The following is a 72,089-nucleotide window of genomic DNA, read 5'->3' as shown; positions in this document are numbered from 1 at the left end:
TCCGTGTAGAAACTTTTCCCATATTAAGCCAGATTGTAGGTGTAATCAGCCGAATAGTGTTCTGAATACAAAATCTGAGTACTTCGAACACAACTTCGGCCTTAGAGATGAGACCGGATGTCTATGGCCCAAATATCAAAGTTTTTCCTTTTGACGATATGGAACTTTCTCACTTTGAGCACTTCTCCATTTGAGGCCATCTTAATTAAGTTCTTGGCTGTGCCAAAATATGGTGTCAACAAAGAGTCCGTAGTAAAACAACACGAAGCTATTCTTTCCGTTCAATCTATCCTAGAGTTCGTACTAGAATAACACCTTAAGACACAAATCAACCAAAACCCTAATGTCACCTAGATACTCCAATGTCACCTCAAGTATCTGTGGGTATGATTATACGATATGCATCACACAATCTCATATTCATCTATTCAACCAACACAAAGAACTTCAAAGAGTGCACCAAAGTTTCCACCAGAGAGTCAAGACGAAAACGTGTGCCATCCCCTATGCATAAGTTCATGAGGTCATGGAACTCGCAAGTTGATCACCAAAACATACATCAAGTGGATCACGTGATATCCCATTGTCACCACAAATAAGCACATGCAAGACATACATCAAGTGTTCTCAAATCCTTAAAGACTCAATCCGATAAGATAACTCCAAAGGGAAAACTCAATCCATTACAAGAGAGTAGAGGGGGAGAAACATCATAAGATCCAACTATAATAGCAAAGCTCGTGATACATCAAGATCGTGCCAAATCAAGAACACGAGAGAGAGAGAGATCAAACACATAGCTACTAGTATATACCCTCAGCCCCGAGGGAGAACTACTCCCTCCTCGTCATGGAGAGCACCGGGATGATGAAGATGGCCACCGGAGAGGGATTCCCCCCTCCGGCAGGGTGCCAGAACGGGTCTAGATTGGTTTTCGGTGGCTATAGAGACTTGCGACGGTGGAACTCCCGATCTAGGTTTCTTTCTGGAAGTTTTGGGTTATATAAGAGGTGTTGGAGTCAGGAACAATTCAGGGGGTCCCCGAGGCAGCCACGAGGTAGGGGGAGCACCCCCACCCTCATGGTGGCCTCGGGACTCTTTTGGCCCATCTCCGGTACTCCGTGGGCTTCTTCTGGTCCAAAAATGATCTCCGTGAAATTTCAGGTCAATTGGACTCCGTTTGATTTTCCTTTTGTGCGATACTCAAAAACAAGGAAAAACATAAACTGGCATTGGGCTCTAGGTTAATAGGTTAGTCCCAAAAATCATATAAAATAGCATATAAATGCATATAAAACATCCAAGGTTGATAATATAATAGCATGGAACAATCAAAAATTATAGATACGTTGGAGACGTATCATGGTGTCATGTGAATGTCGACTACATGACACTTCACCATATTTGGGCCTAAGGGAATGCATTGTGTAGTAGTTATTGGATGATGGGTTGCGAGAGTGACAGAAGCTTAAACCCTAGTTTATGCGCTATCCCGTAAGGGACTGATTTGGATCAAAAAGTTTAATGCTATGGTTAAATTTATTCTTAATACTTTTCTCATAGTTGCGGATGCTTGCGAGGGGTTAATCATAAGTAGGAGGTTTGTTCAAGTAAGAACAACACCTAAGCACCGGTCCACCCACATATCAAATTATCAAAGTAGCGAACACAAATCGAACCAACATGGTGTAAGTGACTAGATGAAATTCCCGTGTACCCTCAAGAATGCTTCGCTTATCATAAGAGACTGTTTTGGCATGTCCTTTGCCTCAAAAGGATTGGGCTACCTTGCTGCACCTTTTTTTACTACTATCGTTACTTGCTCGTTACAAATTATCTTGCTATCTAACTACTCGTTACTTATAATTTCAGTGCTTCCAGAGAATACCTTGCTGAAAACCACTTGTCATTTCCTTTTGCTCCTCATTGGGTTCGATACTCTTACTTATTGGAAGGACTACGAATGATCCCCTATACTTGTGGGTCATCAATGGACTTCCATGATCTAGCCCCCAACTCCCTTCTCCACATCTCGGCCTTCATCGTCATTAGTAAGGCCCTTCTGTGAGTTCAGTCGCATTTCGGACTGTGGCTAAAGATGTTCAACGTCAAGCCAAAGGTAGTCGGCGATGCCCAGGCGGACTGTGGTGGAGTGATGATCAGCAAGGTCACCCGAGTTCAATGGCCAAAGGGCACATTCATCGACACCGTCAAGGTGCGGCGGAAGGAGTGGTTCTACATTATGGAACCACGGGATGCGGCCTGGACGACGGCTCCCAAATTCAGATCCGGACCCCCAGCGAGATTGACCTTGTGGACTAAGAAAGGCCTTAACTGGGGATCCGCCGACGAGGTGAAGATGCTGCAAAAACGCATCACCAACGTGATCGAGACCGGTATCAAGCTGACCAATGTGGTCCAGATAATGCTCGGTCGCCACCTCATTCCTTCTGAGCAGAGGGCCACTCCGATGTGGTCTTACGAGTCTGGAGATCCGGCCACCGTGCAGTATTTCTTCTGCGCCACCCACGACAAGGTGTGGAAGTTGTTGTTCAAGCCCCAGGAGGAGTGGGTGGCTGAGAATGAAGACATTGGTCTCAATGCCGCAAATCCCCCGAAGAAGGTAATTGATCTTTCGTTCGATTTATATTCGGGTGGTCATACTGCACAAAGTTTGGTCTAAGTTTCTTTTTGTTGCCTCCATAAGGCTGGCTTGAGAAGGCAGTAGTCTTCGCATCGGGTAGCTTTTGGTCTGCCACGTGTGGTTGTACTCCTCTTCGACAGCTAGGACCTTGATGTCTACCACACAACCTTCTTCTTGTAGACGTTGTTGGGCCTCCAAATGCAGAGGTTTGTAGGACAGTAGAAAATTTCCCTCAAGTGGATGACCTAAGGTTTATCAATCCGTGGGAGGCGTAGGATGAAGATGGTCTCTCTCAAACAACCCTGCAACCAAATAGCAAAGAGTCTCTTGTGTCCCCAACACACCCAATACAATGGTAAATTGTATAGGTGCACTAGTTCGGCAAAGATATGGTGATACAAGTGCAATATGGATGGTAGATATAGGTTTTTGTAATCTGAAAATATAAAAACAGCAAGGTAACTAATGATAAAAGTGAGAGAAAACGGTATTGCAATGCTAGGAAACAAGGCCTAGGGTTCATACTTCCACTAGTGCAAGTTCTCTCAACAATAATAACATAATTGGATCATATAACTATCCCTCAACATGCAACAAAGAGTCACTCCAAAGTCACTAATAGCAGAGAACAAACGAAGGAGGTTATTGTAGGGTATGAAACCACCTCAAAGTTATCCTTTCTGATCGATCTATTCAAGAGTCCGTAGTAAAATAACACGAAGCTATTCTTTCCGTTCGATCTATCCTAGAGTTTGTACTAGAATAACACCTTAAGACACAAATCAACCAAAACCCTAATGTCGCCTCAAGTATCTGTGGGTATGATTACATGATATGCATCACAGAATCTCAGATTCATCTATTCAACCAACACAAAGAACTTCAAAGAGTGCCCCAAAGTTTCTACTGGAGAGTCAAGGTGAAAACGTGTGCCAAACCCTATGCATAAGTTCACGAGGTCGCGGAACTTGCAAGTTGATCACCAAAACATACATCAAGTGGATCACGTGAATATCCCATTGTCGCCACAAATAAGCACATGCAAGACATACATAAAGTGTTCTCAAATCCTTAAAGACTCAATTCAATAAGATAACTTCAAAGGTAAAACTCAATTCATCCCAAGGAGATAGAGGGGAGAAACATCATAAGATCCAACTATAATAGCAAAGCTCATGATACATCAAGATCGTGCCATATGAAGAACACGAGAGAGAGAGAGAGAGATCAAACACATAGCTACTGGTACATACCCTCGGCCCCGAGGGTGAACTACTCCCTCCTCGTCATGGAGAGCGTCGGGATGATGAAGATGGCCACCGGTGATGCATCCCCCCTCCGGCAGGGTGACGAAACAGGGTCCCGATTGGTTTTTGGTGGCTACAGAGGCTTGCGGCGGCGGAACTCCTGATCTAGGTTATTTTCTGGAGGTTTCTATATTTATAGGAATTTTTGGCGTAGGTCTCATGTCAAGGGGGTCTCCGACTCGTCCACGAGATAGGGGGCCGCGCTCATGGTGGGTAGGGCGTGCCCTCCACCCTCGTGGACGGCTCGAGACTCTTGCCCAACTCCTTTACTCCAGGGGCTTCTTTTGGTCCATAAAAATCATCAAAAATTGGCATGTCAATTGGACTCCGTTTGGTATTCCTTTTCTGTAAAACTCAAAAAGAAGGAAAAAACAGAAACTGACATTGGGCTCTAGGTTAATAGGTTAGTCCCAAAAATCATATAAAATAGCATATAAAACATCTTGGATGGATAATATAATAGCATGGAATAATAAAAAATTATAGATATGTTGGAGATGTATCAAACATCCCCAAGCTTAATTCCTGCTCGTCCTCGAGTAGGTAAATGATAAAAACAGAATTTTTGATGTGGAATGCTACCTAACATATTTATCAATGTAATTTTCTTTATTGTGGCATGAATGTTCAGATCCGAAAGATTCAAGACAAAAGTTTAGTATTGACATAAAAATAATGATACTTCAAGCATACAAACCAAGCAATTATGTCTTCTCAAAATAACAATGCCAAAGAAAGCTCATCCCTACAAAATCATATAGTTTTGCTATGCTTCATTTTCGTCACACAAAATGCTCTAATCATACTCAACCCTGATAACAATCCAAACAATTGTTTCCTACTTTAGTGTTCTCAAACTTTTTCAACTTTCACGCAATATATGAGCGCGAGCCATGGACATAGCACTATAGGTGGAATAGAATGGTAGTTGTGGAGAAGACAAAAAAGAGGAAGATAGTCTCACATCAACTAGGCGTATCAATGGGCTATGGAGATGCCCATCAATAGATATCAATGTGAGTGAGTAGGGATTGCCATGCAACGGATGCACTAGAGCTATAAGTCTATGAAAGCTCAACAAAAGAAATTAAGTGGGTGTGCATCCAACTTGCTTGCTCACGAACACCTAGGGCAATTTGAGGAAGCCCATCATTGGAATATACAAGCCAAGTTCTATAACAAAAAATTCCCACTAGTATATGAAAGTGACAACATAAGATACTCTCTATCATGAAGATCATGGTGCTACTTTGACACACAAGTCTGGAAAAAGGATAGTAACATTGCCCCTTCTCTCTTTTTCTCTCATTTTTCTGTTTGGGCCTTCTTCTTTTTTATGGCCTCTTTTTTATCCTTTTTTTCGTCCGGAGTCTCATCCTGACTTGTGGGGGAATCATAGTCTCCATCATCCTTTATTCACAAGGGACAATGCTCTAATAATGAAGATCATCACACTTTTATTTACTTACAACTCAAGAATTACAACTTGATACTTAGAACAAAATATGACTCTATGTGAATGCCTCCGGTGGTGTACCGGGATGTGCAATGAATCAAGAGTGACATGTATGAAAAATTATGAATGGTGGCCATGTCACGAATACGATGTCAACTACATGATCATTCAAAGCAATATGACTATGATGAAGCGTGTCATAATAAACGGAACGGTGGAAAGTTGCATGGCAATATATCTCGGAATGGCTATGGAAATGCCATAATAGGTAGGTATGGTGGCTGTTTTGAGGAAGGTAAATTATGGATTTATGGTACCAGCGAAAGTTGCGCGGCACAAGAGAGGCTAGCAATGGTGGAAGGGTGAGAGTGCGTATAATCCATGGACTCAACATTAGTCATAAAGAACTCACATACTTATTGCAAAAATCTACAAGTCATCGAAACCAAGCACTACGCGCATGCTCCTAGGGGGATAGATTGGTAGGAAAAGACCATCGCTCGTCCCCGACCACCACTCATAAGGAAGGCAATCAAAGAAACACCTCATGCTTCAAATTTGTCACACAACGGTTACCATACGTGCATGCTACAGGACTTGCAAACCTCAACACAAGTATTTCTCAATTTCACAATTACTCAACTAGGACGACTCCAATATCACCATCTTGATATCTCAAAACAATCATCAAGCAAACTTCTTATAGTATTCAATGCACTCTATATGAAAGTTTTTATTATACCCATCTTGAATGCCCATCATATTAGGACTAATTTTATAACCAAAGCAAATTACCATGCTGTTCTAAAAGACTCTCAAAATAATATAAGTGAAGCATGAGAGATCAATAATTTCAATAAAATAAAACCACCACCGTGCTCTAGGAAGATATAAGTGAAGCACTAGAGCAAAATTATCTAGCTCAAAATATATAAGTGAAGCACATAAAGTATTCTAATAAATTCCGATTCATGTAGTGTCTCTCCCAAAAGGTGTGTACAACAATGATGATTGTGGTAAACTAAAAAGCAAAGACTCAAATCTTACAAGACGCTCCAAGCAAAACACATATCATGTGGTGAACAAAAATAAAATTGGGTTTCCACCCAACAAGCGCTATCGTTTAATGCTCCTAGCTAGGCATGATGATTTCAATGATGCTCACATAAAAGATAAGAATTGAAACATAAAGAGAGCATCATGAAGATTATGACTAGCACATTTAAGTCTAACCCACTTCCTATGCATACGGATTTTGTGAGCAAACAATTTATGGGAACAAGAATCAACTAGCATAGGATAGAAAAACAAGCATAACTTCAAAACTTTAAGCACGTAGAGAGGAAACTTGGTATGGTTGCAACTCCTACAAGCATATATTCCTCCCTCATAATAATTTTCAGTGGCAACATGAATGAATTCAACAATATAACCATCACATAAAGCATTATTTTGATATTGCACAAGCATAGAAATTTTACTACTCTCCACATAAGCAAAATTCTTCTCATTCATAGTAGTGGGAGGAGAAAATTCAAAAAAATAACTATCATGGGATTGAAAATTAAAATCAAGATGGCAAGTTTCATGGTCATAATTATTCTTTATAGCATACATGTCATCACAATAATTATCATAGATAGGTGGCATGCTTTCATTATAATAAATTTTGTCATCAAAACTTGGGGGAGAGAAAATATCATCTTCATCAAACATAGCATCCCCAAGCTTGTGGCTTTGCATATCATTAGCATCATGGATATTCAAAGAATTCATACTAACAACATTGCAATCATGCTCATCATTCAAATATTTAGTGCCAAACAATTTAATGCATTCTTCTTCTAACACTTGAGCACAATTTTCCTTTCCATCATTTTAGTTGACACACGAACACGTCACGTGTACCCTCGACGCCGGGGGTGATGCACCGCAGCTCACGTCGAAGGAGACCCGACTGATAGCGCGATACGCAAGACAGTCGACGGGCGCTTTTGCAGACCCGAAAACCCCACACCCCCGGGAGGGACCCCGTCAGGGAGTGCGGTGGCTATGGGCTGCCCTAGGTTGATTCGCTCACCCCTAGAGCCTCGGGATTCGCAGCTCTCAAACACGAAGAACAGCGAAGAACGAGAGAGAAAAACGGTGGAGAGATAAAACGTAGCTGAAAAAGTAGTATATTGATTTGTTCGATTGTGTGTTGTTCAATCGGCCATCACCCCCAACATATATAAGAGGCGGCTGGACTTCCCTTACAAGCAAAGGATTCATCTAGGCTTTCCTTACAAAAAATTACATCAATTCACGTCCTAGAGTCCTAGTTCTATTCCAACTCGGATTCAGTCTGAATCTGACCCAACTTCTGTCTTCCTCTTTGCGCGGGCCGCCGAGCTTGCATATGACCTCTGATCAAGACGGCCCAAATATGAAACTTGTGCGCCTCGACGAGACGAACAATTCTTATGTTGAACACTTTTCCAAATAAGACCATCTTGAATATTCTACGAAGCCATCTTTAATATCCAGTCGGACTCGGTCATGTAACAGACTGGATTGTCCGAGTCTCATAGTGAACTTACAGGCTGTATAATATCTCATATGATAATGACTCCAAAACCAAAGTTCACCGTTTTGACGATGCGCACAACTTCCGTGTTGATCACTTTTCCATCCGAGGTCATCTGGATTACCTTTCGGGCACATCTTCAATTTCACTCGGATTCGAGCTCATCCACTCGGATATTAGAGTTTTTCGTCCGACTGGACCTTTTCACTCGGATGTTAGAGTATTTCACTCGGAAGACAATCTTTCACCCGGATGACTATAATTTCACTCGGAAGACAATCTTTCACTCGGATGACTATATTTCACTCGGAAGGTAATATCTTACTCGAACGTCAAGTTTTCATTCCGACGGTAATCTTTTCACTCAGAATAACTTCACTCGGATGATAATTTTACTCGGATTACTATATTTTCACTCGGAAGCCAATCTTTTACTTGATCTATAAGTTTTTCACTCGACCTTTTACTCGATCGGTAGGTTTTCACTCGGATGGTAAACTTTTCACTCGGATTTCCCGACTGAAAACACAGCCTGATGTTGATTTGCCTCTCCAGGTTGCATACGACCTCGGATTGAGACAAATTTTATATGAAAAACGATCGGCTCGACGAGGTAAAACTTTTTTGTGTTGAAGGTTTTTCGATTCAAGGCCGTCTTGATGGCCGAATTACTCGCGCAACCTATCAGACAAGTGTCTGGCACCTCGCGCCATATTCCCGTTGAGGTTTGGTCTGCAGTGTATTGCCTCTAACTTTTGCATATGAACTCGGATTGAGATGATTTATATATCAACATCGATTGCCTCAACGAGACAAAGAAAATTCCTTAGGAATGCTCCTTCATCCGAGGTCATCTTGAAGACGTGATTGGCCAAAAACCACTCGGAACATTGAATTATGCCACTCGGAGTATAGTTTCGGTCCGTAAGATAAAGTCGAATGAATATAACTGAGGGAGTCCTGGATTAGGGGGTGTCCGGACAGCCGGACTATATCTTTTGGCTGGACTGTTGGACTATGAAGATACAAGATTGAAGACTTCGTCTCGTGTTCGGATGGGACTCTACTTGGCGTGAAAGGCAAGCTGGGCAATACGGATATGGATATCTCCTCCTGTGTAACCGACCTTGTGTAACCCTAACCCTCTCCGGTGTCTATATAAACCGAAGGGTTTTAGTCCGTAGGACAACAATCACAACATACAATCATACCATAGGCTAGCTTATAGGGGTTAGCCTCTCTGATCTCGTGGTAGATCTACTCTTGTACTACCCATATCATCAATATTAATCAAGCATGATGTAGTGTTTTACCTCCATCAAGAGGGCCCGAACCTGGGTAAAACATCGTGTCCCCTGCCTCCTGTTACCATCCGGCCTAGACGCACAGTTCGGGACCCCCTACCCGAGATCCGCCGATTTTGACACCGACATTGGTGCTTTCATTGAGGGTTCCTCTGTGTTGTCGCCATTAGGCTTGATGGCTCCTACTATCATCGATAGCGATGCGATCCAGGGTGAGACTTTTCTCCCCGGACAGATCTTCGTATTCGGCGGCTTTGCACGGTGGGCTAATTCGCTTGGCCACCTGGAGCAGATTGAAAGCTACGCCCCTGGCCATCAGGTCAGATTTGGAAGTTTGAACTACACGGCCGACATCCGTGGAGACTTGATCTTCGGCGGATTCGAGCCACAGCCGGGCGCGCCGCACTGTCACGATGGGTATGACCTAGCTTTGCCACCGAACAGTACCCCAGAGGCCGCGCTCGCATCAGCTCCGACCCTTAGCTCGGAGCCAACTGCGCCAATCGAGGACGGGTGGTTAGACACCGCCTCAGGGGCTGCAGTCTCAACGGTGACCGAGCCGAACACCAGCCTAATCCTCTGCGCAGCCCGCGACTCCAAGGTGCCAGACTCTTTTTCTGACTCCGAACCGCCCGCGCCCCTGCCAATCGAATCTGATTGGGCGCCGATCATGGAATTCACCGCCGCGGATATCTTTCAGCACTCGCCCTTCAGCGACATTCTGAATTCACTAAGGTCTCTCTCTTTGTCAGGAGAGCCCTGGCCGTATTATGGCCAACCGGATTGGGATGCGGACGACGAAGAAATTCAATGCCCACACACCACCCACTTAATAGCCAATGTCGATGACTCAACCGACATGCTTGACTTCGACTCCGAAGACATCGACGGTATGGACGACGATGCGGGAGGCGTAGAGGAACCACTGCCCACAGGGCGCTGGACGTCCACCTTATCATATGACGTATACATGGTGGACACCCCAAAAGAAGACGACGATGAGGAACGGAAGTACGCAACGAAGGCTTGTTCCCTCGAGTAGCAGTCAAAGCGGCGGCGCAAGCGCTGCCCCAAATCCCGCCTCAGCAGAAATAACGATTATACAGACCCAGCGTTGGAGCAGGGCGAACCACCGCCGGACCACGGCAATACGGAGAATCAAACCGAACAAACCAATTCTGTCAAAGATAATAGTCCGGACGACATAACGCCAGACAGGCACCCGGAGCAGCAGAATGCCTGTCAAAGGCTTGTTGCCACCGTGAGGAGTCTGAAAAAGCAGAAGCAAAGGCTCAAGGCTGCGCAGGACACACTCCAGATCAGATGGAGTAAAGTACTCAACACAGCAGCGAAGTACGCCGGTAATCGCCCCACCAAGAGCTACCCAAAGCGGAAGTTGCTACCTGAATTCGATGAGGAGGCCTCAGACCCCCCACAACCAAAAATTAAAACATCCATCTGGCCGGATAGACGACCTCATGGCCAACATAAAGCGGCAAGCAACACCGCACATAAGCCAATACGCGGTCTACGCGAGGGCTCGCATCAAAAGGAGGGCGAAACCAGATCCATCTATGGACCACGCAAGCGTGCTCCAGCATACGATGCAACACAACAAACATCCGAACAATGCGGTACACCCAGATATAGGGGTGCCGCACACCCCCTATGTTTCACCGATGAGGTGTTGGACCATAAATTTCCAGAGGGATTCAAACCCGTAAACATAGAGGCATACGATGGAACAACAGACCCTGGGGTCTGGATTGAGGACTATATCCTCCATATCCACATGGCTCGAGGAGATGATCTCCACGCCATTAAGTATTTACCCCTCAAACTCAAAGAGCTAGCTCGGCACTAGCTTAAGAGCCTCCCCGAAAGCTCCATTGGAAGTTGGGAAGAGCTTGAAGACGCCTTTCGGGCAAATTTTCAAGGGACTTAAGTCCGACCTCCGGACGCAGATGATTTGAGTCATATAACTCAACAGCCCGGAGAGTCAGCCCAAAAGCTTTGGAATAGGTTTCTTACTAAAAAGAACCAAATTGTCAACTGTCCGGACGCCGAAGCCTTGGCAGCTTTTAAGCATAGCATCCGTGACGAATGGCTTGCCAGACACGTCGGCCAAGAAAAGCCGAGAACAATGGCAGCATTAACAAGCCTCATGACCCGCTTTTGCACGGGTGAGGATAGCTGGCTAGCTAGATGCAGCGCCAGCGACCCCAGTACATCCGAAGTTAGAGATGGAAATGGGAAATCACGGCGCAACAGCAATAACAAACGCCGGAATAAAGAAGACAGCACGAAGAGCACAACATTAAACGCCGGATTCAAAAGCTCTCGGCCAGGTTAGCAAAAGCTGCCCTCTAAAGGCGCCAGAGATGAACTGTCCAGCCTAAACAAAATTCTGGACCAAATATGTCAGATCCATAGCACCCCTGGTAAACCCGCTAATCATACCCACAGAGAATGTTGGGTCTTCAAGCAGTCCGGCAAGCTCAACGCCGTACACAAGGGGAGGATACACCAAGCGAAGACGAGGATGAGCCTCTCAAGCAAGACACTGGGGAACAAAAGAAATTTCCACCAGAAGTCAAAACAGTAAATGTGTTACACGTGATCAAGGGGAGAAACAAAACGGCACTCCCAGAAAAGTATGCCCAAGGGCCTATCATCGCGGAGTCCTGCCACTGGTCGTCTCAACCGATCACTTTCGACCATCGTGATTACTCAGCAAGTGTCCGGCGTGCAGGATGGGTTGCCCTGGTACTAGAACCAATAATTGACGGGTACCACTTCACACGAGTCCTGATGGACGGTGGCAGTAGTCTCAACCTGATATACCAGGATACAATCCGCGAAATGGGGATAGACCCAATGAAAATTTGCCATAGCAATACTACCTTTAAAGGAGTAACGCCAGGCCCAGGGGCTCATTGCACGGGCTCCCTGCTACTAAAGGTTATATTCGGCTTCCCCGATAACTTCAGTAGCGAACATTTAACCTTCCACATCGCTCCGTTCCAAAGTGGCTATCAAGCACTACTTGGACGCGAAGCTTTTGCTCGCTTTAATGCAATACCACATTACGCTTCCTTGACGCTCAAGATGCCCGGTCCACGCGGCATCATTACGGTGAACGGAAGTATTAAGCGACCCTTGCGCGTTGAAGAGAATGCGACTGCCTTGGCAGCCGCACACTAAAAACGGCCTCGCCAACTAAAGTATTTGATAGGTCGTCAAGACCACGGACGCGGTTAGACGAGTCCGGCGCTGCTATATGTAATTTATACCGGATTGACGGCCACACCCCTATTTCAAATACAAGGGGCCCAACGCGCGCAGACAAGTGGCAATTTATACTCATTTCTAGTTATACATGGTTTCTTTAAAAACTATCTCTCTGCACGACAACTTTTTCATCTAAATTCCTCTCTTTTACAGATGACCATCATGCTACACCCGTCCAGGATACGGCACAACGGAGGCACAGGCGCAGACGTGCAGCAGGGACCCGTTCCAAGGATTCTTTTTAGATTAAGACCCTGCGTAAACCTTTTTTACTGTCTCTTGTTGATACATCCACCGAATTCTCAGCACAATTGAGAAGGATGCTGACGTCTTGGCATGTGGCCACGTCAGAATAATGCACGTACCTGAACACAAGGGGCTTCTTACAAAGGGCACTATTTAGGTCCGGTTTATACCATAAAGACCGAATACCTTAGGGAGTGTTCGGTGTCGCGGGTTTGGCCTTATATGCATCAGCTCCGAATCATTGTCTTTGGTCAAATGTTGGGTTTGCCCGGCTCCTGTGTTTTGGTGCCTTACGTTCCGCTTTATCGGCTAAGGCAGCACCAGGAGAACTACTGCGATTGTGCCCTGGTTCATTCGGACGAGCACCTCAGTAGAGAAAGCCGAAAACTGATTGTCATGATATAGCGTGAGACTGGTCAACCACTCGATGACCTATCAAAATGTTAGAATTCCTCCGCCTTAATGAAGGGCCGTTTTCCGGCCAGGCATGTACGCACCCTGAGATCGGGAGAGTGTGGAGCCACCAGGGGCTATCTAGTAGCCCCACTGTCAAACTCCTATGGCTAAGTGAAAGTGTTAAAGCATTATAGTCCGGTTGCCTCGTTCGCTACGCTATCACCTCCTTAATAGGACCAAGACGTTGGGTTAAGTGTGAACATGCGTTTTTCACGAGCACCTCCGCATTATATACGTGGGGGTTGAAGCCGACGGCTGCAATCTTTCAGGTTATACACATGTATACATAAACGGCCACACAGGAGGCATCATACTACTTTCAGGCAAAAGTATAAACATAGACTTATAAAATTTCATAAAAGCATTGTGTTTACAATGAGAATACATATCACTCAAACATAATATTCTTCGAGCACTGGGCCTCTATCAAACGAGCACCCTCGAGAACTTCCTCGAAATAGTGCTCGGCAGCCACTCGGCCTATGGCCGAACCCTGCGCCGCAACAGTGGTAGCGTCCATCTCCGCCCAGTATGCTTTAACACGGGCAAGGGCCATCCGTGAGCCTTCTATGAACGCCGACCTCTTCATCGCATTAATGCGCGGCACCGCACCAAGGAACCGCTGCACTAAACTGAAATAGATGTTCGGCTTTGGCTTTTCCGGCCATAGCTGATCCACGACAGACCTCATGGCGAGTCTGGACAACCTATTTAGTTTGGCCCATTCGGCTAGCTGATCAGTCAATGGAAGCGGACGCTCTGGAACATTGAATTGCGACCAGAACAGCTTGTCCACTTCACGATCTATTTGACCTTGGAAGTTTTTGGCCGCATCGGCAGCGCTCGCCGCCAAGTCCATATACGCATCTGTTGAACTCCACAGCCGATCCAGAGGGGCATACCGTGGATCTCCGAACTTCCTCCGTAGCATGAAGGGCTTCCCAGCCGCAATATCCCCGGCTTCCCGTAGCTCCTCCTTCTTTGCTCTCATAGCAGAGCGGGTGTCTTTGTCCGCCATCGTGGCCTTCTCAAGGTCCGTTGCCTTCAGTCGGTTTTCTTTTTCAAGGAGCCAACAACGGTCGGCAGTGTCTTTTAATTCTACGACAATCTTGGCCATATTCTCTTGGCTCTTGCAATGTGCGGCCTTCTCGGCTTTCAACTCTTCGGCCGCCTTCAAAGCAGCCGCATTACTAATCCTCGCTTGTTCCTTGGCTCGGGCAAGTTCTGCCCGCAGGGTTTCCACGGTGGCAGCTCCATCTGCAGTCACAACATATTAAAGATACTGGCATCATGCTGCTCTTACTATGTGGCATTCAGCAGATAATAACACTTACCCTGTGCCTCGTCAATCCTCTTGTTAACAAACCCGATGTCGACGTCTGCCGCATCCAGTTGCCATTTTAATTCGGCAAACTCACTAGTCTGGCTAGCCACCGGAGCTTCCACCACCTGCACATAAGGGCAGTCTGGTTATTGCCTGGGACTATGATCCTCTGTTCGCCGCCGTTCTCGACGACAACCAGAGTCTCAGGGGCTACTATCTACACAAGGCACACCTAACATGTGCAGTACTATCACATATTATCTCAGGTACCTCAAAGCCTGTCAGTAGACTCATAAATGCTTCATGTAATCCGCTTTCGGCGGACGAAATTCTCTCCATCACCGTACCCATCAGTGTACGGTGTTCTTATGAGATGGCCGCTTGCCCCACCAGCTCCCTCAGAACGTCCGACCGCATACCAGACGGTGCCGGACTCTTTTGTTTGCTCTCTTCGGGAGCCGGACGCTGGGGACTTCGGCGGTCTATGGGATTATCTTCTGGCCTCACCGGATCCGGAGAGGCCCTCTGTCGGTGTCAAAACTGGCGGATCTTGGGTAGGGGGGTCCCGAACTGTGCGTCTAGGCCGGATGGTAACAGGAGACAAGGGACACGAAGTTTTACCCAGGTTCGGGCCCTCTTGATGGAGGTAAAACCCTACGTCCTGCTTGATTAATATTGATGATATGGGTAGTAAAAGAGTAGATCTACCACGAGATCGGAGAGGTTAAACCCTAGAAGCTAGCCTATGGTATGATTGTTGTTCTGTATGTTGTCCTACGGACTAAAACCCTCCGGTTTATATAGACACCGGAGAGGGTTAGGGTTACACAAAGTCGGTTACAATGGTAGGAGATCTACATATCCGTATCGCCAAGCTTGCCTTCCACGCCAAGGAAAGTCCCTTCCAGACACGGGACGAAGTCTTCAATCTTGTATCTTCATAGTCCAGGAGTCCGGCGGAAGGTATAGTCCGGCCATCCGGACACCCCCTAATCCAGGACTCCCTCAGTAGCCCCTGAACCAGGCTTCAATGACGATGAGTCCGGCATGCAGATTGTCTTCGGCATTGCAAGGCGGGTTCCTCCTCCAAGTACTTCATAGAAGATTTTGAACACAAAGATAGTGTCCGGCTCTGCAAAATAAGTTTCCACATATTGCCATAGAGAGAATAATATTTACACGAATCTAATCTACTGACGTATTCCGTAGCGTGACATCGCACCACGGCCAAGCCTTTATTCGAATCGTTTTATTGTCCCACCTCAGCGTGTCATGCGAGGCGGTTTCCTTGGCACGTCTCATTGAAGCAAAGATCGTGTCCCCTTATTCCGGGATTCTCATCAATACGGGCGTGGGTAACCCAACCACTTCTAGGACTCCTAGACTATAGGCAAGTCCAAACGGTCACGGAGAGGATGCTTGATATTCACCCTCTTTATGAAGGGACAAGGCTTTTATTTTTTCCCTCCCGTGCTCAATCGAATCCTTCCCCCACCTCAAGCTCAAACACCCAAAGTTCAGGTGAGGTGCTCCGAACCTTCAATCATGTCCGGATCTAGCCTTCAAGGCCGATGGGTGCCTTCCTCCGTCACGGAAGAAGACATCAAAAAGTTGAGGGAGGCCAGATATCCGACCGCCGAGATTTTGCATCGGCTGCCTGCCCGAGGGCAGGCCGTCCCCTCCCCCGAACCCAACGAGAACATCGTGTTCGTCTTCCACTTCCTCCGAGGCCTAGGCCTTGCTCTGGATCCTTTCGTCAAGGGTTTGATGTTTTATTACGGGCTAGATTTCCATGATCTAGCTTCGGACTCCTTTCTTAAAATCACGACATTTATTGTCGTGTGTGAGGCCTTCCTCCGGGTTACCCCTCACTTTGGCCTGTGGCTCAAGACCTTTGAAGTAAGGCCGAAGATGATCGAGGGGCAACATGCAGCGTGTGGAGGTGCCTCAATATGCAAGATGACGGGAGCTCCATGGCCCAAAGGTTCCATTCCAGAGGTGTCTGAATTGTGGCAACAGGAGTGGTTCTACATCACGGCTCCTAGAAGTGCCAAGTGGGCGGCCGCCCCTGTTTTCCGCTCGGGCCCTCCACCACAACTGATGTCATGGATCGGCAGAGGTCTGTGCTGGGGTCCAGCCAAGGACGTGCCTATACTGCAAAGCCGCATTCGAGATATCTTCAATGGAGATTTTAATTTGGTTGCGGTAATACAAGTTATGCTGGTTCGTCAAGTCCAGCCTTGCAAACGCCGGCCCCTTCGCTTGTGGGAGTTCAATCCCGAGGGACCGCGTGTTATTCAAAATTTCCTCGGCCTGACGCATGAGGAGATGTACAAGTCATTCTTTGGACCTCAGGTAGAGTGTCCGGAAATCACCGAGGAGATGGGCCTGAGAAGTAACCGCGCCGCCGAACAGGTAAGGAATCTTCCGGCCGAACATACTATCTCTCATTTGTTACGAAGTTATTTCTGAGAGTTCGCTTTTTGACCAGGACTGGCTAACAAAGGTGAAGCTGATTCGGTGTTTGGCCCCCCTCCCTGAGGGTTTGGACAATCCGGTATTGGAAAAGATGCTCCAGGTCGCACCTTGCCTGGAGCCCTTGAAGGAAGATACTGGGGAGGATAATACGGGCAGACGCGAGCGCCCAACGCTGCCCATTTTAACCGCGGGAGCGAGCGTCTCCATGAAGGAAGACGACCGGAGGAGGAAAAGGACTGCGCCCGGGGATTCGGAAGCCGAAGCTTCCAAACGGGAGAAGAAGTCTCCCACAGAGGGTCCTACCTTGGGGGGTGCTTTTGCCGCACAAAGTCCGTGGGGGGATCAATTCTCCAGCGAGTCGTAAGTGACCCAAAATACTTTAATAGTGCAGGTATGCCATCTTTTTCTTCTAAGAAAATAACGACTGCATATATCTTTGAAGTTCGGGCCTTAGACGCTCTCAAATGAGCTCGTCTTCGGGGGATCTTCTTCCAGAGATGATGGAGAGCGAAACGCCTCCTCCGGACTCCTCCACTCCGGAAGCGGGCGACCCCGAAGTGTCGTCGCGGAGGGCCTCTCCGAGTCCGGTGAGGCCAGAAGATTATCCCATTGACCCCCGAAGCTCCCAATGTCAGGCTCCCGAAGAGAGCGGACAAAAGAGTCCGGCACCGTCTGGTGTGCGATCGGATGTTCTGAGGGAGTTGGTGGGGCGAGCGGCCATCTCAGATGAACACCGTGTGCTGATGAATACGGTGATGGAGAGAATCTCGTCCGCCGAAAGCGGATTGCATGAAGCTTTTATGAGTCTACTGACAGGCTTTGAGGTACGTAAAATAATGTATGATAGTTCTGCACATGCTAGCTGTGCCCTGTGTAGATAGTATCCCCTGAGACTCTGGTTGTCATCGGAAATGACGACGAACAGAGGATCATATTCCCAGGTAATAACCATCTTGCCTCTATGTGCAGGTGATGGAAGCTCCGGTGGCTAGCCGGACTAGCGAGTTTGCCCATTTAAAACGGCAGTTGGATGCGGTAGACGCCGACATCGAGCTTGTTAACAAAAGGCTTGACGAGGCACAGGGTAAGTGTCCTTATCTGGTAAACGCCACATAGTAAGAGCAGCATGATGCCAGTATCTTTAATATGTTGTGACTGCAGATGGAGCTACCACTGTTGAAGCCTTGCGGGCAGAACTTGCCCGAGCGAAGGAACAAGCGAGGTTTGGTAATGCGGCTGCTTTGAAGGCGGTCGAAGAGTTGAAAGCCGAGAAGGCCGTGCATGGCGAGAGCCAAGATAAGATGGCCAAGATGGCCATAGAATTAAAAGCCGCCGCCGACCGTTGCCGGGTTCTTGAAAAGGAAAACCTAGCAAAGGCATCGGACCTTGAGAAGGCTGCTGCGACGAGAAAAGACCTCCGCTCTGCTATGAGGGCGAAGAATGAGGAGCTGCGGGAAGCCGGGGATATTGTAGCTGGGAAATCCTTTATGTTGCGGAGGAAGTTCGGAGATCCACGGTATGCCTCTCTGGATCGGCTATGGAGTTCGGAGGATGTGTATATGGATTTGGCGGCGAGCGCTGCCGATGCGGCCAAGTACTTCCAGGGTCAGACGGACCGTGAAGTGGACCAACTGTTTTGGACACAATTCCATTCTCCCGAGCGTCCGCTTTCATTGACTGACCAATTAGCCGAATGGGCCGAACTGAATAGGTTGTCCGGACTCGCCATGAGGTATGTTGTGGATCAGCTATGCCCGGAAAGGCCAAAACCGAACATCTATTTCAGCTTGGTGCAGCAGTTCCTTGACGTGGTGCCGCACATTAATGTGATGAAGAGGTCGTCGTGCATAGAGGGCTGATGGATGGCCTTTGCCCGTGTTAAAGCATACTGGGCGGAGATGGATGCTACCACTGTTGCAGCGCGGGATTCGGCCATAGGTCGAATGGCTGCTGAGCACTACTTTGAAGAAGTTCTTGAGGGTGCTCGTTTGATAGAGACCCAGTGCTCAAAATATATTATGTTTGAGTGATATGTAATCTCATTGTAAGCGAAATGCTTTTATAAATTTTTATAAGGCTATTTTTATACTTTTGCCTGAAAGTAATATGATGCCTCCTGGGCGGCCATTTATGTATACATGTGTATAGCCTGAAAGATTGCAGCCGTCGGCTTCAACCCCCACGCATATAATGCGGAGGTGCTCGCAAAAAACACGTGTTCGCACTTAACCCAACGTCTTGGTCCTATTAAGGAGGTGATAGCGGAGCGAGCGAGGCAACCGGACTATAATGCTTTAGCACTTTCACTTAGCCATAGGAGTTTGACAGTGGGGCTACTAGATAGCCACTGGTGGCTCCGCACTCTCCCGATCCCGGAGCGCGTACATGCCTGGCCGGAAAACGGCCCTTCGTTAAGGCGGAGGAATTCTAACATTCCAACAGGTCATCGAGTGGTTGACCAGTCTCACGCTATATCATGACAGTCAGTTTTCAGCTTTCTCTACTGAGGTGCTCGTCCGGATGAACCAGGGCACAATCGCAGTAGTTCTCCTGGTGCTACCTTAGCCGATAAAGCGAAACGTAAGGCACCCAAACACAGGAGCCGGGCAAACCCAACATTTGACCAAAGACAATGATTCGGAGCTGATGCATATAGGGCCAAACTCGCGACGCCGAACACTCCCTAAGGTATTCGGTCTTTGTGGTATAAACCGGGCCTAAATAATGGCCTTTGTAAGAAGCCCCTTGTGTCCAGGTACGTGCATTGTTCTGGCGTGGCCACATGCCAAGACGTCAGCATCCTTCTCAACGGTGGATATGTATCAACAAGAGACAGTAAAAAAGGTTTACGCAGGGTCTTAATCTAAAAAGAATCCTTGGAGCGGGTCCTTGCTACACGTCTGCGCCTGTGTCTCCGTTGTGCCGTATCCTGGACGGGTGTAGCACGATGATCGTCTGTAAAAGAGAGGAATTTACGTGAAAAAGTTGTCATGCAAAAAGATAGTTTTTAAAGAAACCATGTATAACTTAAGATGAGAAGAAATTGCCACTTGTCTGCGCGCGTTGAGCCCCTTGTATTGACAAATAGGGGTGTGACCATTTATTCGGTATAAATAGCGGCGTCGGACTTGATTAGTTGTGTTTGAGGTCTTGACGACCTATTGGATGCTTTTTTTGCTGGTCTGGGCACCTTTAGTGTGCGGCTGCCAAGGCTGCCGTACTCTCTTCGGCGCGCAGAGATCGCTTGATATTTCCGTTCACTGAAATGATGCCACGTGGACCGGGCATCTTGAGTGTGAGGGAGGCGTAGTGTGGTATTGCATTAAAGCAAGCGAAAGCTTCGCGTCCGAGCAGTGCTTGATATAACTTGTAGTAGGAGGGAGCCCGTACAACGAGCCCCTGGGCCTGGCGTTACTCCTTTAAAGGTAGTATTGCTATGGCGAATTTTTGTTGGGTCTAACCCCATCCCGCGGATTGTATCCTGATATATTAGGTTTAGATTTCTGCCACCATCCATCAAGACTCGTGTGAAGTGATATCCGCCAATTACTGGGTCTAATACCAGGGCAGCCCATCCTGCGCGTCGGATACTTGCTGAGTAATCACGATGGTCGAAAGTGATCGGTTGAGACGACTAGTGGCAGGACTTCGCGGTGACAGGCACTTGGGTATATTTTCCTGCGAGTGCCGCGTTGTTTTTTCCCTTGATCACGTGTAACACGTTTACTGTTTTGACTTCTGGTGGAAATATCTTTTGTTCCCCAGTGTCTTGCTTGGGAGGCTCGTCCTCGTCTTCACTTGGTGTATCCTCCCCCTTGTGTACGGCGTTGAGCTTGCTGGACTACTTGAAGACCCAACATTCTCTGTGGGTATGATTAGCAGGTTTACCAGGGGCACTATGGATCTGACATACTTGGTCCAGAATTTTGTTGAGGCTGGACAGTTCATCCCTGGTGCCTTTAGAGGGCGGCTTTTGACCTGGCCGAGAGCTTTTGAATCCGGCGTTTACTGCCGTGCCCTTCGTGCTGTCTTCTTTATTCCGGTGTTTGTTATTGCTGTTGCGCCGTGATTTCCCGTTTCCATCTCTAACTTCAGATGTACTGGGGTTGCTGGTGCTGCATCTGGCTAGCCAGCTGTCCTCACCCGTGCAAAAGTGGGTCATGAGGTTTGTTAATGCGGCCATCGTTCTCGGCTTGTTTTGGCCGAGGTGTCTGGCGAGCCATTCGTCACAGACGCTATGCTTAAAAGCTGCCAAGGCTTCGGTGTCCGGACAGTCGACAATCTGGTTCTTTTTAGTAAGAAACCTGTTCCAAAGCTTTCGGGCTGACTCTCCGGGCTGTTGAGTTATATGACTCAAATCGTTCGCATCCGGAGGTCGGACATAAGTCCCTTGAAAATTTGCCCGAAAGGCGTCTTCGAGCTCTTCCTAACTTCCAATGGAGCTTTCGGGGAGGCCTTTAAGCCAGTGACGAGCTGGCCCTTTGAGCTTGAGGGGTAAGTATTTGATGGCATGGAGATCATCTCCTCGAGCCATATGGATATGAAGGATGTAGTCCTCAATCCAGACCCCAGGGTCTGTTGTTCCGTCGTATGTCTCTATGTTTACGGGTTTGAATCCCTCTGGAAATTCATGGTCCAGCACCTCATCGGTGAAACATAGGGGGTGTGCGGCACCCCTGTAGCTGGGTGTACCGCATTGTTCGGATGTTTGTTGTGTTGCATTGTATGCTGGGGCTCGGTTGCGTGGTCCATAGATGGATCTTGTTGCGCCGTCCTTTGGGTGCGAGCCCTCGCATGGGTCGCATGTTGTATTGTGAGTGGCGTATTATGCCGCTCTGTGTTGGTAGAGGGGTCGTCTATCCGGCCAGGTGGCTGCTTTGATATTTGGTTGTGGGGGGTCTGAGGCCTCCTCATCGAATTCAGGTAGCAGCTTCCGCTTTGGGTAGCTCTTGGAGGGGCGATTGTCGCCGTACCTCGCTGCTGTGTTGTGTATTTTACTCCATCTGATTTGGAGTGTGTCTTGCGCAGCCTTGAGCCTTTGCTTCTGCTTTTTAAGACTCCTCGCGGTGGCAACAAGCCTTTTACGGGCATTCTGCTGCTCCGGGTGCCTGTCCGGCGTTATGTCGTCCGGAACATTATCCTTGATAGAATTTGTTTGTTCGGTTTGATTATCCGGATTGCCGTTGTCCGGCAGCGGTTCGCCCTGCTCCAGCGCTGGGTCTGTGTGATCATTATTTCTGTCGAGGTGGGATTTGGGGCGGCGCTTGCGTCGCCGCTTTGACTGCTTCTCGAGGGAACAAGCCTTCGATGCGTCCTTCCGCTCCTCGTCGTCATCTTTTGGTGCGTCCACCATGTATACGTCATATGACGAGGTAGCTTTCCAGGGCCCAATAGGCGCTGGTTCTTCATCGTCTCCTTCATCGGCGTCCATACCGTCGATGTCTTCGGAGTCGAAGTCGAGCATGTCGGTTAAATCATGGACAGTGGCTACAAAGTGGGTGGTGGGTGGGCTTTGAATTTCTTCATCGTCCGTATCCCAACCTTGCCGACCGTAGTCCGGCCAGGGCTCTCCTGATAAAGAGAGAGACTTTAGAGTCTTCAGAATATCGCCGAAAGGCGAGTGCTGAAAGATGTCCGCGGCAGTAAACTCCATGATCGGCGCCCAATCGGATTCGATCGGCAGGGGCGCGTAGGGTTCTGAGTCCGGAGAGGAATCCGGCTCCTTGGAGTCACGAGTCTCGCGGAGTGCGGGGCTGGTGTTCGGCTCGATCGCCGTTGGGATCGCAGCCCCCGAGGCGGCGTCCAACCACCCATCCTCGATCGGCGCAGTTGGCTCCGAATTAAGGGTCGAAGCCGATGTGGGTGCAGCCTCCAGGGCACTGTTCGGCGGCAGAGCTAGATCATGCTCGTCGTGATAGTGCAGCGCGCTCGACAGTGGCTCGAATACGTCGAAGATCAAGTCCCCGCGGATGTCAGCCGTGTAGTTTAAACTTCCAAATCTGACCTGACGGCCAGGGGCATAGCTTTCGATCTGCTCCAGATGGCCAAGTGAATTGGCCCGCAGTGCCCTGGACTGCATCGCTATTGATGATCGTAGGATCCATCAAGCCTAACGGCGATGACATGGAGGAACTCTCAATGAAAGCACCAATGTTGGTGTCAAAACCGGCGGATCTCGGGTAGGGGGTCCCGAACTGTGTGTCTAGGCCGGATGGTAACAGGAGACAAGGGACACGAAGTTTTACCCAGGTTCGGGCCCTCTTGATGGAGGTAAAAACCCTATGTCCTGCTTGATTAATATTGATGATATGGGTAGTACAAGAGTAGATCTACCACGAGATCGGAGAGGCTAAACCCTAAAGCTAGCCTATGGTATGATTGTTGTTCTGTATGTTGTCCTACGGACTAAAACCCTCTAGTTTATATAGACACCGGAGAGGGTTAGGGTTACACAAAGTCGGTTACAATGGTAGGAGATCTACATATCCGTATCGCCAAGCTTGCCTTCCACGCCAAGGAAAGTCCCTTCCGGACACGGGACGAAGTCTTCAATCTTATATCTTCATAGTCCAGGAGTCCGGCGGAAGGTATAGTCCGGCCATCCGGACACCCCCTAATCCAGGACTCCCTCACCCTCCGTGACGACACTTCGGCGTCGCCCGTTTCTTGAGCGGAGGAGTCCGGGGGAGGCGTTTTGCTCTCCATCATCTCTGGAAGAAAATCCCCCGAAGACGAGCTCAGCTGAGAGGGGCTAAGGCAAGAACTGCAAGATATATGCGGTGGTTATTTTCTCAGAAAAAGATATCATACCTTCACTATTAAAGTATTTTGGATCACTTACGACTTGTTGGAGGGCGGATCCCCCCACGGGCTTTGTGCGGCACAAGCACCCCCCGAGGCAGGACCCTCTGTGGGAGACTTCTTCTCCCGTTTGGAGGCCTCGGCTTCCAGATCCTCGGAAGCAGTACTTTTCCTCCCCCGGTTATCCTCCTTCATGGAGACGCTCATTCCCTCGGTTGGAACTGGCAGCGATGGGGGCCCGCGTCCGCCCGTATTATCCCCCCGTATCTTCCTTCGAGGGCTCCGGGCAAGGTGCGACCTCGAGCATCTTTTCCAATACCGGATTTTCCAAACCCTCAGGGAGGGGGTCAAATACCGAATCATCTTCGCCTTTATTAGCCAGTCCTGGTCAAAGAGCGACTCTCAGAAATAACTTCATGATGAATAAAAGACAGTGTGTTCGGCCAGAGGATTTCTTACTTGTTCGGCGGCGTGGTTACTGCTCAGGACCACATCCTTGGTAATATCCGGACACTCTACTTGAGGTCCGAAGAATGACTTGTACATCTCCTCGTGCGTCAGGCCGATGAAACTTTGAATGGCACGCAGTCCCTCTGGGTTGAACTCCCACAAGCGAAGGGGCCGGCGTTTGCAAGGCTGGACTTGACGAACCAGCATAACTTGTATTACCACAACCAAATTAAATTCTCCCTCGAAGAGATCTCGAATGCGGCTTTGCAGTATAGGCATGTGTGGGCGAACGTAGCAGAAATTCAAAATTTTCCTACGTGTCACCAAGATCTATCTATGGAGAGACCAGCAACGAGGGGAAGGAGAGTGCATCTACATACGCTTGTAGATCGCTAAGCGGAAGCGTTCAAGAGAACGGGGTTGAAGGAGTCGTACTCGTCGTGATCCAAATCACCGGAGATCCTAGTGCCGAACGGACGGCACCTCCACGTTCAACACACGTACAGCCCGATGACGTCTCCCATGCCTTGATCCAGCAAGGAGAGAGGGAGAGGTTGAGGAAAACTCCATCCAGCAGCAGCACAACGGCGTGGTGGTGGTGGAGGAGCATGGTACTCCAGCAGGGCTTCACCATGCACCGCAAGAGACGAGGAAGGAGAGGGGTAAGGATGCGCCAAGAAGGAGAGCAACTCGTGTGTGTTGGGCAACCCAAACCTCAACTATATATAGGGGGAGGGGAGGGGCTGCGCCCCCACCTAGGGTTCCCTCCCTAGGGGTGGCGGCAGCCCCCTAGATCCCATCTAGGGGCGGCCAAGGGGAGGGGAGAGGGGGAGGCGCACCAGGGTGGGCCTTAGGGCCCATCTGCTCTAGGGTTTGCCCCCCTTTCCCACTCCCTTGCACCTTGGGCCTTGGTGGGGGGCGCACCAGCCCACCTGGGGCTGGTCCCCTCCCACACTTGGCCCATGCAGCCCTCCGGGGCTTGTGGCCCCACTTGGTGGACCCCCGGGACCCTCCCGGTGGTCCCGGTACGTTACCGATAAAACCCGAAACTTTTCCGGTGACCAAAACAGGACTTCCTATATATAAATCTTTACCTCCGGACCATTCTGGAACTCCTCGTGATGTCCAGGATCTCATCCGGGACTCCGAACAACATTCGGTAACCACGTATATCTATTCCTTATAACCCTAGCGTTATCGAACCTTAAGTGTGTAGACCCTACGGGTTCGGGAACCATGCAGACATGACCGAGACGTTCTCCGGTCAATAACCAACAGCGGGATCTGGATACCCATGTTGGTTCCCACATGTTCCACGATGATCTCATCGGATGAACCACGATGTCAAGGACTTAATCAATCCCGTATACAATTCCCTTTGTCCATCGGTACGATACTTGCCCGAGATTCGATCATCGGTATCCCGATACCTTGTTCAATCTCGTTACCGGCAAGTCTCTTTACTCGTTTCGTAACACATCATCTCGTGATCAAGTCCTTGGTCACATTGTGCACATTATGATGATGTCCTACCGAGTGGGCCCAGAGATACCTCTCCGTTTACACGGAGTGACAAATCCCAGTCTTGATTCGTGCCAACCCAACAGACACTTTCGGAGATACCTGTAGTGTACCTTTATAGCCACCCAGTTACGTTGTGACGTTTGGCACACCCAAAGCACTCCTACGGTATCCGGGAGTTGCACAATCTCATGGTCTAAGGAAATGATACTTGACATTAGAAAAGCTTTAGCATACGAACTACATGATCTTGTGCTAGGCTTAGGATTGGGTCTTGTCCATCACATCATTCTCCTAATGATGTGATCCCGTTATCAACGACATCCAATGTCCATGGTCAGGAAACCGTGACCATCTATTGATCAACGAGCTAGTCAACTAGAGGCTTACTAGGGACATGGTGTTGTCTATGTATCCACACATGTATCTGAGTTTCCTATCAATACAATTCTAGCATGGATAATAAACGATTATCATGAACAAGGAAATATAATAATAATCAATTTATTATTGCCTCTAGGGCATATTTCCAACAGTCTCCCACTTGCACTAGAGTCAATAATCCAGTTCACGTCGATGTGTGATTAACACTCAAGGTCACATCCCCATGTGACTAACACCCAAAGAGTTTACTAGAGTCAATAATCTAGTTCACATTACCATGTGATTAACACTCGATGAGTTCTGGGTTTGATCATGTTATGCTTGTGAGAGATGTTATAGTCAACGGGTCTGAATCTTTCAGATCCGTATGTACTTCGCAAATTTCTATGTCATCTTGTAGATGCAGCTACCACGTTCTATTTGGAGCTATTCCAAATAACTGTTCTACTATACGAACCCAGTTTACTACTCAGAATAATCTGGATTAGTGTCAAAGTTTGCATCGGCGTAACCCTTTACGACGAACTCTTTTACCACCTCCATAATCGAGAAAATTCCTTAGTCCACTAGTTACTAAGGATAACTTTGACCGCTGTCCTGTGATCCATTCTTGGATCACTCTTGTACCCCTTGACTGACTCATGGCAAGGCACATTTCAGGTGCGGTACATAGCATAGCATACTGTAGAGCCTATGTCTTAAGCATAGGGGATGACCTTCGTCCTTTCTCTCTATTCTGCCGTGGTCGAGCTTTAACTCTTAACTTCATACCTTACAACTCAGGCAAGAACTCCTTCTTTGACTGATCCATCTTGAACACCTTCAAAATCTTGTCACGGTATGTATTCATTTGAAAGTACTATTAAGCGTTTTGATCTATCCTTATAGTTCTAAATGCTCAATACTCAAGTAGCCTAATCCAGGTTTTCCATCGAAAAACACTTTTCAAATAACTCTGCATTCTTTCCAGAAATTCTACATCATTTCCGATCAACAATATGTTAACAACATATACTCATCGGAAATTCTATAGTGCTCCCACTCACTTCTTTGGAAATACAAGTTTCTCATAAACTTTGTATACACCCAAAATCTTGGATCATCTTATCAAAGCATACATTCCAACTCCGAGATGCTTACTCCAGTCCTTAGAAGGATCGCTGGAGCTTTGCATACTTATTAACATCTTTCAGGATTGACAAAACCTTCCAGTTGTATCACATACAACCTTTCCTCAAGAAAATCGTCGAGGAAACAATGTTTTGACATCCTACCTGCAAGATTTCATAAATAATGCAGTAATTGCTAATATAATTCCAACAGACTCTTAGCATCGCTACGAGTGAGAAAGTCTCATCGTAGTCAACTCCTTGAACTTGTCGGAAAACATTTTAGCGACAAGTCGAGCTTTCTTAATGGTGATACTTACCATCATTGTCCGTCTTCCTTTTAAAATCCATATGTACCTAACAGCCTTACGAACATCAAGTAGTTCTTCCAAAGTCTACACTTTGTTTTCATATATGGATCCTCTCTCGGATTATATGGCCTCGAGCCATTTTGGAATCCAGGCCCACCATCGCTTCTCCATAGCTCGTAGGTTCATTGTTGTCTAGCAACATGACTTCCAAGACAGGATTACGTACCACTCTGAAGTAGTACGCATCCTTGTCATCCCATGAGGTTTGGTAGTGACTTGATCTGAAGTTTCATGATCACTATCATAAGCTTCCACTTTAATTGGTGTAGGTGCCATAGGAACAACTCCCTGTGCCCTGCCACACACTAGTTGAAGAGATGGTTCAATCACCTCATCAAGTCTCCACCATCCTCCCACTCAATTCTTTCGAGAGAAACTTTTCCTCGAGAAAGGACCCAATTCTAGAAACAATCCCTTATTGCTTTCGGATCTGATACAGGAGGTATACCCAACTGTTTTGGGTGTCCTATGAAGATGCATTTATCCGCTTTGGGTTCGAGCTTATCAGCCTGAAACTTTTCCACATGAGCGTCGCAGCCCCAAACTTTTAAGAAATGACATCTTAGGTTTCTCTAAACCATAGTTCATACGGTGTCATCTCATCGGAATTATGTGGTGCCCTATTTAAAGTGAATGTGGTTGTCTCTAATGCCTAACCCATAAACTATCGTGGTAATTCGATAAGAGACATCATGGTATGCATCATATCCAATAGGGTGCAGTTATGATGTTCGGACACACCATCACACTATGGTGTTCCAGGCTGTATTAGTTGTGAAACAATTTCCACAATGTCTTAATTCTGTGCCAAACTCGTAATTAAGATATTTATCTCTATGATCATATCATAGATATTTTATCCTTTTGTCACGATGATCTTTCAACTTCACACTGAAATTACTTGAACCTTTCAATAATTCAGACTCGTGATTCATCAAGTAAATGTACTCAACATCTACTCAAATCATTTGTGAAGTAAGAACATAACGATATCCACTACACGCCTCAGCACTCATTGGACTGCACACATCAAAATGTAGTACTTCCAACAAGTTGCTTTCTAGTTCCATTTTACTGAAAACGAGGCTTTCAGTCATCTTGCCCATGTGGTATGATTTGCATGTCTCAATTGATTCAAAATCAAGTGAGTCCAAACGATCCATCTATATAGAGTTTCTTCATGCATATCTACCAACAAACATGGTTCGCATGTCTCAATCCTTTCAAAAATGAGTGAGTCCAAAGATCCATCAACATGCAGCTTCTTCATGCGTTTTATACCGATATGACTTAAGTGGCAGTGCCACAAGTAGGTGGTACTATCATTACTATCCTATATCTTTTGGCATGAACATGTGTATCACTACGATCGAGATTCAATAAACCGTTCATTTTAGGCGTAAGACCATTGAAGGTATTATTCAAATAAACAGAGTAATCATTATTCTCCTTAAATGAATAACCGTATTGCGATAGACGTAATCCAATCATGTCTATGCTCAACGCAAACACCAAATAACAATTATTTAGGTTTTAATACCAATCTCGATGGTAGAGGGAGCGTACGATATTTGATCAACCTTGGAAATACTTCCAACACGTATCGTCATCTCACCTTTTAGTTAGTCTCCGTTTGTTTCGAGTTACTAACACTTAGCAACCGAACCGGTATCTAATACCATGGTGCTACCAGGAGTACTAGTAAAGTACACATTGTAATGCATATCCAATATACTTCTATCGACCTTGCCAGCCTTCTCATCTACCAAGTATCTAGGGTAATTCTGCTCCAGTGGCTGTTCCCCTTATTACAGAAGCACTTAGTCTCGGGTTTGGGTTCAACCTTGGGTTTCTTCACTAGAGCAGCAGCTGATTTTCCATTTCATGAAGTATCCCTTCTTGCCCTTGCCCTTCTTGAAACTAGTGGTTTCTCCAACCATCAACAATTGATGCCCCTTCTTGATTTCTACTTTTGTGGTGTCAAACATTGCGAATATCTCAAGGATCATCATATATGTCCCTGATGTATTATAGTTCATCATGAAGCTCTAGCAGCTTGGTGGTAATGACTTCGGAGAAACATCACTATCTCATCTGGAAGATCAACTCCCACTTGATTCAAATGATTGTTGTACTCAGACAATCTAAGCACAAGCTCAACAATTGAGCTTTTCTCCCTTAGTTTGCAGGCTAAGAAAATCGTCGGAGGCCTTATACCTCTTGACGTGGGCACGAGCCTGAAATCCCAATTTCAGCCCTTAAAACATCTCATATGTTTCGCGACGTTTCAAAACGTCTTTGGTGCCTCAACTCTAAACCGTTTAACTAAACTATCACGTAGTTATCAAAATGTGTATGTCAGATGTTCGCAACATCCACAGACGACGTTCGAGGTTCAGCACACTGAGCGGTGCATTAAGGACATAAGCCTTCTATGAAGCAATGAGGACAAACCTCAGTTTACGGACCTAGTCCGCATAATTGCTACTATCAACTTTCAACTAAATTTTCTCTAGGAACATATCTAAACAGTAGAACTAAAGCGTGTGCTACGACATAATTTGCGAAGATCTTTCGACTATGTTCAGGATAATGAAGTTCATCTTATGAACTCCCACTCAGATAGACATCCCTCTAGTCATCTAAGTGATTACATGATCCGAGTCAACTAGGCCGTGTCCGATCATCACGTGAGACGGACTAGTCAACATCGGTGAACATCTTCATGTTGATCGTATCTACCATACAACTCATGCTCGGCCTTTCGGTCTTCTGTGTTCCGAGGCCATGTCTGTACATGCTAGGCTCGTCAAGTCAACCTAAGTGTTTGCATGTGTTCCGAGGCCATGTCTGTACATGCTAGGCTCGTCAACACCCGTTGTATTCGAACGTAAGAATCTATCACACCCAATCATCACGTGGTGCTTTGAAACGATGAACTTTCGCAACGGTGCACAGTTAGGGGGAACACTTTCTTGAAATTTTAATGAGGGATCATCTTATTTACTACCGTCGTTCTAAGCAAATAGGATGTATAAACATGATAAACACCACATGCAATCAAATAGTGACATGATATGGCCATCATCACTTTGCTCCTTTTGATCTCCATCTTCGGGGCTCCATGATCATCATCGTCACCGGCATGACACCATGATCTCCATCATCGTGTCTTCATGAAGTTGTCTCGCCAACTATTACTTCTACTACTACAGCTAACGGTTAGCAATAAAGTAAAGTAATTACATGACGTTTATGTTGACACGCAGGTCATAAATAAATTAAGACAACTCATATGGCTCCTGCTGGTTGTCATACTCATCGACATGCAACTCGTGATTCCTATTACAAGAACATGATCATCTCATACATCACATATATCATTCATCACATCCTTTTACCATATCACATCACATAGCATACCCTGCAAAAACAAGTTAGACGTCCTCTAATTGTTGTTTGCATGTTTTACGTGGCTGCTATGGGTTTCTAGCAAGAACGTTTCTTACCTACGCAAAAACCACAACGTGATATGCCAATTGCTATTTACCCTTCATAAGGACCCTTTTCATTGAATCTGATCCGACTAAAGTGGGAGAGACAGACACCCGCTAGCCACCTTATGCAACTAGTGCATGTCAGTCGGTGGAACCAGTCTCACGTAAGAGTACGTGTAAGGTCCGTCCGGGCCGCTTCATCCCACAATGCCGCCGAATCAAGATTGGACTAGTAACGGTAAGCATATTGAACAAAATCAACGCCCACAACTACTTTGTGTTCTACTCGTGCATAGAAACTACGCATAGACCTAGCTCTGATGCCACTGTGGGGGAACGTAGCAGAAATTCAAAATTTTCCTACGTGTCACCAAGATCTATCTATGGAGAGACCAGCAACGAGGGGAAGGAGAGTGCATCTACATACCCTTGTAGATCGCTAAGCGGAAGCGTTCAAGAGAACGGGGTTGAAGGAGTCGTACTCGTCGTGATCCAAATCACCGGAGATCCTAGTGCCGAACGGACGGCACCTCCGCGTTCAACACACGTACAGCCCGATGACGTCTCCCATGCCTTGATCCAGCAAGGAGAGAGGGAGAGGTTGAGGAAGACTCCATCCAGCAGCAGCACAATGGCGTGGTGGTGGTGGAGGAGCGTGGTACTCCAGCAGGGCTTCGCCAAGCACCACAAGAGACGAGGAAGGAGAGGGGTAAGGCTGCGCCAAGAAGGAGAGCAACTCGTGTGTGTTGGGCAGCCCAAACCTCAACTATATATAGGGGGAGGGGAGGGGCTGCGCCCCCACCTAGGGTTCCCTCCCTAGGGGTGGCGGCAGCCGCCTAGATCCCATCTAGGGGCGGCCAAGGGGAGGGGAGAGGGGGAGGCGCACCAGGGTGGGCCTTAGGGCCCATCTGCTCTAGGGTTTGCCCCCCTTTCCCACTCCCTTGCGCCTTGGGCCTTGGTGGGGGGCGCACCAGCCCACCTGGGGCTGGTCCCCTCCCACACTTGGCCCATGCAGCCCTCCGGGGCTTGTGGCCCCACTTGGTGGAACCCCGGGACCCTCCCGGTGGTCCCGGTACGTTACCGATAAAACCCGAAACTTTTCCGGTAACCAAAACAGGACTTCCTATATATAAATCTTTACCTCCGGACCATTCCGGAACTCCTCGTGATGTCCGGGATCTCATCCAGGACTCCGAACAACATTCGGTAACCACGTATATCTATTCCTTATAACCCTAGCGTCATCGAACCTTAAGTGTGTAGACCCTACGGGTTCGGGAACCATGCAGACATGACCGAGACGTTCTCCGGTCAATAACCAACAGTGGGATCTGGATACCCATGTTGGTTGCCACATGTTCCACGATGATCTCATCGGATGAACCACGATGTCAAGGAATTAATCAATCCCGTATACAATTCCCTTTGTCCATCGGTACGATACTTGCCCGAGATTCGATCATCGGTATCCCGATACCTTGTTCAATCTCGTTACCGGCAAGTCTCTTTACTCGTTTCATAACACATCATCTCGTGATCAAGTCCTTGGTCACATTGTGCACATTATGATGATGTCCTACCGAGTGGGCCCAGAGATACCTCTCCGTTTACACGGAGTGACAAATCCCAGTCTTGATTCGTGCCAACCCAACAGACACTTTCGGAGATACCTGTAGTGTACCTTTATAGCCACCCAGTTACGTTGTGACGTTTGGCACACCCAAAGCACTCCTACGGTATCCGGGAGTTGCACAATCTCATGGTCTAAGGAAATGATACTTGACATTAGAAAAGCTTTAGCATACGAACTACATGATCTTGTGCTAGGCTTAGGATTGGGTCTTGTCCATCACATCATTCTCCTAATGATGTGATCCCGTTATCAACGACATCCAATGTCCATGGTCAGGAAACCATGACCATCTATTGATCAACGAGCTAGTCAACTAGAGGCTTACTAGGGACATGGTGTTGTCTATGTATCCACACATGTATCTGAGTTTCCTATCAATACAATTCTAGCATGGATAATAAACGATTATCATGAACAAGGAAATATAATAATAATCAATTTATTATTGCCTCTAGGGCATATTTCCAATAGCATGTCCTTGGCTGGACCCCAGCTCAGACCTCTGCTAATCCATGACATCAGTTGTGGTGGGGGGGCCGAGCGGAAAGCGGGGGCAGCCGCCCACTTGGCACTTCTGGGAGCCGTGACGTAAAACCATCCCCGTTGCCATAATTCAGACACCTCTGGAAAGGAACCTTTCGGCCATGGAGCTCCTACCATCTTGCCTATTTATGCACCTCCGCACGCTGCATGTTGCCCCTTGATCATCTTCGGCCTCACTTCAAAGGTCTTGAGCCACAGGCCGAAGTGAGGGGTAATGCGGAGGAAGGCCTCACACACGACAGTAAATGTCGAGATGTGGAGAAAGGAGTCCGGAGCTAGATCGTGGAAATCTAGCCCGTAATTGAACATCAAACCCCTGATGAAGGCATCTAGAGTGAGGCCTAGGCCTCGGAGGAAGTGGGAGATGAACACGACATTCTCGTTGGGTTCGGGAGTAGGGACGACCTGCCCTTGAGCAGGCAGCCGATGCGAAACCTCGGCGGTCAGGTATCTGGCCTCCCTCAACTTCTTGATGTCCTCTTCCGTAACGGAGGAGGGCATCCATCAGCCTTGAAGGCTGGATCCAGGCATGATTGATGATCCGGAGGACCTAACCAGGGCTTTGGGTGTTGGAACACGAGGCGGGGGAAGGGTACGATTGAGCGCGAGAGGGAAAAAGCGAAAACCTTGTCCCTTTATAAAGAGGGTGAATATCAAGCGTCCTCTCCGTAGCCGTTTAGGACTTGCCTATAATCTAGGAGTCCTAGACACGGTTGGGTTACCCACGACTGCATTAATGAGAATCCCGTAATTGGGGGAACACGATCTCTGCTTTGGCAAGACGTGTCAAGAAACCGCCTCGCGTTATGTGTGGAGCTGGTTGAAGAAAAACTATTCGAATAATCACCGGGCCATGACATAACGTCATGCTACCAAAACAAGTTAGCGAATTGGATTTGCGAAAATATTATTCTCTCTACGGTGGAATGTGGAACTTATTTTGCAGGGTCGGACACTATCCTCGTATTCAAATTCTTCTGTGATGTATTCAGAGAAGGAACCCGCCTTGCAATGCCGAAGACAATACTGCGCGCCGGACTCATCGTCATTGAAGCCTGGTTCAGGGGCTACTGAGGGAGTCCTGGATTAGGGGGTCTCCGGACAGCCGGACTATATCCTTTGGCCGGACTGTTGGACTATGAAGATACAAGATTGAAGACTTCGTCTCGTGTCCGGATGGGACTCTACTTGGCGTGAAAGGCAAGCTAGGCAATATGGATATGGATATCTCCTCCTTTGTAACCGACCTTGTGTAACCCTAACCCTCTCCGGTGTCTATATAAACTGAAGGGTTTTAGTCCGTAGGACAACAATCACAACATACAATCATACCATAGGCTAGCTTATAGGGTTTAGCCTCTCTGATCTCGTGGTAGATCTACTCTTGTACTACCCATATCATCAATATTAATCAAGCAGGACGTAGGGTTTTACCTCCATCAAGAGGGCCGGAACCTGGGTAAAACATCGTGTCCCCTGCCTCCTGTTACCATCCGGCCTAGACGCACAGTTCGGGACCCCCTACCCGAGATCCACCGGTTTTGACACCGACAATAATCGAAACATCAAAGTGGTTCCACTCGGCGACGTGAATATTTTCATGCTGAAAACCCGTTCACTCGAGACCATCTTCATTGCAATTTGTATCTTTCCAAAATCAGGTGTCAACACATGCCCCCCTGTTTTCGGCAAAACTTGCACACCGAAAAATAATATGCATAGTGTTTGTTCTAAGGACGATATCAGCACTCCATCGGCCATTTATTTTTCTCAGGGCAATAATTATGTATCGGCCATGTTTGTGCTAAGGGCGATAATCGTATATCGGCCATTTCCTACTTAGGCTTCCTGCCACACACTCGGGTGGTACTTCTTCAAATATTTGCCATTGAGAGCTCGAGGTAACAATGCCCTTTGTATTGATTCCACCAAATATGAATTTCCGGGAACAACTCTTGTAATTCTAAAAGGACCTTCCCAACTTGGAGACCACTTCCCGAATTTTCTATCTCTTGAACCAATCGGCAGAATCACTTTCTAGACGAGATCACCAACTTGAAAATTCTTCAACTTAACATTCTTATTGTAAGCTCTTGCAACACTCAACTTGTCTCTCTCTATGGACTTCAAAGCAACGAAACATTTATCGGCAACCTCATCAATATTGTCCATCATCAAGTTATAAAAGTCTACTGCCGATAAATCATTTTGTTTGGCTATTCTCAAAGCATTCAAATTTACTTCCACCGGTAAAACGGCCTCTTGACCATATACTAGCTCATATGGGGTCACCTTCGTAGCACCATGCCTTGAAATTCTATGTGCCCACAAAGCTTCAGATAACAACTCATGCCATCTCCTTGGATTATCTTCAATCTTCTTCTTGATGAGTTTGATTAAAATTTTATTGCTAGACTCAACTTGTCCATTAGCTTGGGCATAATATGGAGAGGAATTGAGCAACTTTATGTTATAAGATTCGGCAAACTCTCTGACTTGGTGTGACATGAAAGATGAACCTTGATCTGTTGTTAACGTTTGAGGAATACCGAATCTATGAATAATGTGCTCAGTTATGAATTGAATTACCTCTGTATGTGTCATGTTCTTGAGAGGTACTGCTTCAGACCATTTAGTGAAATAGTCAGTTGCCACCAATACGAACCGATGCCCCTTTGAGGAAGATGGATGAATTTGCCCAATAAAATCTAAACCCCATCCTCTGAAGGGCCATGGCTTGATAATATGATGCAACATAGCAGCAGGAGCCAATTGAATATCACCAATTTTTTGACAAGCTTCACACCCTTTATAATATCTAAAGCAGTCATTAACCATAGTCGGCCAATAAAACCCAGCACGTCGCAATAACCATTTCATCTTGGGAGCCGACTGGTGAGTGCCACAAATGCCTTCATGTACTTCTCCCATAGCAACTCTTGCCTGGTCCTCATCCAAACACTTTAGAAGAACATCATCGACTGTTCGGCGATAAAGACCATCATCTCTCATTGTATACTTGAAAGCCATACGCCGAACAGCCCTGTCCACCCTTTCACTCGGATTGCACAAGTAATCAACAATGGGCTTCCTCCAGTCGGGATTGTCACCTGCACTAGATTTTTTATTAATGACCGAATCAGTGGGTTCTGGTTCGGCCTCTTCTATACTGGTAAGACAAGACATCGGACTTTGAGAAATATGAAACATGCCATGATCAACATGGTATCCAGATGCTTGTTGTGCCAACTCATTTGCTTTCCAGTTGTCATGTCTAGATATATGTGCAATGCTAAAACAATCCAAAGTAGAGATTATATCTAAACATTTATCAAGATAAGCATTAAGTGATTCATCCAAACACTGAAAGACTTTGGATATTTGCTGCACCACTAGTAACGAATCACCATAAGCCTCAATATGTGTAACACCTATAGCAAGTAACATCTCTAGGCCGAATAACAATGCTTCATATTCGGCTTGATTGTTTGTTCAAAAATATTCTAAGCGGCATGAGGCTTCAAAAAACAGCACCATGAGGAGATATATAAACAATACCAACACCTTGGCCATTGCTACAAACTGAACCATCAAAATATAATCTCCATGGTACTAATGAAACAAGGTTCATATCAACATCATTCTTGTCATTAATCCGATGTTCAACAATGAAATTAGCAACAATTTGGCCTTTCATGGATTTTAGAGATTCATAAGCCAAATCATATTTAATCAAAGCATAAGCCCACTTGCCAATTCTACCACTAAGAATTGGCCTATGCAACATGTATTTAATGACATCGGTTTGACAAGCTACTACACAAACACTCGACACTAAATAATGTCTCAGTTTTGTGCAAGCACAATATAAGCATAGACATAATTTCTCAATAAATGTATACCTTATCTCTGCGTCCAATAAGTGGCGGCTCAAATAAGTGATGGCATGCTCTTTTCCTTCGGTCTCTTGAGTTAGAACAGCACCAATAACTCCTTCCTCTGCTACAATGTAGAGTCTGAAGGGTTCCCTATGCTTGGGTGCTTTCATCACCGGAGGAGTGCACAAATAATTCTTGATCATATCAAATGCTTCTTGCTATTTTGCCCCCCAAGTGAAATCAGCATCATTCTTTAACCGAAGGATAGGAGTAAATGCATCAACTTTCCCTGATAGATTAGCTATGAACCTTCTCAAATAATTGACCTTGCCAAGGAACTTTTGCATATCTCTCTTGCATGTTGGAGCCTCCACTTTATGTATGGCCTCTATCTTTTTGGGATCAATCTCTATGCCATCTTCATGAATAATGAAACCCAAAAACTTGCCAGCTGATACGCCGAATGCAAACTTTAGAGGATTCATCTTCAGTCCATACTATTTCATTCTTTCGAAAGCTAAACGCAAATCGGCCAAGTGAGATTCAAAAGCATCCGATTTGACAACAATATCATCAATATAAACTTCAAGTATGACACCGAGTAAATCATGAAAAATTAAATTCATAGCCCTTTGATACGTGGCTCCAGCATTTTTTAATCCGAATGTCATCACTGTCCACTCGAATAAACCAAGGAAACCAGGACATCGGAAAGCCGTTTTGTACATGTCCTCTTCGGCCATAAAAATTTGATTGTATCTGGCATTACCATCTAGAAAGCTAATAACCTTATGTCCAGAAGCATCATTAATAAGCATATCGGCTATTGGCATAGGATACTCATCTTTGGGTGTAGCCCTATTCAAATCTGTGAAATCAATGCACACCCTCAACTTGCCGGATCCTTTCTTCTCCACTGGTACAATGTTAGAAATCCACTCGGCATACCTGCAAGGTCGAACGAAATTAGCTTCAAGCAGTCGACCGATCTCTTCCTTGATCCGGTCATATGTTTTCAGATTAAATTTTCTGGTTGACTGTTTATAAGGTCTAAAACCGGCCTTTATAGGCAACCGATGCTCCACTAGCTCTCGGCTTAACCCTGGCATCTCATGATATTCCCATGCAAAGCAACAAACATATTCTTTCAATAGCTCGATTAACTTAGCCTTACAATCGGCTTTCAAATTTTTGTTTATAAATGTCGATCGAGTGACTGAACCATCTCCAATATCTACCTCTTCTAACGGATCGGCTGATGTAAAACCTTGTCCAAGTTTATCCATGTCATCCAACTCCTCTATAGACTCATACATATCGTTCTCACTGGACCGTTACTTTACAAGACATTTTTGTAACCACTCGGAATTAGGATCCATTTAAACATATCATACCTTGGAGTCGGTTGCATTCAGTCGGCTTTAAAGAGACAGGCACGAAACCATTCTTGGTCGCGCTGAGAAAAATCAAATTCTGATAAGTCATGTCCCGTCAAGCAAGTAGCATTGGGATGTTGCCAATCCACCGATGCATCGGCCAAAGCAACACAGGCCGAGTTATCCGCATGAATGACTTCCACTTCATCATCAACCCACTAAATCAAAAACTGGTGCATAGTGGATGGCACGCACTGGTTTGCATGAACCCATTCATGGCCTAGTACAATGTTGTAGTTACCTTGCACCTCAGCGACAAAGAATGCAGTAGCCAAAGTTTTGCTTCTGACTGTAAGCTCCACATACATTACACCTTTGGCTTCAGTTTTCTCTTTGCCTTCAAACCCGTTGAGCACCATATTGGTCTTGATCAATTCTTCATCAGGCAAACCCAATTTCTTGAAGACCGAATAGGGCATAAGATTTACCACAGCACCTCCATCCACAAGCATCCGAGTGAGCAACGACCCATTGATATGACCTTTGAGATATAACGGTTTCAGATGCGTTACTGGTTCTTTTGGCTTCTCGAATATTGCATTTTTAGGGCCAAAATCCAGCTGAGCCACTTCCCCTTCCTCATCTACAACACGAAACTCAGCAGGTAAGTAATACACCATATTGATATCCATACCATCATGAACTGGCATAGACTCATAGTCCAACATATCAGCCTCTTCTTCAAGTGCATCCACCGATTCTGAAATTTGTCCGAGTGAAGAGGAAACAACAGGTGGCGTAGACGATGCAATGATTGCATCGTGCTCTTTTGGCAGTGTAGGTGTTGCTGTGATAGGTGTAAAATCCACTGCATCTTGTATTTGTTTGGGCCTCCACACTTGTTTTGTAGGTATCATAGGCCGAGTGTCATTGAACAACTTATCCCTTTGCTTCTCGGCTTCTTGTTCTTCCATCTCTTGACTCCTTAACCTCTGTAGTTTCCTCTTTTGTGTATTTGTTAGCCCTGGAGGACACCACTTTGGCTGAGTGTATTTAGGATCTCTCGTTTTTACCTGGCTGGTGCTTGCTTCATGGTCATTAGCCGAGTGCTTTGGCGCGATAGCAAGTATCGGCTCAGTCGGATTGCTATGCACAATCGACTGCTGTATCGTGAATGTTTCGGTGCCCAGGATAAGTGAGTCGGCATCCATTTTCTCCTTGCCTTTCCCCGACTCAACTGCTGCAACACTTGGTGATTTAACAGGCCATTCTTTTCGACTTTCCAGATGCATGAAATTTCCACTCGGGCGCACCTTTTTACTCTGATAGAATCCACTTGGATGGATGTCACTCAGATGGAATCTACTCAGATGGAATCCAGTCGGATGGAATCTACTTGACCACATTTTTTCACTCGGATAGTTTCCACCTGGGTGCATTCTTACACTCGGATAATTTCCATCCGGTCGCATGTTTTGACTAGCCGACCGATAGTTACCGATGTTCATTCGGCCATTATATGAGTATTCAAGTCGGTCCCAAACAGTTTGCCTCTGCTCTTCTGGAAATAACGCCTTTGGTCCACTCGGTTTCATATACTGACTGAACATATCATCTGATGGTGACCTTGGTTGCTTCAAGTATGATGGCCGGTTAGAGCTGGAACCAGCCGATTGATTGGCATATTTGGACAGCAACATATCAAAAGTTGGTTTGATTCGCTTGCGCTGTACTTTAACTTCATTCCTTTTCCACTTGCCAACTTCTAGACTCTTGGGCTTGACAAATCTCACACGAGCATTTTCTTGCACTTGTAGTTGCCCCCCGAGTGTAGGATTCTTGATGGTGATTTTGATCACTTCCTTGCCATCGGGTTGCTTATCAAGCACAGCATGTCTCCCCAAGACCGTGTTGCCTTCCTTGTCTTTCCTGGGCTCACCAACAATGATATTAGCTTTATTAGCAGATTCGGCTACCTCCGGCCGAATGAGTAGCTTCTTCCCCTCCAAATCCATGGTATTCATTGGAAAAGGTTGTTTCTCAACTTGCATCTCAGAAAAGTTCAATCGTCCGTCATTAATGGCCGATTGTATCTGTCTTCGAAAAACATTGCAATCGTTAGTAGCATGAGAAAAAGAATTATGATACTTGCAATAAGCACGCCGTTTTATCTCTTCAAACGACGGTAAAGTATGAGATATTCTAATAATCTTAGCCTGCAGCAAAGCATCAAATATTCTATCACACTTAGCAATGTTAAAAGTAAACTTCATCTCTTCATCACGATTCTTATGAATCAGTTTCAGATCATTGCAAGTAAAGGGTTTGGCCTTAGATGGCCAAACAAATTCAGTAGCACAAACATCGCCCGAGTGATCACTGTCATATTCCACCATATTCATCTTTGGACGATCGACTTTGTATCTATGCACTTCTTTGAGGTCTTTGCTTCGGCTTTCCTGAGCCAAAGCCCTTCGTAAGACTTGGTTGATATTTAAGAACTCATAGCCTTCTAGCTTTTCTCTAATGGAAGTTCTCAAACCACTCAGCACTAGGTCTGCCAAGTCCCTCTCGGTTATCACCAAACTAAAACACCGTTTTTTTTGTTTCTCTGAATCTCTTGACATAATCGGAGACCGATTCATCATGCTTCTGTTTAACTGATGTTAGATGTGACAACTTGAGTTCATTGTCGCTTCTATAAAAGTGATCATGAAATTTTTGCTCTAGCTGCGACCAAACTCGAATGGAACCATGTGGTAAAGAAGAAAACCATGAAAATGTGGTACCAGTTAATGACAAAGGAAATAAACGCACTCTCAACTCATTTAGTGAGCCTGCTTCACCTAGTTGTGCTACGTATTGACTAACATGCTCCCATGTGGTTTTTGTGCCTTCTCCATTAAATTTAACAAAATCTGGAATTTTATATCCTAGAGGGCACTGGATAGCATCAAAGTACTCGGGGTACGGCTTTTGGTATATCCGATTCCGAGGTAACTCAACTCCAAAATTCTCTCGAAGCATCTTAGCCATATCCTCTCTAAGATTATCTAGACCATCATCCATAGTGGACGATGAAGCTTGTGGCAGTGGCATAGGAGGAGTAGGGTTACTAGTTGTAGGTAGAAATTGTGGCATGTATGTCGACCCATAATTTGGTAGTGGTCGAGTGGTTGTAGCTGTAGGTAGAGTTTGGTTTGGCGTTGCCACCGAACTTGGCATGCTCATAATAGGATTAATGGGTGCAGCCACAATCTGCTTTGTTTGGGTAGGATGATAAGCCATCGGCACGGGAGGCGCCGATGCAATAGGTAAAGCCAGATTAGGGTTTTGCACACTAGCAGCTACACCATTATTACCACTAGACGATTGAGATATATTCTTCTGAGCATTAGTATTTTCTATAAAAGTTTGATAGACTAGATTGTTACCATCAGCAATACGACTTTCAATCTCAGCCCACTGCTCAAGAGAAAAGGCAGTACTTACAGAGGGTTTAACCTGTTCAGTTTGAAGAGGAGGGAACTTGATTTCTTCAATCAGAGTAATGTTGCCTTGGCGATCTTTCTTGAATTTTGCAAGGAACTCCTGCAGGTCCTTCTCCTCGCGCGCCTTCTTGTACTCCTCATAGACTTGGCGATGATCGGCCGATATCTCATCAAGACTAGGCTTAATGATGTTATCAGCGTCTACCTCGGATGGCTTGGGAAGATCAGACATGGTGGATGATGATGATTCATCTTTGTTCCCCAGCGGAGTCGCGAAAAAATTTGTTGACACACGAACACGTCACGTGTACCCTCGACGCCGGGGGTGATGCACCGCAGCTCACGTCGAAGGAGACCCGACCGACAGCGCGATACGCAAGACAGTCGACGGGCGCTTTTGCAGACCCGAAACCCCACACCCCCGGGAGGGACCCCGTCAGGGAGTGCGGCGGCTATGGTCTGCCCTAGGTCGATTCGCTTGCCCCTAGAGCCTTGGGATTCGCAGCTCTCAAACACGAAGAACAGCAAAGAACGAGAGAGAAAAACGATGGAGAGATAAACGTAGATGAAAAAGTAGTATATTGATTTGTTCGATTGTGTGTTGTTCAATCAGCCATCACCCCCAACATATATAAGAGGGGGATGGACTTCCCGTACAAGCAAAGGATTCATCTAGGCTTTCCTTACAAAAAATTACATCAATTCACGTCCTAGAGTCCTAGTTCTATTCCAACTCGGATTCAGTCTGAATCTGGCCCAACTTCTGTCTTCCTCTTTGTGTGGGCCGCCGAGCTTGCATATGACCTCCGATCAAGACGACCCAAGTATGAAACTTGTGCGCCTTGATGAGACGAACAATTCTTATGTTGAACACTTTTCCAAATAAGACCATCTTGAATATTCTACGAAGCCATCTTTAATATCTAGTCGGACTCGGTCATGTAACGGACTGGATTGTCCGAGTCTCGTAGTGAACTTACAGGCCGTATACTATCTCATATGATAATGACTCCAAAACCAAAGTTCACCGTTTTGACGACGCGCACAACTTCCTTGTTGATCACTTTTCCATCCGAGGTCATTTGGATTACCTTTCGGGCACATCTTCAGTTTCACTCGGATCCGAGCTCATCCACTCGGATATTAGAGTTTTTCGTCCGACTGGACCTTTTCACTCGGATGTTAGAGTCTTTCACTCGGATGACTATAATTTCACTTGGAAGACAATCTTTCACTCAGATGACTATATTTCGCTCGGAAGGTAATATCTTACTCGAACGTCAAGTTTTCATTCCAACGGTAATCTTTTCACTCGGGATAACTTCACTCGGATAACAATTTCACTCGGATTACTATATTTTCACTCGGAAGCCAATGTTTTACTCGATCGATAAGGTTTTCACTCGACCTTTTACTCGATCGGTAGGTTTTCACTCGGATGGTAAACTTTTCACTCGGATTTCCCGACTGAAAACACAGCCTGATCTTGATTTGCCTCTCCAGGTTGCATACGACCTCGGATTGAGACAAAGTTTATATGAAAAACGATCGGCTCGACAAGACAAAACTTTTTCGTGTTGAAGGTTTTTCGATTCAAGGCCGTCTTGATGGCCGAATTACTCGCGCAACCTATCAGACAAGTGTTTGGCACCTCGCGCCATATTTCCGTTGAGGTTCGGTCTGCAGTGTATTGCCTCTAACTTTTGCATATGAACTTGGATTGAGATGATTTATATATCAAAATCGATTGCCTCGACGAGACGAAGACAATTCCTTAAGAGTGCTCCTTCATCCGAGGTCATCTTGAAGGCCTGATTGGCCAAAAACCACTCGGAACATTGAATTATGCCACTCGGAGTATAGTTTCGGTCCGTAAGATAAAGTCGAATGAATATAACCGAAACATCAAAGTGGTTCCACTCGGCGACGTGAATCTTTTCATGCTGAAAACCCGTTCACTCGAGACCATCTTCATTGCAATCTGTATCTTGCCAAAATCAGGTGTCAACAATTTTCATGAAAGATATTAAAAAGATGAAGCATATGAGGCAACCTCAATTCCATTTTTTTGTAGTTTTCCTTTATAAACTAAACTAGTGATAAAACAAGAAACAAAAAGATACGATTGCAAGATCTAAAGATATACCTTCAAGCACTAACCTCCCCGGCAACGGCGCCAGAAAAAAGCTTGATGTCTACTACACAACCTTCTACTTGTAGACGTTGTTGGGCCTCCAAGTGCAGAGGATTGTAGGACAGTCGCAAATTCCCCTCAAGTGGATGAATTAAGGTTTATCAATACGTGGGAGGCGTAGGATGAAGATGGTCTCTCTCAAACAACCCTGCAACCAAATAGCAAAGAGTCTCTCGTGTCCCCAACACATCCAATACAATGGTATATTGTATAGGTGCACTAGTTCGGCGAAGAGATGGTGATACAAGTGCAATATGGATGGTAGATATAGGTTTTTGTAATCTGAAAATATAAAAACAGCAATGTAACTAATGATAAAAGTGAGCGGAAATGGTATTGCAATGCTAGGAAACAAAGCCTAGGGTTCATACTTTCACTAGTGCAAGTTCTCTCAACAATAATAACATAATTGGATTATATAACTATCCCTCAACATGCAACAAAGAGTCACTCCAAAGTCACTATTAGCGGAGAATAAACGAAAAGATTGTTGTAGGGTACGAAACCACCTCAAAGTTATCCTTTCTGATCGATCTATCCAAGAGTCCGTAGTTAAATAAGACGAAGCTATTCTTTCCGTTCGATCTATCCTAGAGTTCGTACTAGAATAACACCTTAAGACACAAATCAACCAAAACCCTAATGTCACCTAGATACTCCAATGTCACCTCAAGTATCCGTGGGTATGATTATACGATATGCATGACACAATCTCAGATTCATCTATTCAACCAACACAAAGAACTTCAAAGAGTGCCCCAAAGTTTCTACCAGAGAGTTAAGAAGAAAACTTGTGCCGACCCCTATGCATAAGTTCACGAGGTCACGGAACTCGCAAGTTGATCACCAAGACATACATCAAGTGGATCACGTGAATATCCCATTGTCACCACAGATAAGCACATGCAAGACATACATCAATTGTTCGCAAATCCTTAAAGACTCAATCCGATAAGATAACTTCAAAGGGAAAACTAAATTCATCACAAGGAGATAGAGGGGGAGAAGCATCGTAAGATCCAACTATAATAGCAAAGCTCGCGATACATCAAGATCGTGCCATATCAAGAACACGAGAGAGAGAGAGAGAGAGAGAGAGAGATCAAACACATAGCTACTAGTACATACCCTCAGCCCCGAGGGTGAACTACTCCCTCCTCGTCACGGAGAGCGTCGGGATGATGAAGATGGCCACCGGTGATGGATCCCCCTCCGACAGGGTGCCGAAACAGGGTCCCGATTGGTTTTTGGTGGCTAGAGAGGCTTGCGGCGGCAGAACTCCCGATCTAGGTTATTTTCTGGAGGTTTCTGTATTTATAGGTATTTTTGGCGTAGGTCTCACGTCAGGGGGGGTCTCCGAGTCGTCCACGAGATAGGGGGACGCGCCCAGGGGGTAGGGCGCGCCCTCCACCTTCGTGGACGGCTCAAGACTCTTATGGCCCAACTCTTTTACTCCAGGGGCTTCTTTTGCTCCATAAAAAATCATCAAAAATTGGCACGTCAATTGGACTCCGTTTGGTATTCCTTTTCTGTAAAACTCAAAAACAAGGGAAAAACAGAAACTGGCACTAGGCTCTAGGTTAATAGGTTAGTCCCAGAAATCATATGAAATAGCATATAAATGCATATAAAATATCCTAGATGGATAATATAATAGCATGGAACAATCAAAAAATATAGATACGTTGGAGATGTATCAGACCTTGGTCCATCTGTTATTGAGGGTATCCTATTTGGCTTTTATTTTTTGCCGTTGTTTCTTCATGATATGAGCGGTGGCAATGAGCTTCTGTTTGAACCACTCTTGATCCAGTGGGTCTTCGGGGGCGATGAAATCTTCGTCACCCGAACGGACCTCCTCTACGGAAAGAGGGAGGTAGCTGCTGTCTTCGGAATCGTTGAGGTCCTCGAGATTGAGCGGGTCCTCATGCCCTCCGTGGTCATCTTGTGTTGTTTATCGGCACCGTGGTCGCCAAGGTTGTCCGTATTGTCCGGAGTGCCGTTCTCTCTGGTGTCCGTGTTGCTTGCATGGCTTCGACGTGCCCTGGAGCAGCGCCGTTGTGTGTGGCGTTTTGGTGGCTTATCGCTGGGATTATGGTTATCCTTCCTGGGGATGCCGTCATCGTCTCTCGGAGTGTCCACCATGTAGATGCCGTAAGTGGACGTGGTCATCCAGTGGCCGGTGACGGGGGGAACAGCATCATTATTGGTCATGGCTCCACTATGCTCGTCCATGGAATCGGCGTGTTCCAAGGTGTAGTCCAACATGTCGGTTAAGTCCTCGACTGTGGGCACTAGGTGGGTGGTGGGTGGGACATAAAATTCCCTGCAATTTTCCTCGAGGGGCTGCTGAACGACGACCGAGGGCGGGTCATCACGAACACCTATCTTCCGGATTCAGTCAAGCGCCTCGTTTAACAAGGCGAGGCTTGCCGAGATGGCATGTGGCGGTCGTTCAGGGCCGGTCTCCATTGCGGCGGGGCAAGGGATGATCCTGGCCCTAACTGGTGGTCTTCCAGGGCCAAGTTGACCTCGAGGCCCGGGGTCGGGCTCGCAGCCGGATAGGCATGAGACCTGGTCTTTGGATGCCATCTCCGTGGGGCTCGAGGCCAAGTGGGTGAGGGGGAGTTCGGCCAGGGATGATTCCTGATTTGCGAACTTCGACCCATCACTAGGGCTCCAGGCCAGATCAGCTTCGGGAGGAGAGGGTTTGACCGAGGTTGACTCTTGGAGTCTAAACACCATTTCTGCGCTGACGCCAAAAGTTGGGTCCTCAACGTGGTTGAAGGGGGTTCCTGGCCTCCGGACGGGATGGAGCCGTCTAAGCTCAAGGCCGACTGGGGGGTTGAGGTCGATCCGTAGATCGTATCGGGGGAAAGCTCCAGAGCGGGTACTGCGGGGACTGATGTCTACTACACAACCTTCTTCTTGTAGACATTGTTGGGCTTCCAAGTGCAGAGGTTTGTAGGACAGTAGCAAATTTCCTTCAAGTGGATGACCTAATGTTTATCAATCTGTGGGAGGCGTAGGATGAAGATGGTCTCTCTCAAACAACCCTGCAACCAAATAACAAAGAGTCTCGTGTGTCCCCAACACACCCAATACAATGGTAAATTGTATGGGTGCACTAGTTCGGTGAAGAGATGGTGATACAAGTGCAACATGGATGGTAGATATAGGTTTTTGTAATCCGAAAATATAAAAACAACAAGGTAACTAATGATAAAGGTGAGCATAAACGGTATTGCAATGCGTTGAAACAAGGCCTAGGGTTCATACTTTCACTAGTTCAAGTTCTCTCAATAATAATAACATAATTGTATCATATAACAATCCCTCAACATGCAACAAAGAGTCACTCCAAAGTCACTAATGGCGGAGAACAACCAAAGAGATTATTGTAGGGTACGAAACCACCTCAAAGTTGTTCTTTCTGATCGATCTATTCAAGAGTTTGTAGTAAAATACCACGAAGCTATTCTTTCCATTCAATCTATCATAGAGTTCGTATTAGAATAACACCTTAAGACACAAATCAACCAAAACCCTAATGTCACCTAGATACTCCAATGTCACATCAAGTATCCGTGGGTATGATTATACGATATGCATCACACAATCTCAGATTCATCTATTCAACCAACACAAAGAACTTCAAATAGTGCCCCAAAGTTTCTACCGGAGAGTCAAGACGAAAATGTGTGCCAACCCCTATGCATAAGCTCACGAAGTCACGGAACTCGCAAGTTGATCATCAAAACATACATCAAGTGGACCACGTGAATATCCCATTGTCACCAGAGATAAGCACATGCAAGACATACATCAAGTGTTCTCAAATCCTTAAAAACTCAATCCGATAAGATAACTTCAAAGGGAAAACTCAATCCATTACAAGAGAGTAGAGGGGGAGAAACATCATAAGATCCAACTATAATAGCAAAGCTCGCGATACATCAAGATCGTGTCGAATCAAGAACACGAGAGAGAGAGAGAGATCAAACACATAGCTACTCGTACATACCCTCAGCCCCGAGGGTGAACTACTCCCTCCTCGTCATGGAGAGCGCCGGTATGATGAAGATGGTCACCGGAGAGGGATCCCCCCCCGGTAGGGTGCCAGAACGGGTCTAGATTGGTTTTCAGTGGCTACAGAGGCTTGCGGCGGCGGAACTCCTGATCTAGGTTATTTTTTGGAGGTTTCAGTATTTATAGGAATTTTTGGCATCAGGAACAAGTCAGGGAGGTGCCCGAGTCGTCCACAAGATAGGGCGGCGCTCCCGGGGGGTAGGGCGCACCCCCACCCTCATGGATGGCCTGAGACTCTTTTGGACCAACTCTTTTACTCTGGGGGCTTCTTTTGGTCCATAAAAATCATCAAAAATTGGCATGTCAATTGGACTCCGTTTGGTATTCCTTTTCTGTAGAACTCAAAAACAAGGAAAAACATAAACTGGCACTGGGCTCTAGGTTAATAGGTTAGTCCCAAAAATCATATAAAATACCATATAAATGCATATAAAACATCCTTGATGGATAATATAATAGCATGGGACAATCAAAAATTATAGATACGTTGGATACGTATCAAGCATCCCCAAGCTTAATTCATGCTCGTCCTCGAGTAGGTAAATGACAAAAACAGAATTTTTGATGTGGAATGCTACCTAACATATTCATCAATGTAATCTTCTCTATTGTGGCAAGAATATTCACATCCATAAGATTCAAGACAAAAGTTTAGTATTGACATAAAAAAATAATACTTCAAGCATACTAACAAAGTAATCATGTCTTCTCAAAATAACATGACCAAAGAAAGCTATAACTACAAAATCATATAGTCTGGCTACGCTCTATCTTCATCACACAAAATATTTAAATCGTGCACATGGGCAAGATGACTGAAAGCCTCGGTTTCAGTAAAATGGAACTAGGAAGCAACTTGTTGGAAGTAATACATTTTGATGTGTGCAGTCCAATGAGTGCTGAGGCATGTAGTGGATATCGTTATGTTCTTTCTTCACAGATGATTTGAGTAGATGTTGAGTACGTTTACTTGATGAATCACGGGTCTGAATTATTGAAAGGTTCAAGTAATTTCAGTGTGAAGTTGAAAGATCGTCGTGACAAGAGGATAAAATATCTATGATATGATCATAGAGATGAATATCTGAATTACGAGTTTGGCACAGGATTAAGACATTGCGGAAATTGTTTCACAACTAATACAGCCAGGAACACCATGGTGTGATGGTGTGTCCGAACATCATAACTGCACCCTATTAGATATGATGCATACCATGATGTCTCTTATCAAATTACCACAGTAGTTTATGGGTTAGGCATTAGAGACAACCACATTCACTTTAAATAGGGCACCACGTAATTCCGATGAGATGACACCGTATGAACTATGGTTTAGAGAAACCTAAGCTGTCATTTCTTAAAAGTTTGGGGCTGCGACGCTTATGTGGAAAAGTTTCAGGCCGATAAGCTCGAACCCAAAGCGGATAAATGCATCTTCATAGGACAACCCAAAAACAGTTGGGTATACCTCCTGTCTCAGATCCGAAAGCAATTGTTTCTAGAATCGGGTCCTTTCTCGAGAAAAGTTTCTCTCGAAAGAATTGAGTGGGAGGATGGTGGAGACTTGATGAGGTTATTGAACCGTCACTTCAACTAGTGTATAGCAGGGCACAAAGAGTTGTTCCTGTGGCACCTACACCAATTGAAGTGGAAGCTTATGATATTGATCATGAGACTTCGGATCAAGTCACTCCCAAACCTCGTGGGATGACAAGGATGCGTACTACTTCAGAGTGGTACGTAATCCTGTCTTGGAAGTCATGTTGCTAGACAACAATGAACCTACGAGCTATGGAGAAGCGATGGTGGGCCTGGATTCCGATAAATGGCTTGAGGCCATAAAATCCGAGAGAGGATCCATGTATGAAAACAAAGTGTAGACTTTGGCAGAACGGCTCGATGGTCGTAAGGCTATTGAGTGCAGATGGATTTTAAAAGGAAGATGGACAATGATGGTAAATGTCACCATTAAGAAAGCTCGACTTGTCGTTAAGATGTTTTTTCGACAAGTTCAAGGAGTCGACTACGGTGAGACTTTCTCACTCGTAGCGATGCTAAGAGTCTGTTGGAATTATATTAGTGATTACTGCATTATTTATGAAATCTTGCAGATAGGATGTCAAAACATTGTTTCCTCGACGATTTTCTTGAGGAAAGGTTGTATGTGATACAACCGGAAGGTTTTGTCAATCCTGAAAGATGCTAATAAGTATGCAAAGCTCCAGCAATCTTTCTGAGGACTGGAGTAAGCATCTCGGAGTTGGAATGTATGCTTTGATGAGATGATCAAATATTTTGGGTTTATACAAAGTTTATGAGAAACTTGTGTTTCCAAAGAAGTGAGTGGGAGCACTATAGAATTTCTGATGAGTATATGTTTTAACATATTGTTGATCGGAAATGACGTAGAATTTCTGGAAAGCATATAGGGTTATTTGGAAAGTGTTTTCAATGAAAACCTGGATTAAGCTACTTGAGCATTGAGCATCAAGATCTATAAGGATAGATCAAAACGCTGAATGGTACTTTCAAATGAGCACATACCTTGACATGATCTTGAAGGTGTTCAAGATGGATCAGTCAAAGAAGGAGTTCTTGCCTGAGTTGTAAGGTATGAAGTTAAGACTTAAAGCTCGACCACAGCAGAATAGAGAGAAAGGGCGAAGGTCGTCCCCTATGCTTAAGACATAGGCTCTACAGTATGCTATGCTGTGTACCGCACCTGAAGTGTGCCTTGCCATGAGTCAGTCAAGGGGTACAAGAGTGATCCAAGAATGGATCACAGGACAGCGGTCAAAGTTATCCTTAGTAACTAGTGGACTAAGGAATTTTCTCGATTATGGAGGTGGTAAAAGAGTTCGTCGTAAAGGGTTACGCCGATGCAAACTTTGACACTAATCCAGATTATTCTGAGTAGTAAACTGGATTCGTATAGTAGAACAGTTATTTGGAATAGCTCCAAATAGAACGTGGTAGCTGCATCTAGGAGATGACATAGAGATTTGTGAAGCACACACAGATCTGAAAGGTTCAGACCCGTTGACTAAAACCTCTCTCACAAGCAACATGATCAAACCCAGAACTCTTGGGTGTTAGTCACATGGCGATGTGACCTGTGAGTGTTAATCACATGGCGATGTGAACTAGATTATTGACTCTAGTGCAAGTGGGAGACTGTTGGAAATATGCCCTAGAGGCAATAATAAATTGGTTATTATTATATTTCCTTGTTCATGATAATCGTTTATTATCCATGCTATAATTGTATTGATAGGAAACTCAGATACATGTGTGGATACATAGACAACACCATGTCCCTAGTGAGCCTCTAGTTGACTAGCTCGTTGATCAATAGATGGTTACGGTTTCCTGACCATGGACATTGGATGTCGTTGATAACGGGATCACATCATTAGGAGAATGATGTGATGGACAAGACCCAATCCTAAGCCTAGCACAAGATCATGTAGTTCGTATGCTAAAGCTTTTCTAATGTCAAGTATCATTTCCTTAGACCATGAGATTGTGCAACTCCCGGATACCGTAGGAGTGCTTTGGGTGTGTCAAACGTCACAACGTAACTGGGTGACTATAAAGGTGCATTACAGGTATCTCCGAAAGTGTCTGTTGGGTTGGCACGAATCGAGACTGGGATTTGTCACTCCGTGTAAACGGAGAGGTATCTCTGGGCCCACTCGATAGGACATCATCATATGCGCAATGTGACCAAGGAGTTGATCACGGGATGATGTGTTACGGAACGAGTAAAGAGACTTGCGCCGGTAACGAGATTGAACTAGGTATTGGATACCGACGATCGAATCTCGGGCAAGTAACATACCGATAGACAAAGGGAATTGTATACGGGATTGATTAAGTCCTTGACATCGTGGTTCATCCGATGAGATCATCGTGGAACATGTGGGAGCCATCATGGGTATCCAGATCCCGCTGTTGGTTATTGACCGGAGAACGTCTCGGTCATGTCTGCATGTCTCCCGAACCCGTAGGGTCTACACACTTAAGGTTCGGTGACGCTAGGGTTATAGAGATATTAGTATGCGGTAACCCAAAAGTTGTTCGGAGTCCCAGATGAGATCCCGGACATCACGAGGAGTTCCGGAATGGTCCGGAGGTAAAGAATTATATATAGGAAGTGCAATTTCGGCCATCGGGACAAGTTTCGGGGTCACCGGTATTGTACCGGGACCACCGGAAGGGTCCCGGGGGTCCACCGGGTGGGGCCACCTGCCCCGGGGGGCCACATGGGCTGTAGGGGGTGTGCCTTGGCCTATATGGGCCAAGGGCACCAGCCCCAAGAGGCCCATGCGCCAAGAGAAGAGAAAAAGGGGAGAGTCCTAAAGGGAGAAGGCACCTCCGAGGTGCCTTGGGGAGGATGGACTCCTCCCCACCCTTGGCCGCACCCTTCCTTGGAGGAAGGGGCAAGGGCTGCGCCTTCCCCTCTCCCTTGGCCCTATATATAGTGGGGAAAAGGAGGAGCAAACATACCTGAGCCCTGGCGCCTCCCTCTCCCTCCCGTGACACATCTCCCTCCTCCCGCAGCGCTTAGCGAAGCCCTGTTGGAATCCCGCTACTTCCACCACGCCGTCGTGCTGCTGGATCTCCATCAACCTCTCCCTCCTCCTTGCTGGATCAAGGTGTGGGAGACGTCTCCATGCTGTACGTGTGTTGAACGCGGAGGTGCTGTCCGTTCGGCACTACGATCAACGGTGACTTGAATCACGACGAGTACGACTCCATCAACCCCGTTCACTTGAAGGCTTCCGCTTAGCGATCTACAAGGGTATGTAGATGCACTCTCCTTCCCCTCGTTGCTGGTCTCTCCATAGATAGATCTTGGTGATACGTAGGAAAATTTTGAATTTCTGCTACGTTCCCCAACAGTGGTATCAGAGCTAGGTCTATTGCGTAGATTCTATGCACGAGTAGAACACAAAGTAGTTGTGGGCGTTGATTTTGTTCAATATGCTTGCCGTTACTAGTCTTATCTTGATTCGGCGGCATCGTGGGATGAAGCGGCCCGGACCGACCTTACACGTACTCTTACGTGAGACAGGTTCCACCGACTGACATGCACTAGTTGCATAAGGTGGCTAGCGGGTGTCTGTCTCTCCTACTTTAGTCGGATCGGATTCGATGAAAAGGGTCCTTATGAAGGGTAAATAGCAATTGGCATATCACATTGTGGTCTTTGCGTAGGTAAGAAACATTCTTGCTAGAAACCCATAGCAGCCACGTAAAACATGCAAACAATAATTAGAGGACGTCTAACTTGTTTTTGCAGGGTATGCTATGTGATGTGATATGGCCAAAGGATGTGATGAATGATATATGTGATGTATGAGATTGATCATGTTCTTGTAATAGGAATCACGACTTGCATGTCGATGAGTATGACAACCGGCAGGAGCCATAGGAGTTGTCTTTATTTATCTTTGACCTGTGTGTCAACATAAACATCATGTAATTACTTTACTTTATTGCTAACCGTTAGCTGTAGTAGAAGTAATAGATGACGTGACAACTTCAAGTAGACACGATGATGGAGATCATGATGATGGAGATCATGGTGTCATGCCGGTGACGATGATGATCATGGAGCCCCGAAGATGGAGATCAAAAGGAGCAAAGTGATGATGGCCATATCATGTCACTATTTGATTGCATGTGATGTTTATCATGCTTATACATCTTATTTGCTTAGAACGACGGTAGTAAATAAGATGATCCCTCATTAAAATTTCAAGAAGTGTTCTCCCCTAACTGTGCACCGTTGCTATAGTTCGTCGTTTCTAAGCACGCCGTGATGATCGGGTGTGATGGATCCTTACGTTCACATACAACGGGTGTTGACGAGCCTAGCATGTACAGACATGGCCTCGGAACACAGCAAAACACTTAGGGTTAACTTGACAAGCCTAGCATGCACAGACATGGCCTCGGAACACAGAAGTCCGAAAGGTCGAGCATGAGTCATATAGAAGATACGATCAACATGAAGATGTTCACCGACGTTGGCTAGTCCGTCTCACGTGATGATCGGACACGGCCTAGTTGACTCGGATCATGTAATCACTTAGATGACTAGAGGGATGTCTATCTAAGTGGGAGTTCATAAGATGAACTTAATTATCCTGAACATAGTCAAAAGGATTTTGCAAATTATGTCGTAGCTCACGCTATAGTTCTACTGTTTAGATATGTTCCTAGAGAAAAAAATTAGTTGAAAGTTGATAGTAGCAATTATGCGGACTAGGTCCGTAAACTGAGGATTGTCCTCATTGCTTCATAGAAGGCTTATGTCCTTAATGCACCGCTCAGTGTGCTGAACCTCGAACGTTGTCTGTGGATGTTGTGAACATCTGACATACACGTTTTGATAACTACGTGATAGTTCTGTTAAACGGTTTAGAGTTGAGGCACCTAAGACGTTTTGAAACGTCATGAAACATATGAGATGTTTCGAGAGCTGAAATTGGGATTTCAAGCTCGTGCCCACGTCAAGAGGTATAAGACCTCCGACGATTCTCTTAGCCTGCAAACTAAGGGAGAAAAGCTCAATTGTTGAGCTTGTGCTCAGATTGTCTGAGTACAACAATCATTTGAATCGAGTGGGAGTTAATCTTCCAGATAAGATAGTGATGTTTCTCCGGAGTCATTACCACCAAGCTGCTAGAGCTTCGTGATGAACTATAATATATCAGGGACATATATGATGATCCTTGAGATATTCGCGATGTTTGACACCGCAAAAGTAGAAATCAAGAAGGAGCATCAATTGTTGATGGTCAATGAAACCACTAGTTTCAAGAAGGGCAAGGGCAAGAAGGGATACTTCATGAAACGGCAAATCAGCTGCTGCTCTAGTGAAGAAACCCAAGGTTGAACCCAAACCCGAGACAAAGTGCTTCTGTAATAAGGGGAACAGCCACTGGAGCAGTATTACCCTAGATACTTGGTAGATGAGAAGGCTGGCAAGGTTGATAGAAGTATATTGGATATACATTGTGTTGATGTGTACTTTACTAGTACTCCTAGTAGCACCAGGGTATTAGATACCGGTTCGGTTGCTAAGTGTTAGTAACTCGAAATAAAAGCTACGGAATAAACGGAGACTAGATAAAGGTGAGCTAATGGTATGTGTTGGAAGTGTTTCCAATGTTGATATAATCAAATATCGTACGCTCCTTCTACCATCGAGATTGGTGTTTGTGTTGAGCATAAACATGATTGGATTATGTCTATCGCAATACGGTTATTCATTTAAGGAGAATAATGGTTACTCTGTTTATTTGAATAATACCTTCAATGGTCTTACACCTAAAATAAATGGTTTATTGAATCTCGATCGTAGTGATACACATGTTCATGCCAAAAGATAGTAATGATAGTACCACCTACTTGTGGCACAGCCACGTAAGTCATATCGGTATAAAATGCATGAAGAAGCCCATGTTGATGGATCTTTGGACTCACTCATTTTTGAAAAGTTTGAGACATGCGAACCATGTCTATTGGTGTGTATGCATGAAGAAACTCCATGCAAATGGACCGTTCGGACTCACTTGATTTTGAATCATTTGAGACATGCAAATCATGGGCAAGATGACTGAAGAAACTCCATGCAAATGTCCTATGAAGATGCATTTATCCGCTTTGGGTTCGAGCTTATCAGCCTGAAACTTTTTCACATAAGCGTCGCAGCCCCAAACTTTTAAGAAATGACAGCTTAGGTTTCTCTAAACCATAGTTCATACGGTGTCATCTCATCGGAATTACGTGGTGCCCCTTTTAAAGTGAATGTGGTTGTCTCTAATGCCTAACCCATAAACTATCATGGCAATTCGATAAGAGACATCATGGTATGCATCATATCCAATAGGGTGCGGTTATGATGTTTGGACACACCATCACACTATGGTGTTCCAGGCTGTATTAGTTGTGAAACAATTTCCACAATGTCTTAATTCTGTGCCAAACTCGTAATTCAGATATTCATCTCTATGATCATATCATAGATATTTTATCCTCTTGTCACGACGATCTTTCAACTTCACCCTGAAATTACTTGAACCTTTCAATAATTCAGACTCGTGATTCATCAAGTAAATATACTCAACATCTACTCAAATCATCTGTGAAGTAAAAACATAAGGATATCCACTACATGCCTCAGCACTCATTGGACTGCACACATCAAAATGTATTACTTCCAACAAGTTGCTTTCTAGTTCCATTTTACTGAAAACGAGGCTTTCAGTCATCTTGCCCATGATTTGCATGTCTCAAGTGATTCAAAATCAAGTGAGTCCAAATGGTCCATTTGCATGGAGTTTCTTCATGCATATACACCAATAGACATGGTTCGCATGTCTCAAACCTTTCAAAAACGAGTGAGCCCAAAGATCCATCAACATGGAGCTTCTTCATGTGTTTTATACCGATATGACTTACGTGGCAGTGCCAAAAGTAGGTGGTACTATCATTACTATCTTTTGGCATGAACATGTGTATCACTACGATCGAGATTCAATAAACCATTCATTTTAGGTGCAAGACCATTGAAGGTATTATTCAAATACACAGAGTAACCGTTATTCTCCTTAAATGAATAACCGTATTGCGATAGACATAATCCAATCATGTCTATGCTCAACGCAAACACCAATCTCGATGGTAGAGGGAGCGTGCGATGCTTGATCATATCAACATTGGAAACACTTCCAACACATATCGTTAGCTCACCTTTAGCTAGTCTCCGTTTATTCCGTAGCTTTTATTTCGAGTTACTAACCCTTAGCAACCGAACCGGTATCTAATACCCTGGTGCTACTAGGAGTACTAGTAAAGTACACATCAACACAATGTATATCCAATATACTTCTATCGACCTTGCCAGCCTTCTCATCTACCAAGTATCTAGGGTAATTCTGCTCCAGTGGCTGTTCCCCTTATTACAGAAGCACTCAGTCTCGGGTTTGGGTTCAACCTTGGGTTTCTTCACTAGAGCAGCAGCTGAATTGCCGTTTCATGAAGTATCCCTTTGTTCCCTTGCCCTTCTTGAAACTAGTGGTTTCACCAACCATCAACAATTGATGCTCCTTCTTGATTTCTACTTTCGCGGTGTCAAACATCGCGAATATCTCAAGGATCATCATATATGTCCCTGATATATCATAGTTCATCACGAAGCTCTAGCAGCTTGGTGGTAATGACTTCGGAGAACCATCACTATTTCATCTGGAAGATCAACTCCCACTCGATTCAAGCGATTGTCGTACTCAAACAATCTGAGCACAAGCACAATAATTGAGCTTTTCTCCTTAGTTTGCAGTCTAAGAAAATCGTCGGAGGTCTTATACCTCTTGACATGGGCACGAGCCTGAAATCCCAATTTCAGTCCTTGGAACATCTCATATGTTCTGTGATGTTTCAAAAACGTCTTTGGTGCCTCAATTCTAAACCATTTAGCATTACGCACTGAACTATCATGTAGTCATCAAAACGTGTATGTCAGATGTTCGCAACATCCACAGACAACGTTCGAGGTTCAGCACACTGAGCGGTGCATTAAGGACATAAGCCTTCTATGAAGCAATGAGGACAATCCTCAGTTTACGGACCTAGTCCGCATAATTGCTACTATCAACTTTCAACTAAATTTTCTCTAGGAACATATCTAAACAGTAGAACTAAAGCGCGAGCTACGACATAATTTGCGAAGACCTTTTGACTATGTTCAGGATAATTCAGTTCATCTTATGAACTCCCACTCAGATAGACATCCCTCTAGTCATCTAAGTGATTACATGATCCGAGTCAACTAGGCCGTGTCCGATCATCACGTGAGACGGACTAGTCATCATCGGTGAACATCTTCATGTTGATCGTATCTTCTATACGACTCATGCTCGACCTTTCGGTCTTCTGTGTTCCGAGGCCATGTCTATGCACATGCTAGGCTCGTCAAGTTAACCCTAAGTGTTTTGCATGTGTAAAACTGTCTTACACCCGTTGTATGTGAACGTAAGGATCTATCACACCCGATCATCACGTGGTGCTTCAAAACGACGAACTTTAGCAACGGTGCACAGTTAGGGGAGAACACTTCTTGAAATTGTTGTAAGGGATCATCTTATTTACTACCGTCGTTCTAAGTAAACAAGATGTATAAACATGATAAACATCACATGCAACCAAATAATAGTGACATGATATGGCCAATATCATATAGCTCCTTTGATCTCCATCTTGGGGCTCCATGATCATCATCGTCACCGGCATGACACCATGATCTCCATCATCGTGTCTACTTGAAGTTGTCACGTCATCTATTACTTCTACTACAGCTAACGGTTAGCAATAAAGTAAAGTAATTACATGATGTTTATGTTGACACACAGGTCAAAGATAAATAAAGACAACTCCTATGGCTCCTGCCGGTTGTCATACTCATCGACATGCAAGTCGTGATTCCTATTACAAGAACATGATCAATCTCATACATCACATATATCATTCATCACATCCTTTTGGCCATATCACATCACATAGCATACCCTACAAAAACAAGTTAGACGTCCTCTAATTGTTGTTTGCATGTTTTACGTGGCTGCTATGGGTTTCTAGCAAGAACGTTTCTTACCTACGCAAAAACCACAACATGATATGCCAATTGTTATTTACCCTTCATAAGGACCCTTTTCATCGAATCCGTTCCGATATGATAGATATAGGTTTTTGTAATATGAAAATATAAAAACAGCAAGGTAAATAATGATAAAATTGAGCATAAACGGTATTGCAATTCGTTGAAACAAGGCCTAGGGTTCATACTTTCACTAGTGCAAGTTCTCTCAACAATAATAACATAATTGGATCATATAACAATCCCTCAACATGCAAGAAAGAGTCACTCCAAAGTCACTAATAGCGGAGAACAAACGAAGAGATTATTATAGGGTACGAAACCACCTCGAAGTTATTCTTTCTTATCGATCTATTCAAGAGTCCGTAGTAAAATAACACAAAGCTATTCTTTCCATTCAATCTATCCTAGAGTTCGTACTAGAATAACACCTTAAGACATAAATCAACCAAAACCCTAATTTCACCTAGATACTCCAATGTCACCTGAAGTATCCGTGGGTATGGTTATACGATATGCATCACACAATCTCAGATTCATCTATTCAACCAACACAAAGAACTTCAAAGAGTGCCCCAATGTTTCTACCGGAGAGTCAAGACGAAAACATGTGCCAACCCCTATGCATAAGTTCACGAGGTCACGGAACTCGCAAGTTGATCACCAAAACATACATCAAGTGGATCACATGAATATCCCATTGTCACCACAGATAAGCACATGCAAGACATACATCAAGTGTTCTCAAATCCTTAAAGACTCATTCTGATAAGATAACTTCAAAGGGAAAACTCAATCCATTACAAGAGAGTAGAGGGGGAGAAACATAATAAGATCCAACTATAATAGCAAAGCTCGCGATACATCAAGATTGTGTCGAATCAAGAACACGAGAGAGAGAGAGAGATCAAACACATAGCTACTGGTACATACCCTCAGCCCCGAGGGTGAACTACTCCATCCTCGTCATGGAGAGCGTTGGGATGATGAAGATGGCCACCGGAGAGGGATCCCTCCCCTCCGGCAGGGTGCCGGAACGGGTCTAGATTGGTTTTCGGCGGCTACAGAGGCTTGCGGCGGTGGAATGCCCGATCTAGGTTATTTTTTGGAGGTTTCAGTATTTATAGAAATTTTTGGTGTCGGGAACAAGTCAAGGAGGTGCCTGAGTCGTTCATGAGATAGGGTGGCGCGCCCGGGGGGTAGGTGTGCCACCCACCCTCATGGACGGCCCGGGACTCTTTTGGCCAAACTCTTTTACTCTGGGGCTTCTTTTGATCCATAAAAAATTAGCACGTCAATGTGACTCCGTTTGGTATTCCTTTTCTGTAAAACTCAAAAACAAGGAAAAACATAAACTAGCACTGGGCTCTAGGTTGATAGGTTAGTCCCAAGAATCATATAAAATACCATATAAATGCATATAAAACATCCTAGATGGATAATATAATAGCATGGAACAATCAAAAATTATAGATACATTGGAGACGTATCAGGGACCATAGGAGTACCAGGTGAGGCTGCGAATCCGGCAAAGACCAGATCGCCTCGAGCGTCCGCGGCGTACTCCAAGTTGCCGAATCTAATTCGGTGCTCGGGGGTGAAATTGTTGATTTGGTCTAGATGACCAGTTGGGTTGGCGTGCAGCACGATGCTGCCAAACACGAAGAGCTAGCCGGGGACAAAAAGGTTCCTGGAGCTAACGCCATCTCCGATGATCAAGCGATCCATCAATCCTTCGGTGACCCAACAACGAAACTCTTAATTAAAGCGCCAATGTCTGCGCCAAAACCGATGGATCTCGGGTAGGGGGTCCTGGGCTGTTTATCTAGGATCAATGGAGAATAAGGGATGAAGAACACGGTGTTTACCCAGGTTCGGGCCCTCTCTTAGAGGTAAAACCCTACGTCCTGCTTGATTGTATTTGATGTGTATGGTATGATTATACAGTTGATCTACCTCGAGATCGGGCGAGCTAAACCCTAGGTTGATGAGGAATTGGATGTTACTCTAGCCCTAAAGACTAAATCTCTCTGGTTTATATAGATACCAGTAGGTTTAGGGTTACATATGGTCGGTTACAACAAAGGAAAGTTCACATCAAATCATAACTTGGAGGGCACACCACGACTCCGAAGATCTCCTATCCGGTCACGGGTCCACTACCCAGTTTGGCTTCACAGTAACCCATCAATCCGGCCCATAAGCAACAGTCCGGCGGCCCGAGGACACCTTAATCCAGGACTCCCTCACCATTGATACGTCTCCGTCATATCTACTTTTCCAAACACTGTTGCCCTTGTTTTGGACTCTAACTTGCATGATTTGAATGGAACTAACCCGGACTGACGCTGTTTTCAGCAGAATTACCATGGTGTTATTTATGTGTAGAAACAAACGTTCTCGGAATGACCTGAAACTTCACGGAGCAACTTTTTGGAAAATATAAAAAATACCTGCAAAAGATGAAGGCCAGGGGGCCCACCACTTGTCCACGGGGGTGGGGGCGCGCCCCCCTAGGGCGCCGGCCCCCTGGAGCTCCTCCGACTCCAACTCCAACTCTATATATTGTGTTTCGGGGAGAAAAAATCAAAGAGAAGAATTCATCACGTTTTATGATACGGAGCCGCCGCCAAGCCCTAAAACCTCTCGGGAGGGCTTATCTGGAGTCTGTTCGGGGCTCCGGAGAGGGGAATCCGTCGCCATCGTCATCATCAACCATCCCCCATCACCAATTTCATGATGCTCACCGCCGTGCATGAGTAATTCCATCATAGGCTTGCTGGACGGTGATGGGTTGGATGGGATCTATCATGTAATCGAGTTAGTTTTGTTAGGGTTTGATCCCTAGTATCCACTATGTTCTGAGATTGATGTTGCTATGACTTTGCTATGCTTAAGGCTTGTCACTAGGGCCCGAGTGCCGTGATTTCAGATCTGAACCTATTATGTTTTCATCAATAGATGAGAGTTCTTGATCCTATCTTGCAAGTCTATAGTCACCTATTATGTGTTATGATCCGTTAACCCCGAAGTGACAATAATCGGGATACTTACCGGTGATGACCGTAGTTTGAGGAGTTCATGTATTCACTATGTGTTAATGCTTTGTTTCGGTACTCTATTAAAAGGAGGCCTTAATATCCCTTAGTTTCCATAAGGACCCCGCTGCCACGGGAGGGTAGGACAAAAGATGTCATGCAAGTTCTTTTCCATAAGCACGTATGACTATATACGAAATACATGCCTACATTACATTGATGAACTGGAGCTAGTTCTGTGTCACCCTAGGTTATGACTGTTACATGATGAACCGCATCCGGCATAATTATCCATCACCTCCATCACCGATCCATTGCCTACGAGCTTTCCATATATTGTTCTTTGCTTATTTACTTTCCCGTTGCTATTGCTATCATCACTACAAAATACCAAAAACACTACTTTTACTACCGTTACCTTTTGCTACCGTTACCACTACTATCATATTACTTTTCTACTAAATACTTTGCTGCAGATATTAAGTTTCCAGGTGTGGTTGAATTGGCAACTCAGCTGCTAATAGTTGAGAGTATTCTTTGGCTCCCCTTGTGTCGAATCAATAAATTTGGGTTGAATACTTTACCCTCGAAAACTGTTGTGATCCCCTATACTTGTGGGTTATCAAGACTATTTTCTGGTGCCGTTGCCGGGGAGCATAGCTCTATTCTTTGAGTCACTTGGGATTTATATCTGCTTATCATTATGAAGAACTTGAAAGATCCAAGAACCAAGATTTATCCCTCAACTACGAGGGGAGGTAAGGAACTGCCATGTAGCTTTGCACTTGATTCACCTTGTTTTTTGAGTAAGCTTGCGACACCTAAACCTGCTTCTGCTATTCATTCTGATATGTCGCATGTTATTGATGATGCCACTTCTGCTATACATGATACTTATCATGAAACTACTTCTATGCTTGATACTACTGTGCCACTTGGTGAATTTCTTGATGAAAAACTTGCTAGGGCTAGAGAGATTGAAAATGTTGAATCTGATAATACTGATGAAATTGATGATGAAGACTTGCCTGTTATTCCAGAGGGTTATGTTTTTGATAAAGAAGCTTCTTTAGCTATTTTAGCTTGCAAAGATAGACACGAACTTAAGAGGTTATTAGCTAAATGGAATAAGTAATCTCTAAATGCTAGGATGAAACCTGACCCTGCTTTTGCTACTTCACCTATCTGTGTTACTGATAAGGATTATGAATTCTCTGTTGATCCTGATATAATTACTTTGGTTGAATCTGATCCTTTTCATGGATATGAATCTGAAACTGTTGTGGCACATTAAATGATATAGCCACCATGTTCACTACTGATGAGAGAACTCATTACTTTTATATCCTTAAAATATTTTCGTTCTCATTAAAGGGTGATGCTAAGATATGGTTTAATTCTCTTGATCCTGGTTGTGTGCGTAGTCCCCAGGATATGATTTATTACTTCTCTGCTAAATATTTCCCTGCTCATAAGAAACAAGCTGCTTTAAGGGATATATATAATTTTGTGCAAATTGAAGAAGAGAGTCTCCCACAAGCTTGAGGGAGGCTTCTCCAATTACTTAATGCTTTGCCTGATCATCCTCTTAAGAAAAATGAAATACTTTATATCTTTTATAATGGACTAACCGATGCCTCCAGAGATTACCTGGATAGTTGTGCTGGTTCTGTTTTCAGGGAAAGAACTGGATGAAGCTGAAATTCTATTGAATAATATGTTGACAAATGAAAATAATTGGACACCTCCGGAGCTAATTCCTGAGCCTATTCCTAAACCAACTCCGAAGAAGAGGGGTATTCTATTTCTCAGTCCTGAAGATATGCAAGAGGCAAAGAAATCTATGAAAGAAAAAGGTATTAAAGCTGAAGATGTTAAGAATTTACCTCCTATTGGAGAAATACATGGTCTTAATTTACCGCCTGTTGAAGAAACATATGATTTTAATCCTTTACCTATTGAAGAAACTCATGGTCTTGATAACCCGACACAGGTAGTAAAGGGGCTGTTATTGATTGCACTAAAGGCAATGTCACTTTTCATGTTAATGGTAATGAGCATACGGTACACTTTCCGAGGAAACAACCTCAAGTTCATAGTATCATGTCTATTGGAAAAATTACATCGATTATATTTGGAGGTTTTGAATTTCCTCTTCCTACTGTCAAGAAGAAATATGATATTCTTATTATTGGCGATGTGCATATCCCCGTTGAGGTAACATAGTGTTATTCGAAATTTCTCCGGTTCCATGTTATTCGGAATGAGTTCGTTAACAAGACTTGATCAACCTTGTTAGTGGATTCCTTTTGATGATCATGAGATGGATGAAAGTAGAAGGCACAACCTGTTGTACCCTCCTTTTACTTTCTGTTATTTATATTAAATAAAATAAAATTAGTATTTTTCTGTATGTTATCTGATTATCCGTGCAATATAAAAATACCCCAAAAATAAAAGTTCTCCAAATGCCCTGAAATTTAAATATGATTTTTTCTGGAATATTTGAGAATATTTGGCACTGAGAACACAGTAGGGGGTCAACCACCTGCCCACGAGGGTGGAGGGCACGCCCTACCCCCCTGGGCGCGCCCCCTACCTCGTGGGCCCACGGTGGCCCTATCCTTTCACCCACACACTCCTTCTTCCTCACCCAAACACGAATAACCAGCTCAAACCCAAGTCCAAGCTCATTTTGCTGCCATTTTCGATCTCCTTGCTCAAAGCACCTCTCACAAAACTGCTTGGGGAGATTGTTCCTTGGTATGTGACTCCTCCATTGGTCCAAATAGTTTTTGTTTTGTGCTTTATTCATTGCAAATTTTTGCTACTTAGGTGACCCTGTTCTTGAGCTTGCATGTCAATTTTATATGGTCAAAAGTAGTTTTGATGCATGATATAGGCCCTAGGCACTTGTAGGAGTAGTTGCTATCAATATTATTGAGTTTGGTTTACTTTTATTTCGAAGTTACTAAAAATTTCAGAATTTTGCAGAAAATGATGAAGAGACTTTTGAGGGGCTCATCGAGCCGAAGCTCAAAGGAAAAGGCACTGAAGCCTAAGTATAATCCGCCTCGCACCGCGGAGGTTCGGTCGTGTGAATGGCCTTCCGATGATTTCTTGAGAGCAGCCGGATTTATGAAGATTTTCATGAATTGGCTAAGAATGCAGGCCTCACCGCTTTCCTCCACGACCAACGCGATCAGTATCTCTTACTCACATATATCTTTGTGTAAAACTTTCATTTCCATTCTAGGAGCTCACCACCTACGGTGGAGTTTCATTTATATGATGAGCATAATGAGATGTCACTTTATGATTTTTGTCGGGTTTGTTTAGTCCCTTTCGAGGGCAAGACAGAGGAACCACATCACGAGGATGTGGATGGGTTTATTGATACTATCACTGTAGGGGAAACAAGGAAGGTTTCCGATGCATGAATCACTAGCATACATTTTCCTGTTTTACGCTATTTTGCATTATTTACTAGTCGTTGTTTAATTGGTCGCAGAAACAGTGGAAACCTTAGTGTCCCTGATATTATTATTTTGCTCCATGGTTTATACGGTGATAACTCTGTTAGTATGGGCGGCATTATTGCTAAACGGTTAAGTTTGAACCGTACCAAGGGCCCCATCTTTGGAGGCATCTATGCTTCACGCCTAGCTGCACATTTTAACATACCTATTAGGCATTATGAGAAGGAAGAAAAGGTGCTGCCTTGTGTTTATTTAGATTATAAAAGTATGGTGGCACATGATTTTATTGTTAAGGATAGGGAAGGAGAGCTTAAATACAAATTGTTCTTTGATAAACATCATCCTGAGACTATTACCCTGCCTGCTCCTTCTTTGTTTGATTTATCTGTAGGCCAGTACCTTGTTCCGTTAGAGGCTATTCACGCCTACCGGAACCCTGCACCAGCCATGGAGCCAGAGCCGGAACCACAAGTTGATCCTTCACGACAATCTAATTACCAGTGGGATCCGGAGATGATTGCCAGCCAGTGGCAATCGGAGTCTTCTTCTTCTCAGTACGACCCCAACTATTATTATGGATATCCGCCAGGCCAGCCGTGGCCATAGACCAACTTAGGCCAAAAGCCTAAGCTTGGGGGAGTACATATTTCCCACCGACATTACATTTATGTTCACACACTCATGCCTAGATGTCGGTGCTCATACTTTTTCATTGTATCATCCACGCTAGTTTATTTCCTTTTTATGCTTTCTTCTTGTGTGTTTAATAAACCTTAAGAAAAACCAAAAAAATTTATTAGTTGTAGCTTTTAATTAGTTTACTTTCCATGCTTGTAGTAGTAATTAAAAAGAAAACCCAAAAAGATTTCATGTTCTTCTTTTGCTTGTTGGGAGCTTTCCCGTGTAAATAGTTTTATTTCTTTTCTTTTCTTTGGGGGTCGATAGGAGAAGACCATGATTAAATTGTTGAAGTGGCTCTTATATGCATAATTGTTGATCTGACAAAAGAGCGCATATTGCCTTGTCTTCTCCTGTTTATTGAATGCTTGTAGATTCCAGCTTAGTCCAATGCACGTGCACTATTATTATTATTCACACTATTCGGTCGTGCAAGTGAAAGGCAATTGTGACGATATATGATGGACTGACTGAGATGAGAAAAGCTGGTATGAACTCGACCTCTTTTGTTTTTGTAAATATGATTAGTTGATCGTTCCTGATTCGGCCTATTATGAATAAACATGTTTGCAATGACAACTAGAGATCATAGTTCTTGTGCCATTCTTGATTAGCTATGAGTTATAATGGTTTACCTTGTGTGCCAACATGCTATTGAAATGGTTATGATGTGGTATGATAGGGTGGTATCCTCCTCTGAATGATTTAAGTGACTTGACTTGGCGCATGTTCACGCATGTAGTTGAAACAAAATCAACATAGCCTTCACGATATTTATGTTCATGGTGGATTATATCCTACTCATGCTTGCATTTGGTGTTGATTAATTTTAATGCATGTTCATGACTGTTGTCGCTCTCTAGCTGGTCGCTTCCCAATCTTTTGCTAGCCTTCACCTGTACTAAGTGGGAATACTGCTGTTGCATCCAATCCCTTAAACCCCAAAGTTATTCCACATGAGTCCACTATACCTTCCTATATACGGTATCTACCTGCCGTTCCAAGTAAATTTGTATGTGCCAAACTCTAAACCTTCAAATAAATATCCTGTTTTGTATGCTCGAATAGCTCATGTATCAACTAGGGCTGTCCGTATATTCCATGTTAGGAGGGTTATTCTCAAGAGGAGTGGACTCCGCTCCTCACTCGCGAGATAAATGGCTGGTCACCGGGATGCCCAGTCCCATGCTTTACGCAAACTAAATCAAAATAATTGCAAACAAAACTCCCCCTCGGACTCTTGTTAGTTGGAGGCACTCGTTGTTTCGAGCAAGCCATGGATTGATGCTCATTGGTGGAAGGGGGAGTATAAACTTTACCATTCTGTTTGGGAACCACCTATAATGTGTGTAGCATGGAAGATATTGCCATCTCTTGGTTGTTATGTTGACAATGAAAGTACACCGCTCAAAATATTATTCACCTCTATTTCAAACCCGAGCTCTAGCACCTCTACAAATCTCTGCTTCCCTCTGCGAAGGGCCTATCTATTTACTTTTATGCTGAGTCATCATCCTCTTATTAAAAAGCACCAGTTGGAGAGCACCGCTGTCATTTGCATTCATTATTGTTAGTTTACATTGAGTATGACTTGATTGGATCTCTTTTACCATGAATTACAATGTCTAGTCAGTCCTTGGTCTTTAAAGGTGCTCTGCATTTATGTTTTATGGTCTCAGAAAGGGCTAGTGAGATACCATCTTGTTATTTCATATTATGATTGTTTTGATCCAAGATTTATCATTATTGCTCGCTAGTTGATTATGCTATTGATATGAGTAAACTTGAGACCTAAGCATTATTGCGAATGTGGTTAGTCATAATCTTTGCTGAAAACTTGAATGCTGGCTTTACATATTTACAATAACAAGAGCAAACAGAGTTTGTAAAAGTTTTTCTTTATCACTTTCAGTTGGTCAACTGAATTGCTTGAGGACAAGCAAAGGTTTAAGCTTGGGGGAGTTGATACGTCTCCATAGTATCTACTTTTCTAAACACTTTTGCCCTTGTTTTGGACTCTAACTTGCATGATTTGAATGGAACTAACCCGGACTGGCGTTGTTTTCAGCAGAATTACCATGGTGTTATTTATGTGCAGAAACAAACGTTCTCGGAATGACCTGAAACTTCACGGAGCAACTTTTTGGAAAATATAAAAAATACCTGCAAAAGATGAAGGCCAGGGGCCCACCACCTGTCCACGAGGGTGGGGGGCGCACCCCCTACCTCATGGGCCCCCTGGAGCTGCTCCGACTCCAACTCCAACTCTATATATTGTGTTTCGGGGAGAAAAAAATCATAGAGAAAAATGTTCGGGAACGTAGCAGAAATTCAAAATTTTCTACGCATCACCAAGATCAATCTATGGAGTAATCTAGCAACGAGGGGAAGGAGAGTGCATCTACATACCCTTGTAGATCGCTAAGCGGAAGCGTTCAAGTGAATGGGGTTGATGGAGTCGTACTCGTCGTGATCCAAATCACCGATGATCCTAGTGCCGAACGGACGGCACCTCCGTGTTCAACACACGTACAGCCCGGTGACGTCTCCTACGCCTTGATCCAGCAAGGGGAGAAGGAGAGGTTGGGGAAGACTCCATCCAGCAGCAGCACGACGGCGTGGTGGTGGTGGAGGAGCGTGGTACTCCAGCAGGGCTTCGCCAAGCACCGCAAGAGATGAGGAGGGAGAGGGGTAGGGCTGCGCCAAGAAGGAGATTGAATCGTGTCTATGGCAGCCCAAAACCTCAAGTATATATAGGGGGAGGGGAGGGGCTGCGCCCCCACCTAGGTTTCCACCCCTAGGGGTGGCAGCCAGCCCTAGATCCCATCTAGGGGGGGCGGCCAAGGGGGGAGAGAGGGGGGCGCACCACTAGGTGGGCCTTAGGCCCATCTGAGCCTAGGGTTTGCCCCCTTCCACTCTCCCTTGCGCCTTGGGCCTTGGTGGGGGGGCGCACCAGTCCACTTGGGGCTGGTCCCCTCCCACACTTGGCCCATGCAGCCCTCCGGGGCTGGTGGCCCCACTTGGTGGACCACCGGGACCCTCCCGGTGGTCCCGGTACATTACCGATAAACCCGAAACTTTTCCGGCGACCAAAACAGGACTTCCCATATATAAATCTTTACCTCCAGGCCATTCCGGAACTCCTCGTGACGTTTGGGATCTCATCCGGGACTCCGAACAACATTCGGTAACCACATATATCTATTCCCTATAACCCTAGCGTCATCGAACCTTAAGTGTGTAGACCCTACGGGTTCGGGAGTCATGCAGACATGGCCGAGACAACTCTCTGGCCAATAACCAACAGCGGGATCTGGATACCCATGTTGGCTCCCACATGTTCCATGATGATCTCATCGGATGAACCACGACGTCAAGGATTCAATCAATCCCGTATACAATTCCCTTTGTCTATCGGTACGATACTTGCCCGAGATTCGATCGTCGGTATCCCGATACCTTGTTCAATCTCGTTATCGGCAAGTCTCTTTACTCGTTACGTAACACATCATCCCGTGATCAACTCCTTGGTCACATTGTGCACATTATGATGATGTCCTACCGAGTGGGCCCAGAGATACCTCTCCGTTTACACGGAGTGACAAATCCCAGTCTCGATTCGTGCCAACCCAACAGACACTTTCGGAGATACCTGTAGTGTACCTTTATAGCCACCCAGTTACGTTGTGACGTTTGGCACACCCAAAGCACTCCTCCGGTATCCGGGAGTTGCATAATCTCATGGTCTAAGGAAATGATACTTGACATTAGAAAAGCTTTAGCATACGAACTACACGATCTTTGTGCTAGGCTTAGAATTGGGTCTCGTCCATCACATCATTCTCCTAATGATGTGATCCCGTTATCAACGACATCCAATGTCCATGGTCAGGAAACCGTAACCATCTATTGATCAACGAGCTAGTCAACTAGAGGCTTACTAGGGACATGGTGTTGTCTATATATCCACACATGTATCTGAGTTTCCTATCAATACAATTCTAGCATGGATAATAAACGATTATCATGAACAAGGAAATATAATAATAACCAATTTATTATTGCCTCTAGGGCATATTTCCAATAGTCTCCCACTTGCACTAGAGTCAATAATCTAGTTCACATCACCATGTGATTAACACTCACAGGTCACATCGCCATGTGACCAACATCCAAGAGTCTACTAGACTCAATGATCTAGTTCACATCACTATGTGATAAACACTCAAAGAGTTCTGGGTTTGATCATGTTATGCTTGTGAGAGAGGTTGTAGTCAACGGGTCTTGCCATATTTAGATCCCTATTATTTCGCAAAACTTTATATCGTAGATGTTGCTGCCACGTTCCACTTGGAGCTATTCCAAATTGTTGCTCCATTATACGTATCCGGTATCTCTACTCAGTGCTATCCGGATAGGTGTTAAGCTTGCATCGACGTAACTCTTTACGTCGAACTCTTTATCACCTCCATAACCGAGAAACATTTCCTTATTCCTCTAAGGATAATTTTGACCGCTATTTGGTGATCTACTCCTAGATCACCTTTGTACCCTCTTGCCAGACATGTGGCAAGGCACACATCAGGTGCGGTACTCAACATGGCATACAGTATAGAGCCTATGACAAGAGCATAGGGGACGACCTTCGTCATTCCTCTTTCTTTTGCCGTGGTCAAGCTTTGAGTCTTACTCAACTTCACACCTTACAACTCAGCTAAGAACCCCTTCTTTGACTGATCTATTTTGAACTCCTTCAAAAACATGTCAAGGTGTGCGTTCTTTGAAAGTACCATCAGGCGTCTTGATCCATCTCTATAGATCTTGATGCCCAATATGTAAGCAGCTTTATCCAGGTCTTCCTTTGAAAAACACTCTTCAAACAACCGTTTATGCTTTCCATAAATTCTACATCATTTCGGATCAACAATATGTCATCCACATATACTTATCAGAAATGTTGTAGTGCTCCCACTCACTTTCTTGTAAATACAAGTTTCTAGAAAACATTTTATAAACCTAAAAGCTTTGATCACTCCATCAAAACATATATTCCGATTCCGAGATGCTTGCTCTAGTCCATAGAAGGATCACTGGAGCCAGCATATCTTTTAGCATCCTTAGGATCGACAAAACCTTTTATTGTATCACATACAACTTTTTCTTACGAAAACTGGTAAGAAAACTTGTTTTGACATCCATCTGTCAGATTTCATAATCGAAAAACACAGCTAATGCTAACATGATTCCGACGGACTTAAGCATTGCTACGGGTGAGAAATTCTCATCGTAGTCAACTCCTTGAACTTGTGAAAAGACTCTTTCCCACAAGTCGAGCTTCATAGACGGTAACATTACCGCCCACATCCGTCTTCTTCTTAAAGATCTATTTATCTCAATGGCTTGCCGATCATCGGGCAAGTCCACCAAAGTCCATTCTTTGTTCTGATACATGGATCCAGTCTCGGATTTCATGGCTTCTAACCATTTGTCGGAATACGGGCCCACCATCGCTTCTCCATAGCTCGCAGGTTCATTGCTGTCTAACAACATGATATCTAAGACAAGATTACCGTACCACTCAGGAGTAGTACATATCCTTGTCGACCTACGAGGTTCGATAGCAACTTGATCCGAAGCTTCATGATCACTATCATTAACTTCCTATTCAACAGACATAGGTTCCACAGAAAACATCTTTCTGTGTTGCATCATTCTCTGGTTGAAATAAAGGTTCGACAACCTCATCAAGTTCTATCTTCCTCCCACTCAATTCTTTCGAGAGAAACTCCTTCTCGAGAAAGGACCCGTTCTTAGCG

The sequence above is a fragment of the Triticum urartu genome, chromosome 5A (genome assembly GCF_056163025.1).
Source record: "Triticum urartu cultivar PI428250 chromosome 5A, HENAU_Tu73, whole genome shotgun sequence".
Lineage (NCBI taxonomy): Eukaryota > Viridiplantae > Streptophyta > Magnoliopsida > Poales > Poaceae > Triticum > Triticum urartu.
The sequence above is the reverse complement of the archived record's forward strand: the minus strand, read 5'-3'. Positions refer to the sequence as shown.